The following is a 72,089-nucleotide window of genomic DNA, read 5'->3' as shown; positions in this document are numbered from 1 at the left end:
ACTCATGGTTTAAGGGAGTGGGGGCGTTACATATGCTGAGGGAAGTAGGGCCTACCAGGTGTTGATGTAACCATGTAGACTGTACACAGTTGCAGCAATGCCCGAACAGGGCTCATGACCAGTGTTCCCTCTAACAGGGATTCCCAGATGTTACTGACTATAACTCCCAGAATCCCCAGCTGCAATGGCTTTTGCTTGGGGAATCCCTGTTTAGAGGGAACACAGCTCATGACTCCAAAGCTATTGCATTTGTGAAGTGTTCACCTCAGTGGAGGCAGTGGCAGGCGCTGCCAGGGGATAAGGGGATGCACCTTTAAGTCTAAATTAGTAGGTGTGTGCCTTCTGTACCGCTGCACCTAGCAGCTCTTACCAGCATGCCACCCAACACTTGCTGCAGGAGAAGATTGACTCTACCACTCAGCTGGCCTCTGCACATGCAGGGAGGCCATGACCTCCACCAGCTGAGTGGCGGTCAATCCTCTGCTACAGTAGGTTCTGGGTCCTCTATAATACAGGAGGTAAGCACCTATTAATCTAGACTTAAAGGTGACTCCCGCTGCCACTCTCCCCAGCGGTGCCCACACCAGCCATCACTGGTTCACTTAATAGGTTCACCTAAATTTTGTATGGGAAAGTAGGTGTCAGAGAAAAGGTTAAGCATCCCACACTGCCACCACTAGGGGTGTGCACAAAACCAGCTGTCCCTGTTTGGTTCAAGTCTGAACTGGACCCAAACCAGACCAGGCCAATTCCATTTGGCACCCCCTCGAACCCCCCTTGTTTGGTTCAGTTTGGGGGGGTTCGTGAATAAAAAATAATAATAAATTTTAGTTACCCACTCTGGTGGCTGCTAGTGCAGCCACGGGAAGGCCTCCAGAGTTGCCTCCACCCCATCAGCCTCTAAAATTGCCCCCCTTGCCCAGTTCAGGTGGCCTTTGGCCCATTTTTTCCTCACCCCCATCTCTATGGCCATTTTGGAGATGACCACACATGTCTAATGGGCCTTTGCATGGCCTGGTCATGACTCAGGTCATGCAGAGGCCCATTAAGCATGCAATGAGGCCTCCAAAATGGCCACCATGACAGGAGTGAGGCCCAGGACAGGATGAAAAGCCCGCAAACCCGGTGAGGGGGGCAATTTTGAAGGCTGGTGGGGGAAAGAGGAGCTCTGGAAACCCACACCCCACCCCCCATGGCTGCACTAGCAACCCCTGGAGGGGTTAAGTGACTAAAAAAAAATTAATTCGCAAACACCCCCGAATGGCCAGTGGTGTTCAGTCCAACACTTAACCAAACCAGGGGGTGTTTGGTCTGGTGCCGGAACATCAAAATGAACAGGTTTGAGGTCGAACCTATTCGACCTCAAACTTGTTTGCACATCCCTAACCCCCACCAACCACCACCACAGCTCTGTTCAAGATTTCTTCTTCCCAAATTTGCTTTTCATTTAAAAGAAAAGAAAAGAAAGATCAGATCTTCATTTCATGCATTTGTAATGTTTAGTTTGGTTCAGTGAACTGGATTGGACATTTTCCTGATCATGTGGAAAGGAGCAAGTACACCATCTCCATCTTGGCCATCTCCACATTAAAAGAGCAAAAGAGCAACTAGGTGACATTTGGATGTTCAGTCCCTTCATTGTGCAGTGTTGCTGGGAAACAAGGTGGGCAAGGGGGAGCTGCACATGCTCACTCCTAACAATACAATGAGGCCAGATCAGGAAAGATTTATTGTCTATTTCAGACCTCCGTTAATTACTGAGCAGGGTCATCTCATCCATAGAGGTGAACTAGGCAACCACACCATATAGGTGAACTAGCACTAAACCTTAGTGAGTGCTTGTCAAAATAAATAGCCTAAGCCTTCTTGTCTCCCGACTGGATCATTGGTTTGAAGCCAAACATGACCTCAAAGCATGCTCCCACCTCTCTCTCTCTCCTGGGGAGGATTTGTCTTGTTGGGGTAAATTGGAGGCCTACTTCTGCTTGCCGCATCTCTTGGGAGATGGATGAGGAGGGCGGAACCCAGCATGCCAAGTATGGAGAGGCAGGTCAGGCTGGCTTTGAGGGAGCGGACTGCATCTTGGGGAGGGTGCTGCCTGTATCCAGGATGGGCTAACTAAGGAGGTGCTCACTGATTGTCTAAAGCAGGGATTCTCAACGTTGGGTCCCCAGATGTTATTGGACTTCAACTCCCATAATCCCCAGCCCTGGTGGCCTTTAGTTGGGGATTATGGGAGTTGAAGTCCAATAATATCTGGAGACCCAACTTTGAGAATCCCTGGTCTATAGCATGTAAAGAGATGCTGGCCTTGGAAGAGAGAAATCAGGGCTTGGGGGTGGAGAAGTGGGGCTTACTGCAGTCCCTTCCTGCATGTAAATGAAAGTGCATTACATGGGGTGTGGATGTATGCATATGAGATAGTTTAATTAATCTGTTTTTGTTGCTGCTGAATGCATGCAAGGTTTGTGCATCTCTAGTGTAGTTCACGTTGTGCTTTTTCACCACACTTCATCAACCTGTCTGAACTCAAATCTATCCATCCACCCACCCATCCATCCTTTTCTGGGTTTCTTTTTCCCCTTCCATTTCTCTGAATCTTTTCTATCCATTTATCAGTTTGTCCAGCCTCTTCCTTGATTTCATGTTCTCCACATGCTCCCCTTCTCCTCCTTCTGATTTCATGTCTGAATGAAGGGTGGGAACCAAAGTCATATTTTGTCTGGGGTGCCAAAAACCCATGGGCCAGCCCTGATACCCAGCAATCAAGTGGAAAATAATGAAATAATGTAGTGAAAAACATGCTCTTGTAAGCCAGATTTGTGTGGTTTGGATAAAATAGTACATTAATATGAAGGCTTCTACTGTCTTTACCAAATAGTACATTCCATAGAAACCAATGGGATTCACATCTGCATAAGTGCCTCTATTGCATCTAAAATTAGTTTGCCTTTAAATCCAGTTACTCTAGTGTAAATCATGTATGGACCAGCAAAATTCAACAGCAAAAAAAGAGAGGAGCTTTTCAATTTCTAACAAATGACAGATGTTTTGTAATTTCAACCCAAACAACTGCAAACATCACAGAATGCCAGCAGGTACAATATGCAGATACTCTGTATGAAATGCTGAAATTGTGTTAATACATTTTAACTTCCACCCCCACTCCCTCAAATAAAGCTAAAATCGCATCTGCTTCCCTTTTTCTAACCTTACAGATTTTCAGGTCTTTTATATCGTTTCTACAGATGGATACCTGTAGAAAGAAAAACAACTTCAGAAACATTTACTGGTTCCTATGGGTGAATAAAAGCAATCTATGTTGGCAGGAAATACTGAAGCATCTATCCACACACATTTTTCATTCCAGCATCCCCACAATGACAGTATCCTCTCCGCCAAGTGCTGGGTGGAACTGACATCAATTAACCATTCAACAACCAGAATATATTTAAATTTATTTTGATGATAATATGCCACAGTGAGTAACTATTTGGAAACACTTCTACTGAAATTATATAGCACATAACCACTAAAATGTAATCTCCTTATATGGTTCCTAGAACATAGGAGAAGAATTCGGATAGTTCAGAAATGATCCTCTCCCAGCTCCACCAATGCTAATCAGAGTGCTGGTCTGGATATATCTGTTCAACCCTGCCCCACTCACAGGCCTGTGCTTAGAGAGCCTTGGTGGGGTGTGGGCCCCACTTCCAGTTAGTTTTAATGGGTATTAAAAGAGCAGGGCCCGGGACAGTTGCCCTGCTTGCCCTGCCCTAAGGACAGCCCTGCTCACCCACCACCCATTTAGGAAAGCGCACATCTCCCTCAGCACATCTTTCCCCTTCTCCAGATCATGTGGGACTTGTCCAAACGATCCTGCACAATATATATGCTACATTAATTGCGTATTTTGATTGCATGTGTGGGATGGTTTGGACATTAGAGCCACTTCACAACTTTTAAAAGAAGCTTTTTAATGTTTTGTCCTCTGCTTATATCTGCTAGGTTCTTTAGTTTTTATAGTTCTCAGTTTATAACTTTTAAAATAACTTTTAACTTGAAACCTTTTTTTAAAAAGTAATTTTAAATGTGGTTTAAGCTTGGTATTTTAACTTAACTCATTTAACTATCGGTCTTATTTTACATTGGTTATACAACTGGCTATACCCACAAGCAACCTGGGTCAGTTTGTGTGATGATTTGCACACACATGAAAAAAAGAACCCCAGGAAAAGCAAGCTGCTGCAATGAAGCATATCTACATGAGGCTATTTATAGTCTAAATGAGGCTATTATAGCCTAAATGAGGCTATTTTCAGATTGTGAGCCCTTTGGGAACAGGGAGCTATTTTATTTATTTATATCTGTGTAAACCACTTTGGAAACTTTAGTTGAAAAGCAATATATAAATATCCGCTGTATTGTATTGTATTGTATTGTATTGTATTGTATTGTATTGTATTGTATTGTATTGTATTGTATTAGTCCTAGTTAGCTGAGCTCACTAGAACTAGATACATTTTTCATCTCCATGCTGGGGCCAGAGAACCCAAGGGCTTCCTGGATCCAATTTGTATAGGGCTCTGCCTAGGGAACACATATAGCAGAGATGACAAACAGGCGAGTGGCTTCACCATTTATTGTGCCATACAGTATTAGCCATTCCAGTACTAATAGTTTCCAGAAGAGGAATTGCATTTTCAGGTCAACCACCAGCAGCACCTGCACTGAGTCTACCCCTTCTTCGCATTCCCTCAAGCCCAGCCTTTGTTGTTGCTGCTCCAAGCCAGCAACACCATAGCCCACACAATCCTAGGCCATTGTTAGCCAAGCTACAGAACTAGAGTATAGATCTCCATTTTGTTCTTATGATGCTTGCTCATCTGAGGGAGAGTTCTGAGTATGGGCTGTACTTATTGTCTGGTACAAGGATCAAATTTTGTGCTAGGAACAGGGAGTTTAGATAAGGAAAATAGTCAGATAGATAGGGGTGTGCACGGAACCGTCTGGCCTGGTTCGGCACAAACCAGTTTGGTCTGACCCCCATAGTGTCCCACCCCCCACGTCCCGTCCGGTCCGAGGGGTCCGCAATTTTTTTTTTAAAATTTAAAATGAAAAATAACTACCTGTAGCCCCTTTAGGGGGCTTTCTGTTGCAGCGGGGTGGGTGGGTGGGTGGGTGGGACAGCGAGGGTTACCCCTTCCCTCGCTGGCCTCCCTCATCACAACTGCAGCTGGGTAAATATCGTCTTTTTGGCCCTTTGGGGCCTCCATAAAGGTGAGCGGCAGCCATTTTGGCCACCACCGTGCATGTGCAAATGCCCTCTGCGAGGCCACCAAAACCCATCCTTTTTCTGGGTTTCAAATGGCTTTGGGAGATTTATATACCCCGCAGCCTGGAAAATTGCTTCTGGGGTTCAAAAGCCTATCCACCAAGGGACTCCTGGAGCAAGAGTGTCCCTGGCAGGTGATGAACATTTGCTTCTCAAAAGCCATTTTCCAGGGTGCCTGGTGATTAAATCACTCAAACCCACATAAACCACAAATGCATAGGTAACCCTTTCATTCTTCTTTTGGCTTCTGGCCATTCATTTTGGAACAAATGAAAAAATGAACGGAACAGGCCCCGTTCCAGGGGTGTGCACAAAACCGGTTGGCCTGGTTTGGTTAGAGTCTGGACTGGACTCAAACCAGACTGGGTATGTTCGGTTTTGGCAACCCCCGAACACCCCTCCCCTGCATTTGGTTCAATTTGGGTGGTTCATGAGTTGTTGCTTTTTAAAAAAATTACTGGAAAAAATTAAATTTTATGTCCTGTACCCAGTACAGGGCTTAGATTCGGCCGCTGGTTGTGTGTGTGTGTGAAAGTTCATCCTCCCTCACACTGACCTCCATTTATGTACAAATCATCCAGTTCAGGTGGTCTTCGGCCCATTCTGGGCCTGCCCTCCTTTTCAGTGGCCATTTGGGAGGCCACCACACTTGCCCAATAGGCCTCTGCATGTCTGGGTCATGACCCTTTTTGCACTTCCCTACCCCATCCAGGATGTCTAAATTGCCCATTAGAGTATTTGGGCAATTTAAATACCCTAGGTAACAGTTTCTGGAGGCAAACCTCTCCCTGCCCTCATAGTAGATCTTCTTGTTCCAGCGGCCCAGTTTCCCACTGAAAGCAATGGGAAATGAAAATTAATGCTAGTTATGAAAGTGAATGAAATAGTAGCAAATGAGTAATTAAATCTTGCTTTTCCTGGCACCAGCATAATATTGCCTTGCCCTCTTGGAAATGTGATCATGCTGCCACTTGTGACTAGTCAACCCCAAGTCACCAAAAAGGAATAGCCTAGAAGTGCAGTAACAGCCAAGAGATGGCAGAAAATATCTTCCTTTAAGAAAATACCCACTGCCACCACTGTTGAAGTAGGGAAATGCAAATGAAGTAGGGAAATGCAAATTATATGATGTATTTTATTTTTACATTTCTGTCCTGCTCCTCCTCCAAGGAGCCCAGAGCAGTATACACAGTTATTTTTATCCTCACAACAAGCTTGTAAGGTAGGTTAGACTGAGAGATAAGTGGTTCAGAATCACCCAGTGAGTTTCATGGCTTGAACTCACCATACCATGATGGCTCTCGCACCACATAAAGTAGTGGTGTTTTTATTTCAATTTGTTCTGAGTTCTATATGTATACAGTACATTATCTGATCAATGCAGCTGTTGCAAATGTCTACACAATCACCTGATTTTACATTATTTCCTGTCAGCACAACATTGGAAAGAACCACATGCAACAGGCCTTGAAGAATAAGTATATCAAAGAAGTCTGACAACAGGGAGAATTAATTAATTAATTTTTAAATAGGTTGCATTATTTGGAAACAATCCCACAGAATTTTAATTCATGCAACATGACCTAATTATTTCTAAAGGAAACCTAGCATATGAGAAGCCTATGAAGAGGCTATGGTTAAATTTTAATGTCGCTGTTTATTTGTATCGGACTTTATGGAAATGTTGTCGTTGATTTCCCCACCTTGTTCTGTTTCACAAACGGAATCTTAGAAAAGGCAATGTTTTCAGTGAGATTATTTGCATAAACATGCATTTTAATATAAACAATCCAGTGCCACTTTTTAAATCTATGATTTTCTTTCTGTCACCATTTTAGATCTTTTCTGAGATTAATTAACATTGTGCAATGGTAGGAGCGATTTTTAAAAAAAAAAATAATCCAAGAGCAGCAATCTCAAATTCTAGGAACATCGGAAGCTGGTTTATACTGAGAAATGGAAGAAGAAAGGAGGGATGGTGCAACAATGATTTATTGCTAGGAAATGCCCCGATAAATTTGCAGGTAAGAACCTCTTCCTTGGGAGAAAATGTACACAAATAAAAATGAAAGACTTTTCTCCAACAGGTAACCCCAGAAATCCTTTTCATTTTGACTCATGTACATTTTCCCCTAAGGGAAAATGCATCATGTTCTTACCTTGACATACATCAATAATATTCTTAGCAATAATTCATTATACAGGGCCCTCTTTATTTGCAGGGGTTCTGCTCCCACCACTTAGAGGTTAGGTTCCTTACTCTGAAAAAACAAAAAACAAAACTAAACACCACACACACCCCCAAATGGAAAGGAGCAGAAATGAGAGCAGTAAAGCACAACACCTTGCTCTCCAGGAATGCCCACAAAATCACACAAATTGTCTGATTTTTTTGCTTTAATTTTTTTTAAGAGTCACAAAATGGTTCTGTGCTTCAAAATGGTGGCCAAAATGACATCAGGCATCATTTCCAGCCACTCAAGAACTACAGAAAGGTGAAATTTGCTGGTATTTCATGCCGCAGATAAAGAAACTGGGTCTCTAAGACCCATCCGTGAATACAGGAAACCATGAACCATGAAACCAATCCATGAAACCTGACAAACCTCATTATCCATGGAAATAACATTTCAATAGTCTGACTCCTGTACAGAGTCAGACCATTGGCCCATCTAGCCCAGTACTGTCTACACCAACTGGCAGTGGCTTTCCAAGGTTTCAGGCAAGAGTCTCTCCCAGACCTAAATGGAGATGCCAGGAAGCATTCTGGAGCCTTCTGCATGATGCTCTAGTAATGAGCTATGTTCCCATTCCCTAAGGGAATATCTTACAGCAGATGGTGCTCATATGTAGTCACCTATCCAAATGCAAACCAGGGTATACCCTATTTAATAAAGGGGACAATTTATGCTTGCTACTGCAAGACCAACTCTCCTCCCTAAGTCTAACAGCTTAATGCAGAGCATGAATTGCATGCCAGTCATGGTCACTGGTAACCTAAACCCAATGACAGTAAAAGCAGCCAATTGTGGCATCACAGGTGCCATAAAAGCAAGCAAGCAAGCAAGCTGCATTGGTACCAACTATGGAAGGCAGATTAGGGAGCAGACTGAAGAGTTGCTACTAGTTTATGTGTACATTTCTAATCCCTTGCCACATAGGAGCCCCCCCAAAAAACCCACTCACAACTCACACAGACAGAACATGGACACTGTAGCTCCTCTCTACACAAACACAGAGGCACAATCTCTTGGCCGCTAACACTAATTTTGATGTAGACAGGTAAAGCAAGATGCAGCAGCTCCTCGTTTCCTTTTTCAGGCTAGAAAATTATACTGTCCCTTTTCCATTACCTTGATCTGGAGCCACAACAGAGCACTGAGGAGACACATGTCAAAAGGCAAGGTGCTGCATTCACCAGCTTTCCTAACCCTAGAAGTCTACCACTTGCCTGGTGATCTCTAAGCACTCAGAATGTTAGCACAACAGGTTGAGGCCTTTTCTAACTAGTGCTGGGGATGGATAGGGCCAGTTGCTCTCCCCCTGCTTAATAAAGAGAATCACCACTTTTAAAAGGTGCCTCTTTGCTCAGTTAGCAGTAGAGAACAAAATAAGCTGTTATTTCTGGCAGAGTTGCTAAGGGAGCAGTTGAAACACTGGAGTGGAGAATTTGAGCAGAAAATTGAAGCACTTTAGGGTGCAGGGTTTCCCCTCTGGGGATTTAATGTGAACTGCTGCTACTACTTCAGCTGCTTATTGCTTAACCAGGATATTTGTAAGTAAACAAAAGCCCTCATGATCCATGGACTCACAAATTGTACTTTTGTGTAACCACAGTTGGGTCTTAGGGACCTGGTTCCTTTATCTGTGGATAGAAAAACAGGCAAAATTTGCCTATCTGTGATTCCTGAGTGGCTGGAAATGATTTCTAGTGTCATTTCTGGCTACCATTTTGCAGCATGGAGCCATTTTGTAGGTTTAAAAAAATCCACAAGTATTCACAAAAATTTGCAAAGATTCAGAGGACTGACGGGGGGCAGGGTGCTTGCTGGAGACCTGGAGAGCAAGGTAGCTATATTATTAATTCTCCAAGATGGGCCATGCGTGGGAACATGGCAGAAAGGAGGTGACTGGCTGAAAAGGGGAGGAGGTTATTGGCTGACAGAGTTCGCAAGCAGAAGCACCTGTTTGGGCATTGGGTATTCCATATGCAGATAGGCAGGTGCGGAGCCAGCCAAGCGGTGGCCTACATCCAGCACCGCTCGGCGGCCCCCTCCAATATGCCTGTGCACGTGACGTCACGTGAACTCTTTGCTAATTATTTCAGGCAGCTCCGACTGCCACATAGAATGTTTTCCCTTCCTCTCTCTCTCTGGAGGGAGAGAAAGGGGCAAACATTCTAACAGGCAGCCTGACACTGCCTGAAATGATGAGCTGAGAGCTCGTTCAGGCTCTTGGAAGCCCAGGCCACGCCCCCTTGGTCACATGACCAAGGGGTGTTGCTTGGGCTGCCGAGAGCCTGGATGAGTTTTCAGCTCGTCATTTCAGGCAGTGTCGGGGAAAAAGTGCTATGGGGTAGTCGGAACTGCCTGAAATAATTAGCAAAGAGTTCGCCCTGGGCTCTTGGCTGCCCGGCCATGGGAGGAGGGAGTTCACTCTGGGCTCCTATGGAGCCCGAGCCATGAGGCGGAGCTCTCTTGGCGGCCTTTCCCCATTGGCAGCCTGGGTTCTTTGAACCCATTCGCCCAATGGTGGCTCCGCCCCTGCAGATAGAGAGGAGGAGCCTGTGAGAGCAGAAGCACCATGGTGATTGGGCAGTGGGGATTCCATATGCAGATAAGGAGGAGGAGCCTTTGATGGTGCTGAAGCAGAAAGATTGGCATGCCAGCCAAGTTGTCTCTGCTTTGCCAGCAGATGAAGAGGAACCCTGCAAGAGTCAGGTTTCTGAGGTCAGTTCAGAGTTGTGCTGTAAACTGGCTTCTGCAGAGGAAGTGAGGAATTGTTGCAGCAGAAATTTATAGGAGCTTGGCATGCCAGCCAAGGTGTCTCTGCCTTGAGAGCAGAGGAAGAGGACTCCTGCAAGAGTCAGGCTTCTGAGATCAGTTCAGAGTTGAACTGTAGGCTGGCTTCTGCAGAGGCAGAGGCAGCCCTTGCCACTGAGGAATTTTTGCAACAAAGAGTGTTGCCAGTATTGGACTCAGATGGATTAGCTGAGTCTTGTGAGTGCACACAACAGTTTGGTGAGGGGTGGGAGTCCCATCTGACAGTATACTGGCAGAAACCCAGAAGTTTGGGAAAGTCCAGATCCAAGTCCAATCACAACAGGAAGTTGATGGATTGGTAGTGGTTCAATTGAACACCCCTGAAAGCAGTTATTTGAGAAGTACAAAAGTACAGGTAAAACCTCTCAGGGACAGCACTAGCCAGATCACGCTTTGCCCAAGAGAGCTGTGTCAGAGAAATGAAGCCACTAAATTAGAAGAGGGAAACAAACCAGGAGGATCCATTCAAGAGATCTTTGGAAGAAATAACTGTAGTGTAAATAAAAGACCCATTGATCCAGGAGGGGTTGAGTAAGGCACATACTCCCCCCACCCCTGCATTTTGCACATTTTGCAAACCAGCCAGAAATCCAGGCATGCCAGCATCGGGGGGTATGGCTGGGCCCCACTAGAGGTGGAGATGCTCTATGCCCGGGCCCGGGCCCACTAGTTCTGCTTTATTCATCTTATTTCTGCTTTTGGGGGGCCTCTTTTTTTTTAAAAGGAACCTAACCCATGGATTAACATAGGAGTAAGGTTTCTTTATTCACAGTTTCTGTACTCGTTGTTTGGGGTGAGAACGGAGCCCCTACAAATAAATAGGGCTTCATATCACCAAAAAAAAAGAGAGGATACCATAAGCCATAAGCCACCAGTGATCTATCCTTGAAAGGAAGCCCGAATCCAGGTAGCAGTTGGCCAGAACTTCTCACCACTCAGGCAGTGGTTACAGTTGCTTAATATTTCTCTCAGTTGTTCTTATTCATCTTTTACTGACACTAACAAATTTGTGGTCACTAAAATCCAATGGCAATTGGGCATGACAATAGAATTAAACGTGTTTCTATTGGTTGTGAAAGGGACACTTTGAAGACATTGTCCTAAAAGGTAGGGTATAAGTAAGTCTATCAAATAAGTAAATAAAATAAGGAGAATGCTGATTTTGCAATTCATGCTAAGCCCCTCCTGAAAACATGGCAGCTGCACCTACTAAAGAAGGCTGGCTAGTCTGGGGGAAATATGTGCATTCACACACCACACAAATCAAAACAGAAACTGTAGTCAATGCATGGCCTGAGAGGAAAATACAGCACTAAAGATCAGAGGCTGCACCAGAATGAGTCAAAAACGCAACTCCTCACTACTGGATGACAAGTAACATTTAAATATTTGTTTCTTGACTCATGTGAATCAACACCTTCCCCAGAGAAGGAGAAGGAGAAGGAAAAGGAAAAGAAACTAATTTATGAAAAAGTAGAAGACTTATGAATAAGCTTACATTCTTAAGGGTTAAATAGAATTATTCCAAACTTGCTTTTACAAACATTCCAATTTTAAAACAAAACTTTTTAATAAAACTTGGCGGGAAAGGTCAGTTTTGCTTTTAAGTTTAGATATCTCAGGCTCTCTTCCAATTATAGAAATAATACCAGTATTAAAGATCTCCTCAGAAGATGTGTGAGAGATCCTCCGTTCCATGACACCACTTTCAAAGGGAAACTGTGGTTTCTTAAAAACAATGCCATTCTGCAGCTGCCTGATACCAGGTCATAAGCCTGTAAAAGGTAAAGGTAAAGTGTGCCGTTGAGTCGGTTTCGACTCCTGGCAACCACAGAGCCCTGTGGTTATCTTTTGTAGAATACAGGAAGAGTTTACCATCGCCTCCTCCCGTGCAGTATGAGATGATGCTTTTCAGCCGCTGGCAGTCAGGCTCCACACCTGCCATAAAGATATTAATGAAAATATTGATTTAGAAGCTAGAGTTTAAGATCATGGATTAGTTTTGATGCTGGTTAGAAAATATTTATTAAAAACATTCTTGCACCTACACGTCCTCACAGGTCAAACTGTTCCATGTATCAATTTAAAACAGAGCCAACGTAATGTCATGTATACAAAATTAATACAAAATTAAGATACAAGATACAGATACAAAATTAAAATTTAAAAGTTATAGTCAAATATGATCTGACAGGAGAAAGCATTTTGAAAATAATTAACATTACCAGTTTTGGCATGCAATACAAATCCTCTGTAATTAAGGATTATGTAAAACTGGGTTGTTACAAACACATTGACTATTTACTATTATCCATATTTTTCCTGAGAAATAAAAGTGATTGCCTATCATACATGAACACCTTTCAGCACTTTTTTAAAGAAAAAAAAACCACCTGTAATTTATGTGCTTAATGTTACAGGCTAATTGGCAGTGTTTGCAGGTATACTATATTTTAACTGACACTTAAAATACACAGCAAATAGAACAATCCACAGTATTCTTATCTTCTCTGTTTTCTGCAGTTTGAAAATATTAACAAAGGGGACAAATGAAACAAACACAGGTGGCCTAGATGTGAGATCAGTGGGAAAGATGGCCTCCAAATTCTGATAAGCTGTTTCTCACACTTCTAGTCAAATTTGTGTGGGTTAAAAATAGGCAATGCCTCTTGAAGCAGTTTGTCAATAGCTCAGAAAGGTCTCAAAATACAATTAAAGCATATAAGCTGAACATTCCACTTCAAATCAGGAGTGCTACAATACTTCATTGTCAAGGAGCTCAGCCCCCTACTCATTTGCAGGTGAACTAATCCTCAGAAGGCTCTGGTCCTTTTTTGTTTTGTTTTGAAGAAGTCTGTTTTTGAATTTGTCTATCAAGCTGTACAGAGAGAGGTAAAAGCTAATGGAGAATTTGCTTTCTTTTATTCTTTCTCTGGCAGCCAGAACTCCCCGAGAGACACCTTTCATTGGTCATTTCCATCTCCTGCTTGCTGGCATCACATAACCCTGCCTCTCTGTGCCTACCGTCAACATCACATGAGGCTGATGGAATAAGTGATCTGAATCAGCCCTCAGAATAAGCAGAGGCGTCAGTACATCAAGAGTAGCAAAGAAAAGGGGTTGGTGGAGAGCTTGTTTTTTTAAAAAAAACCTGCCAAGCATCAGCTGGACTCGAAATCTTGATTTTGCACATCTGCAGAAGCATGGAGAGAAATCACTATGCATGAGAAACACCCTATTTATAACACTCTCACCCTTTTTTCTATGTAGTGTGAAGCTGTACAGGGATAAGATTTCACACCAAAGAATGCTTTTACCAATTCACAATATCACATTTGCTGTAGACCAACCTGGAATCATGATGCAGGCAGAAAATATTTTGTTTCACCAAAGACCTCCACCCAAAATGACAATCACAACATTTATATGACAAAAAAAACATATTTACCTTGCTAGCAATGTGTTATTGCAGAAGAGATTATCACACTGCAAATATTAAACAAAATATCCTCTGTTTCATCCATTTTCTCATTCACCAGCAACCAGTCGGTTATTGCGGTATTTTGAACAGACAGTTGCTAAATTGAATTTCTATTATTACAGTATACAAGATTTCAGCAGTCAGTGCAATATTTCATTTCTCATATGTGACTTAAGTGTATATCCCTCTTTATGTATGCAACTGTAGATAGATGTATGGGTAAATAGAGACAGATTCATATATGAATATATATATATATATATATATATATATATATATATATATATATATATATATAAGAATGAATAAAGGGGATGATATTGCAGGCTAAATGATTTTTCATGACTTGTATTTTCATGATCCACAGGGAGTCCAAACTAGGACATACCTCATAAGCTAAACAACCCGAATCAGCTTTCATAGAACTGAAAGAAGCAAGAAGCTTTTGTAATGAATCAAAGCCCCTGAGACATTTCCAAAATTGCCAAGGAGATATGACTGGTCCAGTTCAACCATCCACAGTGCATACAGACTTATCTAAAAATAGACATCAGCATGGGCTATAAATTCTTGCACAGTGAGCCCAGATTTTCCCTTGTGTAAGAGAGACTGGCCTCCAGTTCCAATGCTGATTTTGTCGTCTGATTTGCCCCTTCCAAATGCTCCACACAGACTGACTGCATTTTATTAATTTTTTAAGTGCCACTTGTATTGATTTAAAGTTCTCCCCTTAAGGAAAAAGGCTTGATTTTGGAAAGAAGACTGTTATGGTTGATCAAAGCTTTGGGAATGCACTCCTAGGGTGGCCTCATAACTATTTTCATAAGAGCAAACATAAGAACAGCCCTGCTGGATCAGGCCCAAGGCCTATCTAGTCCAGCCTCCTATTTCACACAGTGGCCCACCAGATGCCCTTGGGAGCCCACAGGATGAGGGCATGCCCTCTCTTTTGCAGTTGCTCCCCTGCACAGAGGCGTATCTAAGGAAAATAGCGCCTAGGGCAAGCATTGAAATTGCGCCCCCTGTCCAAACATATGACACCCATCTTTCAGATAACTTTACCATAATATCAGTGGGAAAATACAGGTCTGAAGGTCACATACAAGTCACATATCTGAATATGTGTACAGTGACTTATATTATATTAATTTTTTTTTAAAAAAAAATTACCTGTAGCCCCTTTGGGGGGCTTCGAAAGGCTGGGGGGGTCTGCAAAGGTTCCCCCTCCACCGCTGGCCTCTAGGGCCTCACAGGGACCATTTAAGCATGTGCAGTGGCCATTTAAAAAAAATAATTCAAAAATGGCAGCTGAAAACAAAATGGCCACCATGCATGCTCAAATGGCCTCTGTGAGGCCTGGTATGGCCTAGGGCCTCAAAGAGGCCATTTGAGCATGCGCGGTGGCCATTTTGTTTTCGGCAGCCTTTAAAAAAAATAATTTTAAGAAATGGCGCCCCCTTCAAGTGGCGCCCGGGGCACGTGCCCTGCCTGCCCCACCCTAGATACGCCCCTGCCCCTGCAACTGGTATTGAGAAGCTTCATGCCTCTTAGGCTGGAGATGGCCCATAGCCACCAGACTATTAGCCAATGATAGGCCTGTCCTCCATGAATTTGTCTAAGCCCCTTTTAAAGCCAGCCAAGCTAGTGGCCATCACCACATTCCATGGCAAAGAATTCCATAGATGAATTATGCACTGTGTGAAAAAGTACTTCCTTTTATCAGTTCTAAATTTCCCGACCTTCAGTTTCATGGAGTGACCCCTGGTTCTGTTGCTGTAAGATAGGGAGAAAAATTTCTCTCTGTCCACTCTCTCCAATCCATGCATAATTTTATAAACCTCTACCATGTCGCCTGTTAGTCGCCTCATTTCCAAAGAGCGCCGGATGCTGTAGCCTTGTCTCATAAGGAAGGTCATGTACACCTGCACACACCTGCAGTTATCCAAATGACAAAGAAGAGTTGTGTTGAGTGGCATGGATTAGAAGGTAACCAGTGTGTTTCAGTCATGTGAGGAAGCTTGGCAATGGCTATGTCTGTAGGCTAACCTGCAGTCCTCATTTGATCATCTGTGCACTAAATCACTTTTTGCATGCCACAGACATTACAGATGACTGATTCTGAACAACTGATAAGCAGTTGTCACTAAGGTGAATAACAGTTCAGTGCTTGCCCTAGCTTTATCAGGTAATCATAGCACAAAATTAGCAGCATGAGAAAAACTGGGGTTTTCCTGATTGTGTGCAGAGGCATGGGCATAGCTAGGGGAGATGGGGCCCATGTTTGTCCCTCTTCCCGGCAGCCCCTTGGAGTGAGGAAGATAATGAATAAAATAGGGAGGGATGTTGCTGGGGGGCCCTTAGGAATGGGGGGGTGTTCTTTGAACCCATCCACTCAAGTATAGCTGCACCCTTGAGCAGAGGTACAACCTAAGGATGACTTCCACTGAAACAGACGGCAATTAGCCTTTTCCAAGACACGTGGAGTCAGGAAACTCTTACATTCAGAACTGACAGTAAAGACTTAGGAAAAAGAATGATGCAAAACAGTAGAATATAACTGGCAAATCTAAATATACGTTCCAAGAAAAAAATTCACCTAGTTGCTATATACTTGTAGATGTTCCCCACGACCACACACACACAAAATCACTGTTAACATGTTGACTGCTATTTTTATTTTTCTAAGTTTTATTTATTTTATTTTTATCATTACATTTATATACCGCCTTTCATTAAAACAATCCCAAGGTGGTTTTCCAGAGTCTGGGGGCAGCAACAGAGAAGGCCCTGTCTCACGTGCACAACAACCAAGCCTCTTTCATTGTTGGCACCCAGAGGAGAGCCCCTTCAGATGACCTCGTCAAGCAGGCAGCAACCCTTGGGAGTATGCGGTCCCTCAGGTATCCCAGGCCCAAACCATTAAGGACTTTAAAGGTCAAAACCAGAACCTTGAATTGGATCCAGAAACAAACTGGTAGCCAGTGCAGATCTTTCAAAATGGGTGTGATGTGTGATGTTGGTGTGATGTGGTGAAGTTGAATGTCTTTCTTTCTTTCTTTCTTTCTTTCTTTCTTTCTCTATCTAAAAATATTTTTGACAGGATCCTTTACAACTTGTGTAAGAAGTTTTCATTAATGAGGAGGGACGTTCATATACCAGAAACCTAGCAAGCAATAATGACCTGGATGTGTAAATCCATTTTAGAAGGACTGTCTAATGCAGGCATGCTCAACTTAGGCCCCCCAGCTGTTTTTGGACTACAACTCCCACAATCCCCAGCCACAGTGGCCAACAGCCAGAGATTATGGGAGTTGTAGGCCAACATCTGCAGGAGGGCCAAAGTTGAGCAGCCCGGGTCTAATGGATTAGTGTTCTCAGTCTGAGCATATAGTATCTGGTTCCCTGCTAACTGGGCAAAGAGGCACCTTCTTATCGTGGTGATTCTCTTTATTTAGCAGGGGAAGAGTAACTGGCCCTATCCACCCCCAGCACAGTACTTCCAGTATTCTTTACGAATCTCAGGAGGCAAGGTGTTCCATAAGGATGGGTCTGCAACAGAGAAGGCCCTCCCATGAGCCCGAGCCCCACGCACTTCCTGGGGAAACTCCCCTAAAGTTTCTTTTTAGATTGTGAGCCCTTTGGGGACAGGGAGCCATCTTTTTAATTTATTATTTCACTATGTAAACTGCTTTGGAAACTTTTGTTGAAAAGTGATATATAAATATTTGTTGTTGTTGGTCACAAGAGCATTAGCATCAGTGAAACAGGGCATTAAGGATCATTCAAATTATTGATTATGTATTTATTAAAAATTTCTTATATACTACCTCCTCCAAAGACGCTAGACAGTGAACGATACCAATAACAATTAATTAATTAATTAATTAATTAATTAATTAATTACATTAATCAAATGTAATTCTCAAACTGCATTCCTCCAGCAAATCAATTGTCTGATGTATAGCAAGTGCACATTAACAGCAAGACCTTCTCTGTTGTGGCACCACAGTTATGGAAAATCCACTCAGGGAAGGTCCACCTGGCTTCAACTTGGCTTATCTTTGAAAGGCAGTAATCACATCTTTCAACAGACATTTTTGGGTGCTGCGTTTTAATTTCAAAGTGCTGGTTATCACCTATAAAACCCTTCAGGGCTTGGAGCCTGTGTACCTTCAGGACTGCCTCTCCTGTCCAACTTCGACTCACCCTGTGAGGTCGTCTCAAGTGGGCCTTCTCAGAGTTCCAAGCTTAGGGGAGGTATGTGGGGCCCAGACTCCTGGGAGGGCCTTCCCTGTTGCAGCCCCCTCCTTATGGCCTCCTGAGATTCGCAATGCCCCCTCTCTTCTGTCCTTTAAGAAGCTTCTGAAAACTTATTTATTCTGCCAGGCTTTCAGGGTTTTTTGGATATTTGTGTGTGAGTTTTTTCTTTCTTTCCTTTTCTCCCCCTGCCCCCCAGTTGTTGTTTTAATTTATGTAAACTGCCTCGAGTCTAAGGAAGTCCGGCGGTCAATACATTTGCTACAATCAATCAATCAGTCAATCAATCAATAATAACTGTCCTTAAGTTCCCATTTTAAATTTTGATTGATTGCTGACTTATTTAAATGGTTTGTGTTCATAATTTTCTAGTTGAAATGTAGTGTTACATTCATGGATGATTTATATTCCATCCCAGGCAGGGCTAGAAAGGACTCCTGTATGAATCCCTAAAGAGCTGCTGCCAGTCAGCGCAGACAATACAAAGCTGGGTGGGCCAATCAGTAGAAGGCAGCTTTGTATGTGTTCATATTTTGTTGAAATGTGTACATATTTTGTTAGCTTTGAGAGTTTCCCTGGAATAGAAAAAAGTGTGTGTGGGGGGGCGGGAATCTTTGGTAAAAACCAGCCTATTCATGCTGTTCCTAAGACTGGTTGTATTGCTGTATAAGAGACAAGAAAGAAGATATACGGTGTGTGTGTGTGTGTAGGCATACAAAATCACAGCCTGATATGCCTGCTGGCCAATATCTAAGAAAAGAGGATAAGCTAGTATTATGGTGATAAACTTTAGGCAGACCCTGAGTTCTCACAACCTACCAGGCAAGTGGGAAGGCGGGCGGAAAGCTTTGCAAACCTTCTGCCCAGACTAGCATTCTTAGACTTGTGGGAGTGCAGAGCACGCTCCCACATGATCAGCACTGCTCCATGCAGTGTGGAGCCACGTGGATCTCTCCGAGGCCAAGATTCGCGATCCCAGCCTACAGTATCCCACAGTGTGCTGCACACTGACTCAGTGCACTGAGAGATTCCCACTCTAGGCTCCCATCTCTGTGTCACATGATCCTGGGAGCCATGGCTGACACACAATCCTGGGAGCCATGGCTCAGAGCCGGGCTTTGGTGCTGGGTTTGGCACTGCAGCGCTGCAAGGATCCACACAGATCCTGGTGGTTCTCACAGACAGCCAAGCCCAGGCAGGCTGCCAAGCCCCTGATCACGAGAACAGCCTTCCTGACTCATCAAGAGGAGAGGGGAAAACAATTGTATTTATTTATTTATTTATTTGATTTATTTGATTTATACATCGCCCTTCCAACAAGGACCCAGGGTGATTTTCATTAAAATTTTGGCTTTAAAATACCAAGTGAGGATGATTCCCACCCTCCACCCCCCACTGTTTGAGTTTCTCCAAATGCATATTTGAAGATCAATAAGGTAGCACATTTGCATATAATCCTTGTAGCTGTGTGATGATTTTGTTTCACTCTCCTCACAACTGATAATCTGGTTTTGTGTCAATGCAAAGCTGCTTTTTAAAAATGTAAAATAATGAAATAAGGTTCACTGAGTTACAGCACCGAGGATTACTACAGGCTTTACCAAAAAAAAAAAAAAAAGTTGAAGAGTGTGTGAGGAAGCCATATATAGCTACATATCTGACTGTCCAGAGATTACAAGACTAAAAGGAATTCCAGACAATACATTCAGGAAAATCAATTCCCAGTGACGTCAGCATCCTAAGAAAGGATATCATTGCCCCAAAAAGCTAAGTACTTTTAGCACTCCATTGTACTTTAGCTGGCTACCAGAGGTGCTCTTATTCATAATATGCATTTATTAAATACAGACAAATAGTTATTGCCACTGCCACTCAGTTGTTGTTGTTGTTATCTTCTACTACTAGACAACTCCTAGGCCAGAGGTAGGCAGATGTGGCTCTCCAGCTGTTGTTGAACTACATCTCCCACAATCCACAACAACTGGTAGAGCCAAGGTGCCTACCCCTACCCCTCTCAAAAAACACAATACAAAAATACATAATGTTAATTCTACAATTTAAAATGTTTAAAAACATGACCAAAATACAGCACCACAAAAATAATAAAAACACACTAAAACAGATGAGGTCATTCACACAATCAAAAATGGAGGTCATTCACACAATCAAAAACTATCTTCTTCCCCGGTTTGGGAGCAGTGTGTGCTCAGTTGTGTGGAATTTTCAGTTGAGTAGAAACAAGGTAATAGGAAAAGCAGGAGCGTAGCTAGGAGAGAGGGGTCCCGTGTTCATCCCTCTCCCTGGCACCCCCTCAGAGCGAGGGAAATAATGAAGAAAACTGGGAGGGGTGGAGCTGGGGACCCTTCAGGAGCTGGGAGCCCCGGGTTCTTTGAACCTATTTATAGCTACACCCCTGAGAAAAAGCTACCCAGGATTTCTTCCTACCTTGCTTCCACACAACCGAAAATTAGGAGCACACATTGCTCCCAAACCCAGGTAGAACAGTTTTTGATTGTGTGAATGACCTCTAAGGCTGACATGACATGCCGCTATCAGACAGCAGGAGAGGGGCTGTGCATTTGTAAAGAGCCTGCACTGAAGGCTTCTTGCCCAGAAAGGGGTCTCTCCCTTTGGAGTAAAAGGCCTTTCTGCTTGCAAAAATATGTGCCTGAGGGCTGTTTGGACCTGCACAATAATTCTTCAGCGGAGGGATGCTGAAGGCTTCGTGTGGACCTGCAGCCCTTCTTCTATCACCATATGGCTGTGTCTCATGTCAGCCATTATTATTACTATTATTTATAGACTACATTTCAACAAAAAGTTCTCAAAGCAATTTACATAGCTAAAAATAATAATGAGAAGATGGTTCCCTGTCTGCAAACAGCTCACAGTCTAAAAAGAAACACAAGATAGACACTAGCAACAGCCACTGGAGGATGCTGTGCTGGAGCTGAATAGGGCCAGTAGCTCTCCCTCAGCTTAATATAAAGAGAATCACCACTTTGAAAGATGCCTCTTTGGCTAGTTAGCAGGGGGCATGAAGGCCATTAGAAGTCTAGAACAGGGTTTGTAATGACACTTGGAAACCTACGAGTGAGTAGTTCAGCTCTTTATGATCCAATGTGATATGTGAAGTTGATGCATTCTGGGCCACCTGTTTCTAAACCGTTCTCAAAGGCAGATCCAGATAGAGCCTGTTAACCATCTAAAACTGAGTTCACCAAGGCTTGAATGAAAATTGTGGGTCTTTCCCTTCTAGGGCAGCTGTTGCGTCAGGCATAGTGGTGGTGGTAGTGGTGAGTAGCCCCATTATCTGCCAATGCCAAATTGGTACTGATGCTACCAATTATTAAGCAACTGCTCCAAAGATGGAGTATCCCCCATCATGTTTAAATGCACTTATCAGATGTGCAGTACAGTATCGCATGTATAATATGCAGGGCTATTCACAGTCCCAGGCAGTGCACCACTTGCTACACATGAATGGTCCTGTACATGCTGTAAGTAAATAGGAAGGGGTGTGCACAGAATGCATGCACAGTGAGTCCTTTACCTGCAACTCTCATCATATCTGTTTCAGCCCTAAGTCCTCTGACAGTCTCCTTTGGGAAACTGATTGCTCAGCACCAGTAGGTACTTAAAGTGCCAGCTGGGGCAAGAGCCTAAGCCATTGCTGTCTGCTGTAATTCTACAGCTGGCTCTTTAACTCATTAAAGATTTACTTCCATCACCTCGGCTTTGCTTCCTCAGCACTCTGAATTCTTGTTCAGGGCTGAGCTGGTTTCCTGGAAGGGGGAGGAAAAGAGAAATTAATGGAAGCCCCCTCACCTCCAATATATCAGTCCAGAGTGTCCATGGCTTTAAAGTTCCACCAAGTGCGGTGTTCATCCAAACAATATAGGGGCATAGGAAGCTGCCTTAAACCAAGTCAGACTATTGGTCCATCTAGCTCAGTATTATACTGGCCAAATTAGGACATAGCGCGAAATGGGGCAGAGGTTGGAACGCCATTATGTCTGAATTTGTGCAACCGTGGTTTCGTGATGAAAGCGGCCTGTGGTTTGCCTTGCCAAATTCCCATTTGAACCTTCGGTTTGCAGTATGGTTCACCACCGAGACTAGAGGTTTGGCTACCAAAGTGTTAGGTATGAACGCAGATGGTACCCTAACCACAGTTCCATGAGAGTTTTGAAACCACAACCATAGTGACGGCAGCTCAGACCCACCCAGGATTGTGCCCGTTCCATGGCTGCAGCACTTCTTGCTGGCCATCAGTCTGAGCATCAGCCCCACCCTCCTGTGTCTGATCCAGCCATGCAGTTGCCTGGCAATAGGGACGCTGGCACATCCCATCCTAAACTTGTCAGCCTGTCAAGTGGCAAAGTAGCACAGGGGCATTCCCTCTCCCTACTCTCTCCCTTGCGCCCCCCCCCCCGGCACACTGGGCAGAAAGGGGACAGAGTGACAGGATGGGCAGTAAGGACTTTGCTTCCAAGAATAAAGGGACCATGATGTATGTTCACAACACTTCACAACACTTCAAGTGGCAACATAAGCGGGATACCCCATTACAACACTGGAAAGGGAACATTTGGGGGGGGGACTGAAGTTGGGGAAAGGGGAAAGTTGGGGAAGTTTGCACTCCATAGGCTTATTCATGAGAAGGGCCAGGACACAGGAACAACACTATTCCATGAAAGGAGAGACTCCTAATATGTGATGAGGATGGATGCTTTTCCTGAGCAGACCACTCACTCATAAGAGTGTAAGGCCATGGGGATAACCCCTCACTACTCATGAGAAGAACCATCTGGGGAACCAGTTGTCAGGCAGAATATCTAATAATGTGTGACTGAAAACAAAACAACCTCTTCTCCTAGGGACAGCTCTCTCACAAGAGTGTCAGGCCATGGGGACTCTATATCGAGTCAGGTTGCTCTGAGCAGGAAAGCCATGGAGAGGAGTACCCCAACAACTTCTCTTTCTCTCTCTTGGTGACTGCCACCAGGTAGCTGTCAAAGTGTACATCCTCCCAGCCCATCTGCCCATGTGGACATGTGCACCCTTGTGCCTTGAAATGGTGATCCTGCTTTCCTGAGGTTGCTGGAAATTGGGGTTCTCTTCTCCCACAATTCTGCATATATAGCACAATGACAGCCCACACCTGGGAATTTTGAAAGGGAGTAAAGATCCATCCCCACACATAGTGTTCCTCCTGTCCACACATGCAGCTAGGCTCAGACACCTGGAGCGTCACAATCTCCTTTGGGTCCATTCAAGGCTTCTCATGGGAAAAGGGGGTTGCAGTGTATCTTTAACCAGAGAAAGTGGGGGCCCCACGTAAGCAGGCTGCCATTTGTTGGGTTGCTCAACTCATGAGCACGCAGTCCAACTGAAGACCAAGGGTGCTCATCCCATAGGTCCTCCCCAATAGATTGATCCTCTCATAAGAGAACTTGTCGACCAGCAGCAAGCTGCCAACAGAGCAGGAGTGTGGTTTGGTCTGCATGGACTGCTTTGCCAGATTCATGGACTACATGGACTTCTTTGAGCCCTCGCAAGAGCATCCTAGGTCATGGTGGGTTTAGACCCACACACGCCCCAGATCCTCTGCCATTCCTTATATACACATCTCCTCCTGATAAGTCATCATGTTCCCTTCCCTTTCCTGAGTAACAGGGAAATAATGTCCCCCAAGATCCCCCCGCCCCAGAAATCATGTTTGTGCAGGACAGTTTTGTTGTAGGGCTCTTAGGAGACAGGCAGTGCAATTGCTGTCAGCAGAAGTGCTGGCATGGTATCTAAAGGGATTTAAATGCCCTTTCCATGCTGACGGCAGGCAGGCCATTCCAAAAAGGCATGATCACACTTGGCACACCCATTCAATATAGTGGCCAATCGCAGCTGCTCTGGTGATGTGCTTTGTCCACAGTCTGGCTACGGAGCCTTCTAGGAGCCTCAGCAGCCATGAGCAGGGAGGGCCACCCTCCCGTGAAACCGGAGACTGCCGAACTGCGGTTGGACAAATGTCTGTGATGCGATTTATGGTTTAAAATGGAAACCGCATGTTCGTTGACCTCTGGTTTCACGTTATGTGCAAATGCAGCCACTGGCTAGCAGGAGCCTCAAATGAGAGGGAAACCTCTCCATCCTCTCACTGTGCTGCTGCAGCTGATCCCACCACACCCAGAGGAGAAGATTAAGAGGCGTGTATTGCATTGGGAGATGACAGAACTAGAAGGATGCATGTTTCTGGAGGTGGCTACTAGGGAAAGGTGGGGGGGAACAGTCATCAAATTGGCTCAGGAAATTTCTAAAAAATTTGATTATTTCTGAGTTGAAGTGCGTGAGAAAGGGTTGATGACCCATAATTAGGTAAAGGATATTTTTGATGAATAAGAAATAATACATGAGGAGGTGGAAAACCTAGCCTAAATAATACCTGTATTTACCCGAACAGAAGATCATTCTGATTTTAAGACAACCCTCTTTTTAAAAATTTATACTTGTATTTACCCAAAATTTAAGATATTCCTCTGAATTTAAGATGTCCCCCTGATTTCTCACATAAAAAAACTTGGGGAAAACCTAGCATTGGATTCAGGTAAAGTTACAGCACTGGGAAATACATTTTTCCTGCTATCTATGACATATTCATTCAACATTGTTCATTGTTATTTGATATCAAGGATTCATATTTTGCAAGCTGGCATCGAACAAGGCACAACTTTTACTAAAACATGGTCTGCCCTCCCCCACCCCACACACACACTTCAGGCTTCAAGTCTGAAAGTGTCAGACTTGACACTTGCTTAAACTGTTGCTTGCTTAAACTACTTAGAGAACCCAATAAAATCTCACTGAAATCATAGAACTGGTAGAACTGTTCCAGACATTTCCACATAAGTTTTCTCTCTCTAGAGCAGCTGTTCATCAGCTTTACAACTAGCCCAAAGAACCCATGCCATATTGGATGAGCCAGATGGAAGCCCAACATGATCCCCGACAGGCTCCTGTGGCTACCATCTGCACAGTCACAGGGTGGGGGAGCAGGATGCTGACCATGCCACTCTGTTCCTTTTTCACCATGTAGGATGTGTGGCTCCTATCCCTTTCCTTTATTTCCACCATGATGACACTGCAGCAACAAGGTGAAATTATGTCACAATCTCTCTGATTCCTAGGATGTTCGTCTAAGTGAGACAATAAATAGCTTTGTCTCCATATATCTTAAATGTTTCTTAAGAACCATGACTATAAATGTCCCCTTATTAGATTATGTGTACAATGTCATGTAGAAGAGAGATAACAACAGGTTGATGCAGAATGTATTATGTGATAAATTACCATTTGGTAAGCCAGTTTCTGCAGTCATTTTCAGATGTTCAAGTGAAGGACAATGGTCCCTAACTATCGAACAATCAGCAGGCAGTTTCTGCCTTTAAAATTTTCTCTCCAATTCATGAAGACTAGAAACATATATTTTTAATCAACCCAGCCGTTGTGTGCATACAGAAAAACATTTTACGACGTATCACCCCCTGATTTGTAGCAAAACTCTCCTTACCACTTGGCAGGATGATGCAAGTAGGGTTGTACGTTTTTTGTTTTTTTTTCTGTTTTGTTTTTGGCCCAAATCTGAAACACCCCCATTTTGTTCTTTGTTTGAAATCAGCCCATCCAAAACACCCCAATTTTGTTCTTTACTCGAAATTGCAAAATCAGAATCCGAAACGTTTTGGATTTTTAAAAATGGCCCCAGGGCAAAACTAGTGGGTGTGGGTGGTAGTGCCCAATGGGTGGAAGCTACCACCCACATTTCAGAGGTACTGGGTAAAGGGCTGATTTTTGGTGAATTTTTGAAGTTTAAGATTTTTCCCATAGGGAATAATGGAGGTTTCAGCAAAAGTATAGCTTCATGTTGGGGGGAAAGTGGTGGCCCAGAGCAGAGTATGGTGGGTGGTAGTGCCCAGTGGGGGTAAGGAAGCTGCCGGAATTATTTCAAGGGAATTGGGCAGAGGGCTGATTTGTAAAGATTTAATGGAGTTTACGCATCTTTAAAGTTCTTCCCCATAGGGAATGATAGAGGTTTCAGCAGCCCCATAACTGCACTTGGGAGGCACCAGGGTGGCCCAGAGTGAGTGGTAGTGTAGAGCATAGAGGGTGCCAACCACTCCCATGGGTTGCTAAACCATGGGGTACTGGGTTCTGTTGTTTCTGAGATGTTTTGAGTGTAGATTCTCTGGTAGCATATGAGAATGGATTCATGGTTTGTTTTTGAAAATCTCATATGCTACCAGAGAATCTACACTCAGAACACCTCAGAAACAACAGAATCCAGCACCCCATGGGTTAGTAACCCATGGCAGTGGCTGGCACCCTATGTGCACTACAACACCATTCACTCCCGGCCACCCCAGTGCCCCCCCCCAGGTGGAGTTATGGGTCTGCTGAAACCTCCATTATTCCCTATGGGGAAAAACCTTAAAGATGCGTAAACTCCTATTCCTAAGAAATCAGCCCTTTGCCCTATTCCTTTGGAATCTGGGTTGTGGCAGGCACCCCTTGGGGCAACCTAACCCACTGTTTTGCTCCTCAGACCCCCTTTCTGCCCCAAATCTGCCCCAAAGACGTGTAAACTTCAGAAATTCTTTTTAAAAATCAGCCCTTTTCCCAATTCCTTTGGAATCTGGGTGGCAGCAGGCACCCATTGGGGCACTACCACCTGACCCACTCTTTTGCCCCAAAAGTCCCCTTTCTGCCCTGAATCCACCCCAATTAACATCAACATCACACATCTACAACAGCAGAGCTTTGCAAAGAACCAGGCAGATTTCCAAAGGTCATGCACATGAACATCCCCCCCCCCCCCAGAAAAGCAACTGATCTACACACAACAGTGTGAAACAACAATGAAATGCACACTGCCCCATGCAGTGTGTACACTGCCCCACTGGCCAATGAGGGTAAATGCACACTGCCCCACTGGCCAATTAGGGTAAATTTTACTCTTAAATTTCCTTAAAAGGAATAAGGAGCCAATTGCCAGCAGATCAGGCCATGCTTTCACTGGCCAATCTGCAGGCTGGAAGGACTGGGAATTCAAACAGATGTTAACACTCAAAATGGAGACTGAAGGAGAAAGACTTTTTGCGATTTCAAAATGCAGTTCCGAAACAGCCGAAACAGTAAAACGTTTTGTATCCGAAACAGGAATGTTTTGTTTTGGCTACAAAATGTTCTGTTTTGAGCATTGGGTGTTTTGTTTCAGTTACAAAACAGCCAAAATGGCCTGTTTTGGGCACAAAACGTTTTGTATTCGAAACGAAACGCACATCCCTAGATGCAAGCCCATTTCAGATGTTCTGTGAATGCTGGGATGGGAGAAATTGTACTGCACCTCCTGTTCCTGCTCTTGACTTCTGCTCATATATGGCACATGTAGAGGTTATCTCCACATGATAAGAAAAACTGGAAAAGGCAATATTCCAGATCACACATAGAAAGCCTATGCATATACGGTAGTGCATGCATAGGTTTTGTTAAGACTTTAAGATGAGCTTATAGAGATGGGAGAGGAGAAACTGGGTGTGATCCTGATTCCTCCCATTCAGACATTCACTGCATATCAGAAAGGGGCTTGCATCTTTCGATCAAATGTTTAAGGACAATTTTATCATCTACCAAGGACTATGCTTGTCTGTATCTATCCCATAATTCTAGCACAGGCTCTTGATCTTGCTGTGCTTGGCTGGCTTCATTCAGCCCCTGAGTGATGATTTTGTCTTTGTTTTAAAAGCAAAATTTAGAGGAACCTTGCTTTTATTATCCCTAGGAACCTTAACCAGCCATAGTGACTCCACTGGGGGCCAATATTCCAAGCCTGATTTTAAAAATAATAGGAAATGGGTGACCATGTAAATCAAGTTACCATGTAAGCCAAAGGTTGACACCAGTTCACTTGGGATGGGACTCCACTATGAAGGATAGATTTTGACATACAAAATACTTGGCCTGAACTGGCCATACAGTTGTTTCCAGAGGGAAGCTGAAGTTCCAGCGATTGTACTATGAGCCAATGCAACGAGACATGTTGCTTCTTTGATTTCTGAGCCATCATGGCGCTTTCCAGACTAGACTTTACAACATATCGGGACATATCTCGGAAGTGTGCTTCCACACTTCCTGCATCGTAACACCATAGTCCCTAAGCGGGCAGCAGGGTACTTTTCACATTTCCAATGCCTTGTTTTGAATTTAATCGCTGTGATACAGAGCTAGGACGTCGTATATCTGGTGTGAAAACGTTGCTGTTTTGTCGAGTTGTTAGTTGCTGTGAGACTGCTCCCCCTACTGTTCACGTTTTGAATGTGAATTGCCTGAACTGAGGCATTTTGCTGGTGATGAGCAGCTAGTCTGGAAAGCACCCAGCAGGTATTTTCTGCACATTTTTAGATCTTTGTTGCAATTCATAAGATATAGAAGATCTTTTTGTTTTTACAAAAAAAGAACCAACTGGATGGGGTGGGGGTGTAATCCAGTACAGTGACTGAAATAAAGAAAGTAGCATAATTCAGTTCCTCTCAACTGAAATTATTGTTCCAAAATGATATAAATGGAAACAATTTCCAAAAATATAAGTCCTGTTTGTCCATTTCTGTGGTGGAGCAGCTCTGTGCAATCTCAAGAGGCCTAAAGGTGTGTTTTTGAAAAGAAAACCCAGCTTCCACAGCTAACTGCTGTGCTAAATCCTGCGATGTGTGGTCCTCATTTACCACATTGATTATGCTCTTCTATAGAGGATTATAAATTGTACGTCAGCAAGTGCCAAATGCTGAGTGAACAAAGATCGAATTCAGAATTGCAAACATTTCTGTTGGGGTTGTGGGGAAATCGCTGCTTTTCCATTCATTTATCTGAAGCCCCATCTGTGACAGCCTCGCCCCATTTCCCAGGGAGAAAAGCTGCAATGGCCCTGTTTTCTCTTCCTCTAAGCAGTGTGGGTTTGCTAACCACACTGCTAGATTCCACATATGTATTTTTTTTAAAACACACAAACACACCAGAAATAATAGTAATCTAAGCATGCTTTCCCTCCCTCCTTTAATAAAGCTGGTGCTGTTCTGGGCTGCGTGTAATCAATTTTTTTAAAAAAATCCTGGGTTGTGCCCTGTCAGTGGCTGTAGTCTTCCTACAGTCCATTAATCTTCCGTGCTCCCCTTCCTTTCTTTCAATGAAAAGATGCCAGGTCATCAAAAATTCTCCTTCCTGACTCAGTGCAAAGTACAGCGTTTTGCTTTCTCCGAGGAAATTATTGCTCTCAGTACTGCAGCCAGTCTCCTGCCTGGGAGAAGCTGCATTAGATTCCACTTTGGTGCAATACATCTCTTTTCCATTAAAAGCGCAATTGGTGCAAACAACCTTGTATTAGTTATCAATTGTTTCACCAGCAAAAACAGAATCTCTCTCTCTCTCTCTCTCTCTCTCTCTCTCTCTCTCTCTTTCTCTTCCTACCTACCTCCCTATTTGTATCTGCATCTACATCTATATTTATATACATGCAGAGCAGGCTCAGAAGCCATTTCAGAAATCTCCTGTGACGTGGTAGGGTCACCAAGAGACCTAACACAGAAGGGTCCTGTTTCCCATGACAGCCGATTCGGACAATTACTTTAGAAAGCTATATGAAGAGCTTTATCCTCCTGGAAAAAGAATACAGACTTAGACAGAATACACTATTGTATATGCAGTTTGTCAAACCCAGCTTTCGAATTCAGTTTTCTGTGTGGACACATGATGTATTTATTTCTAGTAATGGGGTCCATTTATTCCCAGGGAGAGACATTGTTTGGAGCCACTGCTTACGAGGCAAAATGGCAGGGGAAATTCTTGCCTCGGAGCCGTTCCACAGAACTCTATTGCATGCAAAACTGGCACAGGATATGTATGCAGCAGAAGTCTGCACTGCAGTTTGAGCTTTGGCACGTGGCTCAGGAGAGCAAATTATGTCTTCATTTTCTCAGATAATTACTATGCTTCTTTGGAAAGAAATACAGTACACTTATGTGGGCTACAGACTCTGCGACCTTCTGCTCAGGCCCTTCATGCTGCAGAGTAGTAACGGGGCTGGGGAAGCTGCAGCTAAGGAGACAGAGTGGAAATGTGCATTCCAGTCAGCAATGCAGCAGTAGGTTTACGTCATTGTAAACAGAAGCCGGGATGTGCTGATTATGCACGTGCTTTGTACAAGTAAAAAAAAATAGGCTACCCACAATCTGTAACCTAAATATGTCCTTTAAATTGGAATTCTTATACACTGCCTTTGTGCACAAAACCAAGATGTGTTTATATAGAGGTTTTGCAATGCAGACATTGTTTTACAGTTGTTGGCATCAGAAGGAAGGGGCTGGCACAAGAACTACTTGGCCATACAGATGCCTGACACTACACCTATTGTTTGTATAGTTGTTTGCAGAGGCTTTGCCCACTGCTTGCTATTTAAACTTACAAAGTCCCCACTTCTATCGGGGTATCCATGTTTCTCTGTTGCAGCCACAATAACCAAGAGTCTTGTGGCACCTTAAAGACATTACAAATATATTCATGAATAAGCTTTTACTCACTTCATGAATGCATGGAGTGTTATCCTAGACAGACAGACAGACAGACAGACAGACAGATAGATAGATAGATAGATAGATAGATAGATAGATAGATAGATAGTTAGTTTACCTGAATCCAAAACTAGGGTTTTTCCAAGTTCTTTGATACCGTAATAGAAATCAGGGAGTCATCTTATGTTCAGAGACCTCTTCCTTTCGGGTAAATCTAGGAATAACCTGTATTTAACTGCTACTTTTTAAGGGACTTGTCTTAAATTCAGGGTTGTCATGTATTTGGGTAACATGGTAGATAGATAGATCTATCTCATACATAGGTATGGAGGGGAGGAAGGGAAATAAACCAATGGAAATAAATGGCAGGATCCAGTGAGAGTGATCCATGGGCAGAATAGGTTTCCAAACGCAGCTATCATTTACTGAGATCATAAGGCTGTTCACTTGCATCCAGCAACCACACACGGTGCTCTGTCAGTGCTCATCACTGCATGGGGACAGAATGCATACCTAGGGCTCTATTGACAATGACATAAATCTGCTGCATTGCTGGAATGCACATTTTTGCTCTGTTTTCTTAGGTGCCGCTTTCCCACTCTGATTACTACTATGAAGCATCAAGGGGCCAGTCCAGAGCCTCAAACATCTCATGCTAAACCCAGGTGTTTGGGGTCCCCCCACCTTCATTCTTTATTTTTATCCTGTTATTCTTAGCTTTTCAGCTCTGCAAAGTATATGACAACTTTGCTCTGGGTCCAAGTACCAAATGCTGTTCCCCTTTATTGCCCCCCCTTTGAGTGCATCCTCCTTATCAGGTGCACCAATAGTCTGCTGCATGAGGGATCACCTCACCTCACCTCATGGAAGTTCTGGTCCCCTGCCATCTTGGTATTGAAGTAACTTAGCAACTTAGTTTGCCTCAGCTGTGCAATACACTTGATACAACATGGCTTCAGAATAGTCCTCGCACACACCCCAGTCCAACAGTACCATTTAGACCAGCACTGCACAGCCATACAAATGGATGTTGCCTATTTGGCCATTTGGCTGTCCAGTCACTTCGGCATTCAGTTGGCAGTGAAACAGCAGCTCACCCAAAGCTGATACTTCATATGTTGGAATCTTCAGACTACTCCTTTTTGAGCAGCTGCAATTGCACAAGTGGAACAGGTCGCAGATATACCAACTCCAGACGGTGGTGCTGGTCCATACAGTTGGCATCACCAGGCAGTTCCTGCCATCACCAGGCAATTCCTGAGCCTGCCAGATTCACATGCTCCCAAGGGAGTTCTGGACCATCATAGTCCCCATGTATAACTCAACGTACACTTAGTGCACCACTTCACAAAGTCTGGATTGCACATCTCAAATTTCATAGAGGATAGGTATCAAGCCACCTTATAAATGGAGCCTCCACATTCCACAGGAACATAGGAAGCTGCCTTGTGCCAAGTTAGACCACTGGTCCAGCTAGCTAGCATTGTCTACACTGATTAGCAGCAGCTCTCCAAGGTTTCAGGCATGAGTCTTTTCCAACCTTACCTGGAGATGCCAGTGATTGAACTTGGGACCATCTGATTACAAAGCAGATGATCTACCACTGACTATGGCCCCATTTTGAATATCAGAGTGAACAGTGGCAGGAGAGCCATTCTTCACACCGTGCTTGTGGGCTTCCTGGAAGGATCGGGCTAGATACTTTGGGAATGGTAAAGTAAATAAACCTTTGTTCTGGTTTACCAGGACTCTTTTTATGTTTTCACCTTATTTATTTTATTTATTTATTTCTATACCACCCTTCCAAAAATGGCTCAGGGTGGTTTAGATTAAAATAAAAACAATTAAAATCAATTAACAGTTAAAATCAAAAATGATAAAAACAATATAAAATATCTCATTTTCATATGAGAACATGAATAGGGCTTAATTTGTGCAGGGCTCACTGCTATATCCATCAACACTAATATCTGGAATGTATGCTGCACTTTTTAAAAAAAGAGTGTCTTTGCACATTTGCAGTGTACCTCAGCCTTTGCTCAGGACACCAGTGCAGCTGAGTTCCAAACTACACATGAGATTGGCCCGTAAGTTGTTGCTTCCCCCCACTAAACAGAAACTGAATGGGGCCCAGTCCAGATCAGAATTGTAAAAAGGACAAAGGGTGAAAAATCCCTCTTTCCCATGTATTGATCATGATCCTGATTGCACCCCACAGCTGCTATTTAGGGAGAGAAAACCAAGCACACTAATCACTTCCTTAACTTGACATGTAGTTTGGCGTGAGTAACCATAGTCTTTTGCCACCCACTTGGGATTTAATGGAAACAGCCATGCTGGTAACTGAGCTGGTAACTTGTCTTCCAGGCAGGTTTGAGCTCCCGAACTACCCTATAGAATTTAGAAAATAGGCTACCCTATAGTACTATACTATACCCTATAGTATATATACCCTATAGTACTACCCTATACTACCCTATAGTATTTAGAAAATAGGTTGGGTCTACATATGCAGCAAAATAAGGCAGTAGAACCAGCTATGTTGCTTCAGACAGATGAGAGACAGTAGTTGGTGCAAAGTCATCCAGTGCTTCATGGTGGAGAAGTGATTTAAGCTGATTATGGCCCCATTTCGATATTTCATCCTAGGATTCTAAATTGTATTTTTCTCTCAATCACAATCTAAGATCCCAAAAGATTTCAAGCATTATCTATCTGTCATTCACTAGCAACTTTCCAGAGTCAATGATTTGTTTGCTCTGTGATTTCTGGCCCTCCAGTATATAAATGTCCCATATTAAATATTTCAAGAAGAAATATACTGTTTATTGAAGTCTATGTGCATATTTAAAACAAGACACAGAGAATTCTTCACCACCTCTCCTTCCCTTAGAAGCAACAAGGGGCATCCATAAAATGCCCTCCATGGTGAAGCCATGCCACCTTAGCAAAAATAATTTAAGAAATGTCTGGCTCAGAAGCCAAATGGTGCTCTCTTCCCTGCATATGGCCTCACTTTTATGCTCCCGTTTCACACAAAGACTGACAAGAGACGCTTGTGAAGCCTTTTCTTCATGGCTGCATCTTGACCTTGGCCTCAGAGCTTTAGAGAAGGTTGCTTGCATTCGAAGCAGCTATTGTCCACTGTCAACTCCTCTTTTCTTTTGATATTAAAGAGAGTGAAAGGTCATACAATATGTTCTCCTTCTCAGGTTTAGCATTGTTGGGTGTGGAGGGGAAGCGTTTCTGGTTCCTTCTTTGCAAAATATTTTTGCTTTTATTCCCTCACCTCCCCACCCCCACCTCAGGTCAGGTATGCAGCATCATTCATTTTTCTCTCGCTGACTTGCTTCTTCATTTCCCTCTTCCCTTCCCCTACACACACACACACACACACACACACACACACACACAAATCTATATGTGTCAGACATTCAGTGAGGGAAAGACAAAGGCACTGAGTTAATTACCCATCATTTACTGCTGCTGAGAAGAACAGATGGTAGCAGGCGATATGTGAATGGCATGGGGCAGTGAATTATTCGATCTTTTTTAGATTAATCGCCGATGGCAAAGGAGATGATTACAAGCTGTGACCCATATACAAATTTATACAATATATACATGGACTTTGTTTGGGGTTACTGTTTTTTTAAAGTATTTAAAATCATTGGAGGAAACCAGAATTGTAAATGCTGATGCTCAACAAACAACATTCCTGTTCAGATAACTTTAGAAAGCCCTAGTTTGGGAAATATTGCCAGGATTTGAAAAGGGAATAGGAACTGGATCATGAAACATTAACCCCTTATATTCTGAATACTTTTCATAAAGCAGAAAGATGCTCACTAGAAGAGAAAATGGGAAGAAATCTGGTGCATTAAATAATGAGTAGGACGGTACTTTTTTTTAAAAGGTGCTAATAAAATACAGGTTAGAAACCAAAAACAAAGACAAGTGAGGATTGTGCTTGTGTTTCCAGGCCCTGTTTGGCATAGGTGGTGATGGTAGGGAAAGAAGTGTGTAAGTGTGTGTGTGTGTGTGTGTGTGTGTGTAGAGAGAGAGAGAGAGAGAGGAGGGGGTGGAGGGGAGAGGGAAAGGGATAGAGAGAGATTTCAGCACCTTTCAAGGTCAGGATGATATATTATTTCATCTCCATATTTTGAAAACACCCAACCTCTCTCATTCCATATGGAAGGGGGGGGGTCTACTGCATTTTCAGTTGAATAAATAATTAATTGGCATGGGGGGGGAACAGATGCTGTCTTTTGCAGATCACAGAAACTGCCCCATCATCAGAATGTCTCCGATCACCTAATTATTAAATCTATACGGTGCTAATATTACGGGGGTGGGGGTGGGGAAAGGAAGCTAGCAAGCCACAAATAGCACTCCCTGAAAGCATCCAATCTACTGGATTTACTGACACTTCTCATCTTGAGGGACAAACCATTCTCTGCGACATTAGAGCGAGTGGAGAGTGTCTGTGTGTGCGGGTGGGGGGGCTTGCTCAGTTTGCCCCTCCTTGAATATTCTTCTTAATCAAGCAAAGCACGACATCGCCAATATTTCTGTCTGGTGTCATGCTAGCATGTTGTTGACGGTATCTGCAGGGTGGTGGGAGGGCAGTGTAGGAATCCGGGGGATAAGACTGATTTGTATTAGTCAGCAGCACTAGGTAGTGCATTAAAACTGCAATCCATTTAGCCCGAATATAGCACCAGGAAGGTTCAGCCTGAACCAATCTGCCCTGGAGAAAAGAGAAGCATCAACCATTCCAGGAGCCTAGAATTTCCAGTGTGTGGTTTCATTAAGAGCCAGGCTCTCGCTACGACACTATCAGTTAAGCTGGTGGGTTTTCTTGCCCCTTATTTTTTTATAACAATACGTGAAAAGATACAAATTTTGCAACAGCATAGCTCCCAGGAAATGTAGCAGTGCAGAAATGAGATGGCTCATGTACTTATCTCGCCTACATTAACGTTGCATTGACTCTGCCAGGAGAAGGTTTGCATCACAGAAGGAAAAATAGGTCTGCATACATTTCTTCTTGCTCTAGTCTTGAATTATGAATCTCTCCAGCACCTGCCCTTCTTTTTCTTGCCATCATAGCAACTGTTGAAAATAAAACGTTAAAAAGTAATCTTCATCTTCAGGCTGGGATGGGCCCTTAGCTCAAAACAAGGAAATCAGTTTCCCTTCCAGAAATTATAGGGAAAGAAAAATTTGTACCCAGCAAGGATCATTCCAGCAAGATTGCAAGTAAATATCCAGTTAGGCTTTGGAAAACGTATCTTCTAATCCTGCCTAGCCGAGATAAGAAGGTTCTACTAAAGGGCCCTATAATGTTTATTTGAGCACAAAGGATAGGTGATTTATAGTGCAGGGCGTCACTGTACCTGTGAATGCATATTTATAGCATTTCCTGAAATGTCACACAATCCCTAACACATTCCAAAAAGCAGAAGCATAGGAAAACAAAGGGGGGAGCTGGGGGAGGGGAATGTGTCTTCTTATAGAAAATAAACAATAGGATCAGAATCCAGACAAGATCTGGACATCTCTTTATATATGCTCCTATGGTATGTCAAATTCATGAGGCAAATGAAGCCATCCATGCATTTTTTCAGTTTTTCCCTGCTCCAGAAATATTTATTAAGAAAACTACAGATAACCATTACTTATAGCTCTGTAGATCTTTTTTCTTCTTTTTACTGAAACAAAGATGAAATTAAAATTGATTTTGGGGGGAGACTTTTATATTGAAAAGAGGATCATTTTATATGTTTCTTCCCAAGGTGAAGTCCACATTCATTTCAAAATTTATAAAGTGCAGAGAGCTGAATGGCCATATTTATTGAACAGGAGGCTTTCCATTGCTAACAGAATCTGTAGAATTGTATTCGAAGAAGGTGCCTCTGTGTGTGCACCTTATTTTCATATATTAATGTGTGCACATATGTTTATGCACAGCACATATTTTGCTAAAAACTGAAAACAACTCTGTCACAAAGCATTTCTGTATTAATAGGCACATATTGATTTCTTCACTGCAATTTCCCCCCTCAGCTGCTGAATTGCTCATGTCTGAAGATGGCCACAAAGGTATTGTACCATCACAAAGAAAATACGCACCTAGGCTGCAATCTTGCACATTCTGAAGCTACTTAAAATCTCAGTGTGACTTAAGGAACTTGCACAGAATTGCAGCCATAGCTGAAACATAGCTGAATATGCTTAGTCTCTGGCAAAATTAATTTGATGATATAATTTTTAAATATAAGCAAAGCAACTAGTAAATTCCAATGTAGTGCTACATATAGCACTACGATACCACAGAGCAATTCACTTCCTTTCTCCCAAACTGTTTTTATAAGGTTGAATTATACTATTTGCCCATCAGACAAAAGTTGCAGGTGAAATTAACATCAGAAAAGTGACTCACTGGTGGCAAGGGAGGCCATATTTGCAGAAGCCAAAAACTACAAATAATTTACTATTACTGCAATCAGTTTTATAGCAGGACTGCAAAGACATCTTTTCTCATTTTCCTGCTCTTGTAATAGCCATCCATTTCCCACTTTTCTTGTGTTACACTGACCATCTTATCTTGAGGAAAGAAATCTATTTGTTGAAATACATCTAGATACATTATCACATCACATATGCTTAACCTATATGCATACACACAGGGACGTCCTTAGGATGGGGTGACCAGGGCGATTGCCCACAACCCTGTGCTCCTGCACGCCCCATGCCTGCCTCCCTGCCCTGCAGCCGGCGTGGGCTCTGAGATGCCTCTTCTGCGCCCTGCATCAGCAGCATGGGGCGGGCCAGGATTGGGAGACTTGCCTGCTATTGCAAGGTTCCCTGCAGGCCCAAGCTGAAACAGGCTGCAACTTCAGATCCCTCTCCCCACCCACCCCCCACTTACTATAGGGCTTTGATATCAAGCAGGGGGTGGGGAGGCTCTGTGTATATAATTTGGATTGGACAATTTAATGATTTTTAGTATTTTTTTTTCATCAAAAATGCCCCATAAGTGGCAGAAAATTACAAAAACTTCGGGAACAGGAGTCTCCCCTTAGACCATTATTCCACCCCTGTGTGGAGGAATCTGCACTTTGCCTTCATAAAAAAGGGTAAAGCACCCCCCGCCACACACTTTTGCCCCATCCTTTAGATCTCCTGGAATGGCTTGGCAATGGACTTGGATATTGAGTACAGATGTAGGGCAGGGTGGGAGAGCTCTGTGTATTTAATATGAAGTGGATTGGTGAATCCATTGATTTTTTAAATAGTTTTTCCCTACTGCAGTAAAGCTGCTAGAAAGGGTTCTCTCTATCCATAGAGTACTTCATACTTAGTGAAGTGGAACTAACTGTAAACAGTCAAATAAATAAATATGGGAGGGGGGGATGCACTATGCTCAGGTTGGTTTGCAATCCAGAAGGTCTGAGTGTTGAGCAAGGGGCATGTGTTGTGCTTTGAACTTCCCCTCCCCCTCTTACAAATGCACTATAAGCTGGTTGGACATGTCCAAACAAACTCACTCACTCTCTCACTCACACTATTTACACAGTATGCCATGAGTCAGTATGATTCTGTAATTATATGAAATGTTAAGGAGGCCCTGCACATGCTGATTTGTCCCTAGCCTCGCATCCCTCTAGGGATGTCCCTGCATGCACACATGGTTGTATCAATGCAGACATATGTGCATCATCAAAAATATTTTGTATTGGGCAAAAATAATTATTTAGGATTTCTTTTAATATGTTCTCATGCCTCTCAGGGGCCAAACTAGACATAATTGGAAAATCCACTGGACAATATCTGGGCTAAGTCCCATTCAAGTGAACAAGACTTGAGTTAGTCATGATGAACTTGTCTCATTGGTGTAGTGATTTAGGAAAAGGAAACAGTACTTAATCCTTGCCTCCCTTGCCCTTTATTCAAACTTTCACCTTCCAAGAGGCTGATAAAAATCGACTATAAAGATGGTATATAAATCAGATAGATAGATAGATAGATAGATAGATAGATAGATAGATAGATAGATAGATAGATAGATGTGTCAAAGGATGAGAGAATGGAACAACATGGATTCCCCATCTCATGTCTAGTTTGGCCCTTGGTAGACACCCTGTGATCCCATCACCCTGAATTCGATCCTAAAGCACTCATGTTCCAAAGACTAGTAGCACTATGGGACTTTTGGTCCAGCATTTGTTCCAGCATTAAGATGTAGATAAGTAGTCTAGGAGAAGCATCTGGCTAGGAATATAGTATTCTTGTCGTTGCTTTGATTTTGTCTAATTTTATTACACCATTTTGACTTTGTTGTAAGCCACATGGGGCCACATGTTGTGAAAAAAGTGGGGAAGAATTTTTAAAAGAGAGAAAACAATTGAGAAATAAATCACCACTTTGCCAAGTTCCACCCGGTAACATCATGAGCATGGGGCAATGAATGTACAGATTTGCACTGCCAATCCACATGGTATTTCTCCTGTGTTCACACAGTGGGCACTGCAGATTTCTGTTCACAAAAGGCAGAACTGTGGATCTATCCTTTTCCCTCACCCACATAGGATCCACATAAGAGCACCCTCATAAGAGGCAGTTGCATGTATGACATTGCTGCTCTGTATATGCAAGTTTGTTCATACAGAGAATACAGTTTTTTAGATTATAGTATCTAACTCTAAATGCATACTACAGAAAGACATTTCATTGATGAAACAGGTTATGATTAAACAAGAAACATGTTTATATAAATACTGATATTTGTAGTGGACATTTCTCAGTTGTGCCCCTGTCCCTTGGTCATCATAATCTTTCCCCCCAAACACAAGCCAACCACAGAATCGCTCATTTCTATTCAGATACATAAGCAGTACAGTCCTATGCACGTGTGTCCAATGGATCTTACACCCAGAAAAGTACATGGAAATGCAGTCTTAGAAGGGTTGTAGTGGTATCTGCTTGGGTCCTGTTGCCCATCTGCATGGGTCCTGCTTGTGCTGAAGAATCAAAGCATCATCAGGAACAATGAACTACTAGCATGAACAATGCAAAAATAACTTCTGCTTGGGTCTTAATACATTGTATTCATTATTAGTAGCCACACTTTAATAGCCACAGTCTATCTCATTCTGGTTCACTGAGGGAGGGAAGGAAAAACCTCTTCAGCTAGCTTCAAAATCTGGAGGAAGCTTACTCCTTATATTATCTTTCTAATCCATATCCCACAAAATTCAGGAAAGTCAAATCAGGAGATTTACTTTAACAATTGAATCCCAAATAGTCTAGGACCCCTTTTCTTGCAGCTTAAATCAAAGCATTGGAGCCCTCTTTTGGTAGAATCTGAAATTGTCACTGCTAGTTGTGTAGATACAAGGACATAAAGTATTATTTCCCCCAGACCTACTCCCATGGAAATCAATGGCAATTCTCTTTTTCTCTTCAGCAGCAGTTGTAAAGGGGTTTTTTTTAATAGTGCCATCCCTTGTTTCTAAAGGGATTATTTTTCTGTTTATAAGAGACATCTCTGCACCATTGGCTTTAAAATTTAATTGTATAAAAACCCCTGCTGTTACACACAATATACTTATTTCCAGAAACATCCATTTATACAATAGCTTTTCTGGAAATGATGCAAACATTTGGCAGGAAGCCTTACATTGCTTCAGTGTATGTCCTAGGAATGAAGGTATCCAGATTCTATTGCAGCAGACAAAGAAAGAAGCAGGGGGCGGGGGGATGCAGCAGTCTAACCAATTAATTTACAACTTGATCAGATGCAGTTAAAAGGCCTTAAAGATCCACAGCCAACTCACATTACCTGTCTCTTACACTTTGGTGTAGGTATAGAAAGTACTGTGAAATCCATATGTAGATTATCATGGTGTGTGCACACAGTGAAATTACAGCTCATCCAAAATGTTGCTACTAGCATGCTTTCAGCGGATTGATATAAGGATAATATTATTTCCCTGTTTCATCTGCACTGGTGCCTAATCAATTTCCAGGCTTAATTCCTGCTTCTTATCATTAACTGTCCTGTACAGTTTGAACATCTTAGGGGCTGCCTTCTCCCATACAAACAAAACCAACCTTGCTTGCTTGCTTGCTTGCTTGCTTGCATGCTTAAGATCTTCAGCAGCAGAGCCTTGTTCTGTGTCCCATTCCCCTGTGGTTGCTGCTGTCACAGGACAGGGCCTTTTATGTAACTGCTGCCCTGTAACCAGAAGGTTACAGGTTCGATCCTGACCAGGGGCTCAAGGTTGACTCAGCGTTCCATCCTTCCGAGGTCGGTAAAATGAGTACCCAGAATGTTGGGGGCAATATGCTAAATCACTGAAAACCGCTTAGAGAGCTCTGGCTATAGAGCAGTATATAAATGTAAGTGCTATTGCTATTGCTATTGCTATGTGGTGGCACCTCAGGTTTGGAACTTCCTTCCACTAAACTCCTTGCATTGCTTCCTCTCCATATGCTTTCCATCATGCTGTGAAGATGTTTCTTTTTCAACAGGCCTATGATAAACTGGTTAATTTCTACCCTACAAAATAGGCTAGAGCCACTTTGGGCCACTTTTCTGCTGTGTTGTTTTAAGTCCTGCTAATTGAGCAAAGAGGCTCCTTTCAAGCTGTGGGTCTCATATTTATCAGAGTGAAAGGAAATGTGCCTATTCAGCCCAAAATAGCATCTCTCCAGTGGCTATTGCTATGTGTGTATGTGTGGGTTTTGTTTGTTTGTTTGTTTGTTTTAAAGATTGTGAGTCTTTTAGGGACAGGAAACCATCTTCTGCTTTCTTTTGCTCTGTAAAATTGCTTTGAGAACTTTCTCATTGAAAAGTGGTATATAAATATAATAAATATAATATTAATAATAATAATAATAATAATAATAATAATAATAATAATAAGGCACTACCTTAGTGAGTGGTACTAACTTGGCGTGAGGCACTACATTGGCGTGGTTGTGGGGCTTGCGTGCTCTGAGGAAGGTGAGAGCTATGCCAGAGGTCCAACCATACTGGACAGGTCTCACCAGAGGACCCAGACAAAGAGTGCCTCTCCCATCAACAATATGGTGAGACGTAACTTTAATAAATCTATACCGGATCGGTCGTCACCCAGGTCAGCAAGGACCGTGCCAGGTGCTATAGTCCCTGGACATCTGGTGGCAAGTGGGCAACAGGACTCAGGATCTTCAGTTGAGCAACCAGGGCTGGAGACTGCAAGGTTACTGGAAGAGGTTATTTAAAAAGAATGTACCAAATCTGGAAAGAGAAGCATCCAGATACAGAAATAACAGAACAAAGGCTAGCAGACCAGAGAAGATTCATAATAAGAAATAAAGTATTCACAGGAGTTGAGCTGGAAGAACTGCAAAGAGCAACACAGGCTCAAGATATGGAAGAAGAATTACCACCAGCTGAAGCAGTTGCTCAGGCGCAGGTGGAGGAGGTGTTGGAAATAGAGGATGCCACTGTTGCTGAACTGTTTCAAAATCAAAACCAGGCAACCCCCCCTTTGCCTTCACCTCAAAAACTCAAATGCCGTTTAACAGAAAAGCAACAAGAACTAAAGCAAAAAATAACTGAACACATGAACCAAACAACCACCAGGGTTCAACTTCCAGCTCTAAAAACAGTTGCCAAAAACCAACTTGCTCAGGCATTAAAAGATGTCAATGATGCACTTGCAGAAATAACAACCAATAATTTGCAAGAAACAAACCAACTAATGTACAGTGCAGCAACAATAACAACACAAGAGCTCGGATATAAGATCAGTGAGAAATAGAAATATAAGATCAGTAAGAAATAGAAATATAAGATCAGTAAGAAATAGAAAAAAATATAAGATCAGTAAGAAATAGAAAAAATCACAAAATACAAAGATCTACATACTGAAATTGAAAGGCTGTGGCAGAAAAAGACCAAAATAATCCCAGTGGTCATTGGCACCCTGGGTGCAGTTCCAAAAGACCTTGAAGAGCACCTCAACACCATAGGGGCCACAGAAATCACCATCAGCCAATTACAAAAAGCAGCTTTACTGGGAACAGCCTATATTCTGCGACGATATCTATAACAACTGACAATAAAATTCAGCCATCCCAGGTCCTTGGGAAGGACTCAATGTCTGGATAAAACAAACCAGTCAATATCACCTGTCTGACTGTGTAAACAAGAAATAATAATAATTATGTTTGATATGTAGAAAAGTGGGTTCTTTGTGAAACAGAAATGAATTTCCTTCCCAAAGCTTTTCCCCCAAAAAATCTCTTTTGAGATGTTTGATGACAAATATTCTCCAGATAGTCTCTGAATATTTGCCAAATATTTGCTGTTTGTATTTGACGCCCCACCATGATATTTCCTGTCAAAGTTTGGTGTCTGACAAGGATAACAATTCTGAGACTGTAGCTTAGTAGTATAGCACAGTTTTGCATGTTGAAGGTCTCCAGGTAGAGCTGGAAAAAGCTCCACTCGAAACCCTTGGAGAACCACTGCCAATCAGCATAGCTAATGCTGACCTAGTTTGGCCAATGGTCTGAATCAGTATAAGGCAACTTCTATATGTCCGTATATGTTCACATGATAGTATTTGACAGTTGCCGTACAGTGCTATGTAGTATCTACCAGCACTGAGGGTTGAAGCAATGATATACCCTAATGGTTTTCAAACTGTTTCTCTTCAGGGAAGAACTGCCTGTATCAGCGTCTGTGAAGGAATCACCACATCCTTGCCACAACTGACACATTGCTAAGGATTTAGGTGCATGTTTAGGGTACACCTACACATGGGCCGCTCTTGGGCTACATTATCCCATCCTGTGAACTGGAAATCCACCCTAAAATAATACAGCATTATCCCAAAGTTGTTTATTGTTGGAGAAAACCCAGTTTAGTGAACGAGCTGCCTTTTAGGGAAGGTTGTGTACTACAGCTAATTTATGAACCCTGATAAGCTTCTGAAAAATCAAGCTTTGACATCACTGGTCTATCCTATATGACAATATATGAGGATGGACTGCAATTGTATGCTATGTGTGAGAGAATTTATATGTGATAAGAACATAAGAACAGCCCGGCTGGATCAGGCCCAAGGCCTATCTAGTCCAGCATCCTGTTTCACACAGTGGCCCACCAGATGCTGCTGGAAGCCACAGGCATGCCCTCTCTCCTGCTGTTACTCCCCTGCAACTGGTACGCAGAGGCATCCTGCCTTTGAGGCTGGAGGTGGCCTTTAGCCCTCCAACTAGTAGCCGATGATAGACCTCTCCTCCATGAAGTTATCCAAACCTTTCTTAAAGCCATCCAGGTTGTTGGCTGTCACCACATCTTGTGGCAGAGCATTCCACAAGTTGATTATATAATGTATATAATAGAATTATATACTGGAATATAATAATATTTTTTATTTGTCACATTGGATGGATAACAGGTGACCACTTAAAAGATTTTGTAACTCTGGCCAAAATCAAAGCAAAGAAGAGATGCCGATAATTCTAATGAATCTGAATATTAAGGGGGAAATCGTACACTCAGAATGAGTATTTAAATTTTGGACTTGCAATTTATAATTCAGCATTTGCTTGGCAAAATTGTCAGATTTTGAAGATTGTCAAATTAATCTTTACGAAGATTAATTTGAACTCTATTTTTTAATGGTCAATCCTATCATAACTATGGTCTGTGACACATAGAATGGAGAAGAGAAAGTTGAGAAAGGTGGTTTTCTTCCTGTCTGAAAATGCTAAAACACTGTGCTGATTAGTAGTGGATCTAGTACAAACAAAATAAAGTACTTCTTCACCCTACACATAAAGTGACTTATGAAATTCATTGCCACAAGATGTAGTGATAGCCACAAGCTTAGGTGGCTTTAAGAGATTTACAAAAATTGTGGAAGGTAGGTCCATCCATTACTATTAGTAATTATGGTGGATATATGGACCATCTGTGTTCAGAGGTAATGTGCTCTCTGGAATGCTCTCCTGGTTCATGCCCATTCACTCCTCAGTCTCCATCACAGTTTTTAGAAAGCATGAGAAATCTTGTCTTTCTACCCAGGCTTTTATATGATTGTTCCTATTGTTGCTGCTTTGTATCATTTATGGTTATATTGTGCTTGTTTTTAATCTTTTAATCAGATCTGTATTTTTATATTCTAGTTGATTCTCTAATTGGGTAATTTTTGTAGTCTTGTTTAACTTTTGTGTGAACCACCTTGAGATTGTTTTAATGAAAGGTGGTATAGAAATTTAGCAATTAAAAATAAAATTTGCCAGTAAATTGATACTAGTTGCTGGAGAACAAAAGTGAGAGAAGGCTGTTTCCTTTGACATCTACTTGTAGGTTTCCTGGAGGCTTCTGATTAGCTATTGTGAAAAGGGGTAGATGAACCTTTGGTCTGTTGCAGGAAGGGGTCTTATTTCTTAAAATGACACTTTGTGTGGGACAAGGAGGAAAAACTGCTCAGCTTAGTCCCTCTTGTCATAAAAAGCCAGTACTATTTTTAAAAGAGCTAAAAGATCGAACCAATAATTAGGATCTTGCTCTGTTGTGGAAACATCCCACTTGATGGCCCCACAAGAAAAGAAGACCCACCATCCTCATTATTGCACACACTCCTTTATGTAGCCCGATCACAACAACAGAGGGCAAGCTCTGGTGCAACAAAACCACTTGAAAAACAATTGTACTACTGTTCGGACACAACAGAAGGGCACAAATCTAGATCAGAAGTGTGCAAGTGGCTTAAATATTTCAGCAATAATTTTCTTCTAGCTGTCATGTTTGTACCTGACAAACATATTATGCCCATAATATACAGGAGTGCTTTAATATTATGGGTGGAAAGGTAAAATAGCATTCCATTGTGTTGCCCTGACCTGTGTCTTCTCATGCTAGAAGGGGCATTGTTACACTCAGAATCGCCTGCTCAACAAGTGTGCCAGTTTCTTAGCCAATCCATGGGGAAATGGCTAAGCAAATAAGGAGCAAATATTGAAAAACAGACTTTAAACTCGAAGACCACAGTTGGGTCTTCCCCCCACCCCATCCCATCTTTAGAATGGTGTTTTTTGCATTCCAATAGGGAAGCACTGACAATCACTTTGGGAAATGTCTCTTTAGATGGTCTGTCTTCCATACGGCATGCTTTCATGGATTAGTTGAAATAAATATGTTTTTAATTACTACAAATTAAGAACAAAGAGGAATCCATAATGTCAATCTTCCTCATGCTCAGTCAGATCAGTCAAAATGTTCATGAGGAGAAGAGGGGAGGAATGGCAGTGAGTGGGCAAAGAATGGGGGGAGTAAACAGCCTCTGCCTTGCCTTGTTGCCCTGGAAACAGCTGTGAAATGGGCCTTTGCCAGTGCTGGCTGGGGAAAACCTTCCCCACTCCCAAAGAAGGAAAAATGTCTAGAAAGGTTAACTTTTACAGTTGAATGGTTTACCTCATGTCTCTGAGATAAATAGGAGAACGCACAGGCTCAATCACACAGGCCTCGCTTCTTACCTCTGGCTGCTTCTGTTTTGTTCATTTTACCTCAGTACTGGTAGGCATCAGTGTTCTTGTGTGGCTTTTACACCTTCCAACCTTGTTCCTCATAGGAACGTAGGAAGTTGCTTTATAATGAGTTAGACCCTTGATCCATGTAGCTCAGTAATGTCATTGTACAAGTGTTGAACATAGTGTGTGAATGGGCCTAAGATCTTACAATTTTCACATGTAGTCACCTATCCAAATGCAAACAAAGGCAAATCCTGCTTAGCAAAGGGACCATTCAAAACCTAATAAGCGGGGAGGGCTGCTGAGTTCCTTGAAAGGGCAAGAGGGCCCAAGATACTTAACAATTGTGTGACAGGCAGACACTTTACATGTGCAACTTTGGCTAGCATATGAAAATGTAAGCAGCACCTGTTGATATTTGTCTTGTACTTCAGCGGCTTGACAGCCAGAACCATAGCAAGTATTGGCCCCACTCCAGCAGCCATTGCCACCACTGGCCCCGCTCTGGCCTCTGCCACCGGCCACCACCATCAGCCCTACTCTGGCCACTGCTCACCCTACTGTGCTTCTGCGGCCATCACCCCACTTGCCAGTCAGCTCACATCCAGTAAGAAGCAGAATGGCCTCTTTGCTTGCTGGACCAAAATAAAGTTTGGGAGGGGCAATGTTCATTTATCGAACACAGCCCCCCTCTGACTTTTTAATGGCACTATGACACCCTCCATTTTAAAAAGCAAGGAAATCAAATTAAAGCCAAAAACCTTTGGATTACAGGATAATTATAGGTGTGGCAGCTCCAACTGAGCTCCAAAAAGCAAGAAGATTCAATGGCCCACAGTGTTTCATGCTATGGGTACATGAGAGCTGATGTCGAGTCTGAGATTTTGTACTGGCTTACAAAGTCATACCAGTCCTTTTGATCGAGCTCTAGAGCATCAAGAGTTAATGTTAAGAAGCAGGGGTCTTCAGTCTTGTGTAACAGCTACAGAATGGGCTAAGGCACATTTCTTCTGTTCAGTCTTATTGTGATTATCTGCTAACTGAGCAAAGAGGCACCTTTTTAAAGTGGTGATTCTGTTTATTTAGCAGGGGGAGAACAACTGGCCCTATCCATCCCCAGCACAGCATCTGTCCAGTGGCTGTTGCTGGTGTCTGTCTTAGTTTCCTTTTTAGATTGTGAGCCCATTGCGGACCAGGAGCCATTTTATGTATGTATGTATTTCTGTGTAAACTGCTCTGGGAACCTTTTGTTGAAAAGTGGTATATAAATATTCGTCTTCATCGCCTCAGCCTCCAGAGTGTTCCTATAAAGCTGGGGAGTTGTCAGGAAATTCCTTCAAAACATGCTCACCAGCACTTGGGAGGGCAATACTTCCTAACACCAAGAGATTGTCCATCAGAAACAAGTTTACCTGAATGAGGAAGGAGCCACAGAGTTCAGTATTTTCCCCCCCATTAGACAGTTTTACCCCATAGAAGCAGAAGGGGTTGTTCAAGCTAAGAAGCTTGAACCGCTTTTTTCTTCTGAAGCCCTTTTTGCCACTGAGTTCCATTAGCTTTGCCCCTCTCAAATTCACAAGGATTCTGCCCTATGACTTACATGGGGGAAGTTTGTGGGTGTTTTAACCCCTTTAGGATTTTTTTTCTTGTGGAATCAACATGTCTGCAGGTCAACTTCAATCTGTGGTACCTCCCACAGGCATCCCTGTTCTAAGGACTGTAACATTTCCAACTGTTTCAGAAATAGTATATAGATGTTTCACGGGAAAACACAAAAGGTTACAGAAGCAAGGACACATGGCTTTGATTAACACAAGCTGATAACTGGAAACAGTGTCAGACAGTAAGCTTCACCCAGACTTTCAAGCTGGGTCTCATCTAAAACAGATTTCATTTCAATGTATTTCCAATCAAGCAATATTTTCATTCAGCTCGAGTACGGGGGGGGGAGTAAAGAGATAAAAGGTGTTTGATTGATGTGCTTCATAGTACCTTCCCTTCTGCTGTAAATTTCTCCCTCTTTTTCTCCTTTACATGCTGTTCATTCATTATGTACCCCATTTTTATCAGTGCTATAAAAAGTTGGCTCAAGAGAACTTCTGCCTTTTAGAGTCTTGGAGATTGCATTGTTTCGTTCCATGAAAATAGCTCTGCTCTTAGGAGACAGGATAATCATGTATTCTACTTTTCAAAGCTGAAACAATGGCTTTAAAAAAAACACCTGTGATTTGACTTGAGAAAAGTCAGTGTGTTACAAACAACTTGCCTTACTCCCTGAAGTGCTGCTTAGTACTATAAATAGAGGAATCTGGCAGCTGCCTACTGCACACCCTCTTCAACAACTTGGAGGGATATGATTGCTGTGCTCACCTGAAAAGCCAGTCTGCTAGTGTCCTTAACAGGAGCCCTTGAGAAGTGGCTTCCCATTGGCTAAATTTAAGCCTGTGAGGAGGACTGTGCTTTTGTTTAACTCTCTATTCTTTCTCTTGTTTGCACAGGGAGCCCACAGGTGTGAGGTGTGTATGGATGTCATGTGGGTGTGACAAGAAATGCAATAAAAACAGTCTTAAAGGGAAATCAGAAAGTAATTTCACACCCACAATCTTATGAAAAATGAGGATTAAAATACATTAACTTTAAGACTGTAGATGGGATTCATCATTCACATGGAAAATAATGTAACAAATAATTGAGGGAAGCCATCTAAAAACTGGGGTGCTAGGCTGTGGAACATAACAGCAGGGCCTATGGTAGGCAGGTCACAAATTATTTTCACCGGCCAGTGGGCTATGACACAATTTTTCTTGGACTACAGCTATTTCAAAATATGGCATACCATATCAAACTCCCCCCACCACCAATTCTGTGACTTCAAAGAATGCTGTGAGTTTCTATCATTGTGGAATAAACATGATTGTGTGATAGCAAATGGTACATAGAGAAATATACTCCATAATACAGCATTACTAAACTATTTCTACCTTTTTATGGTTCAGAAAGATGCCATAAAGATGTTCCCTTTATGCAGTATATGTTCACTCACATTTTCAGCTGACAAAATTATGCTGTATTTGGCAGAAAAAGAACAAAGAGACAGTGAACTGGAAAAAGGTCTTCATCCCATGAGAAATCAAAAGAAAAGGTCTAGCAATGATATTTAGAGACAAAGCACCCTGTTTGAAAAAAATATAGCTCCAATACAATCTGAAGGAAACAGTAGGCTTGCCTTGTGGCCTTTTATTGTTGCTTTTGTTCTTGGGACTTCACAGATTTGTTAGAACCAAAAGGCAGGAATACATCTTTGAATACTCAATAAATATATAGAATGTGTAATTATCTATCCTTTTGCATGAGCAGATCACTGGAATAAATATATTCTGGCTGTAAAATGTGGCATACTCCACATCCCATTGACAGCAATTGTGAATATCCTATTGATTTTAATGGTTCCACTTTTAACTGCATCTGATCAGACTAGCATGTCAGGGGAAAGGCCTACCTTTGCTCTCTGACAAACTAGCTTGCTATGTACAAAGAACTGATCATTCAATCATGTTATTTTCCCACTACAATCTAAAATGCTATAGTCCCAGGAAGTAGGGGTGTGCAAACCAGTTTGATATCAAACCAGTTTGGTATCAAAACTGGTTCAGTTTGAAGGCTTGACATCAAGCTGAACACACACACACACGGTTTGGGGGGGTGGGTGTCGGTTCAACACTGACCCGAACCCTCCAACCTGTTCAGGGGGTTCAAAATTTTTTTAAAAAATTACTCCCTCTGGGGGGTAAGACCACCCAAACCGGGCAATTTAAGGAATAATGGAGACCAGCAGGTAGAGGGGGAACCTCTGGGGACCCCCCCCGCCTCAGAGAAGCACCCAGAAGATCGCCAGTACCAAGCAATTTAAGGCATAATGGAGGCTGGCAGGGGGATGGGGAACCTCTGGGGACCCACTGCCGCTGCCTCAGAGAAGCCCCCAGAGGGGGTAAGTAAAAATAAATGAATTCATGAACCCACTGAGCCAAAATGAACCAAGGGCAGTTCAAGGGGGGCAAAATCAAAGTAGCCCGGGCCAGTTTGAGTCCAGTTTAGACTTGAACCGAACCAGGCGAGCTGGTTTTGTGCAGATCCCTACCAGGAAGTCTCAGGAAACTGCACCAGGAGCTTTCCCAGACAGCAGGCTTACAGAGGTTTACTGTGACACTTTACTGCAAGTTCAAATTTGCAAAATAAAAATTTAAAAATGCAAAAATTGATTTTCTTTACACCTGACATAAATTGGACTAGGCTCTAACATGCCATGAAAAACCTGAATTATATGTAAAGTGGTCCCTAATATCTTGCACGGACTTCAGCGCAAATCCGGCTGATATGCGAACATATGCTCCATTCTGAGCTAAAAGCCCCTTCTGGAAATACTCCAGATAATATATCTATTTATGTTGCTAACCCCTGCTAACTTGGCAAAGAGGCACCTTTTAATGTGGTGATTCTCTTTATTTAGCAGGAGGAGAGTAACTGGCCCTATCCACCCCCAGCACAGTACTTCCAGTGACTGTTGCTGGTGTCTATCTTATGTTTCTTTTTAGATTGTGAGCCCTTTGGGGACAGGGAGCCATCTTATTTATGTATTATTTTTCTGTGTAAACCACCATGAGCCATTTTTGGAAGGGCAGTATAGAAATTGAATTATTATTGTTGTTGTTGTTGTTGTTGACCAGCCCCTAGATTCCTGCCAGCTCCTATCCAAATTTTTACTACAAGCTTATATTTTCAGTTCTGTGTGATATGTTTCTATTTTTGTGGGGCATTATTCCCCAAGAATTATTCTGAAAGCACTCCTATGTTAAATCAGAAGAGTCCTACTGGGTGGATTCTAGATTTCCCCCCAACATACAATGAGTCATTATCATTTGATTGGATGAACATAGAACTGGGTCATCACTATGGGATCCAAAAACAATGTATTCTCCAGCCTCATAGGCTTTGTGAAATCATCAGTCATTGTCATCATCATCATCATCAACAACAACAATAAGCTTTATTGGTTAGCCGCCCAATAACAAATTGTTCTCTGGGCAGCTCACAACACAGTATTAAAACATCAAGTAAAGACACATACCACATGAAATCAACACACACCAACCCCCAACCCCCCAAAACCCAATGTAACTACTTTTTAAAGCCAGTTTTAAAAATCAGATTTAAAAATCAAAATTTAAAAGGCCTTAGTAAACAAAAGAGTTTTTAAGGTAAAGTAACATGTGCCTTTAAGTCGATTTCAATTCCTGGTGCCCACAGAGCCCTGTGGTTTTCTTTGGTAGAATACAGGAGGGGTTTACCATTGCCTCCTCCCGCACAGTAGGAGATGATGCTTTTCAGCATCTTCCTATATTGCTGCTGCCCAATATAGGTGTTTCCCATCATCTGGGAAACATACCAGTCGGGATTTGAACAGGAAATCTTCTGTTTCTTAGTCAAGCATTACCTGGCATCTAAAAGAACAAAGTGATGAAGCCAGCAGAGTCTCACTGGGGAGGCTATTTCATAAACCGGGTGCAACCACAAAAAAGGTGCTCTCTGAAAAGACTACATAAAGAAGACAGGAGTTGTCTGTGTCCATTCAAAGTCCATTTAGAGGATGCCATTTTGGTAGGAAAGTCTGGTGTGATTAGCTTGAGACATTGAAATCTACATTCTGCAGCCAAATGGAAAAGTACCTCAAGCACCTTCCATGTGGGATAAAATATGAGAGGAAGCATATCCTATATCCTGCATGCATGTGGGTGTAAGAGGCCAAATATTAAAGCAATATGAAAACAAAACCAGGAGGTAGAATACACAGGCAGATAGTTCATCAGGATAGCTGAAGGACCACCTGCTCCCAAGGGTTTCTACTCACCTAACAAGGTTGTTGGGGGTGGGGCTTTGCTCCATGTGCTGATGTTGAGAAAGACTAAATTGTCATGCACGCAGGACAAGGCCTTCTCTGTTGTTGCCCCCCAGGTTCTGGAAAGCTCTCCCAGTGAATGCCCACTCTTTGATATCTATGGCTGCTTTTAAAAAGCAAAGGACCTTTTTATTTGTTCAGGCTTTTACCCCTTAGGGGCTGCCTGGTCTCTCAGCTCTCCTGCTTCTGTTGTCTTTTGTATGGTGGTTGTTTTTCTGATGTTTGATGGTTTTTATTGTTTAAGTGGTTTTAAGGTTTTATGTGTGATTTTTAAGGAATTTTATTATATTTTAACTTTTGTAAACTGCTTTGAGATGCTTTATGAAAGGCAGCATGAAAACTGAACAATAAAATCTGGAATGAGAAATTAAGCAAGCAATCAGACGCAACTGCAAAACAAAAAGGCCTATCCATTCAGGAAGCCTTCCAGTTCCTGAAAAAACTTCCCAGTCCTACATTTTTATACTTAAAACCAATAGGATAACTGGAAGAGATGCTTAAGTTGCTCCAGACCTCCATTTTGGCTTTTTAGGAACGTGAATTTGTGATCCATTCTTCACTAAAGAGTGGGTGAGTTCAGTCTGGGGTGACAGCAGAACTTGCTCCCACAAGCTCACTCTGAATTAAACCAATAAAGGAATAATAAAATAACAAATATTCCTTCATTTGGTTACCTTTGAAATTCCATTCTTTGAAATGCACGACATAGAATCAACCTGCATAACTCATAACAGATGGTCCTCATCTATGAAGTTACAAGTCTCTGCAGATCCCACTGAGATGCACACATTTAGACAGGTACATATATTTTGAATACAAGCAATAGTGTGGCCCCTTGAGACCCTGTCTGATGATCCAGTTAAATTCAAAGCTACTTGGATCAGAAGAGACACAGTAGATGTCCAGGCCAGGGATGTGCAAGCTGGTTAAATTCGAACCAGGCTCAACATTGAACCAGTCTGGTTCGGGTGGTCCAAGTTCAAACCAGTCCAGCCCCCAGTTCTAAAACCAGTTCACAGACTAGCTCAGGTAAAGGGGAATCCTTGAGGATTCCCCTTTAAAAGTAAAGGGGGCATCCCTAATCTTTAAGCTAAAGGTGCGAGGTTGGAGGTGAAAAAAGAAAGCAGCTTCTCTACCTTTAAAGGAGGTGGTGGCAGAGACAGTGGAGAAGCATCAGAGGCATGGTGATGCAAATGGCCTCTGTGGATGCATGGAGGTCACAAAAATTGCCTCTGCACATGCAGGCCTAGGCTGTCACTTGGGAGGCTGGTAGGGGGCTTGTAGGAGCCCCCACTGCCACCCCTCTGGTGCTTCTGATGCTTCTCTACCACCTCTGCCACTGTCTCCTGTAGAAGTACAAGCCTGCTTTCTTTCTCCACTCCAGCACCTTTAGCTAAAAGAATAGGGATGCTCCTCTTTACTTGTAAAAGGGAATCCTCAAGGATTCCCCTTCATAAGTATAACTGAGCTAGTCCACAAACCAGTTTGGCCCAGCTCAAGGGTTAAACCAGACTGGACCTGGAACCGGAGCTGGCCGGCTCGGTTCGAATCCAGTCCAGATTCGAACTGAACCGGCCAAACCAGTTCCATGTAGGGGTGAGTCCGAACCGGTCCGGCGGCCATTCTAAAGAATGGCCGAACTGCCGGACCGGTTCGGCTCTTGCTGGTCCGGGTCCGGGTGGGGGGTATTGCTTTAAGGGCGGGAGGGCTTGCTTACCCCTCCCGCCTCTTTGCCCCCTCCAGAGCCCGTATTTAACAGACAAACGGGGCGCTGGAAACCAGCTGCCCCCGCCGCCGCCCCCCCGCCGCAAGCAGATTTACCCTTTAAAACTGCCAATACCCCTGCCGTCGCCCGCCAGCCCTCCCTCCCTCCCTCCCAGCTGTCCGCCCGCCCAAGGACTCACCCAATGCTTTAGAAAAAACGAGAGGCGCTACCGGACGGAGCTCCTCTCGTTACGAAGGCCTGCTGCATACTGAAGGCACTTTGCGCGCGCGTGCATGTGCGCGCCGCAAAGCACGCCGATCGCCGGAGGCCCGGTCTACCCGGCCTTTTCCTGGCGGGTAGACCGGGCCTCCGGCGATCGGCGTGCTTTGCGGCGCGCACATGCGCGCGCGCAAAGTGCCTTCAGTATGCAGCAGGCCTTTGTAATGAGAGAAGCTCCGTCCGGTAGCTCCTCTCGTTTTTTCTAAAGCATTGGGTGAGTCCTCGGGCGGGCGGGTGGGCAGCTGGGAGGGAGGGAGGGAGGGCTGGCGGGTGACGGCAGGGGTATTGGCAGTTTTAAAGGGTAAATCTGCTCGTGGCGGGGGGGGGCGGCGGCAGGGGCGGCTGGTTTCCAGCGCCCCGTTTGTCTGTTAAATATGGGCACTGGAGGGGGCAAAGAGGTGGGAGGGGTAAGCAAGCCCTCCCTGCCCTTAAAGAAAGGCCCCCCTTCGGTGCCGGTCCGGAGTGCTCCGGACCGTGCACATCCCTAGTTCTGTGCACATCCCTAGTCCAGGCTAAGGGTAGCTGAATTGCCTCGATCCCATTCCTGCAAATTAGTTAGAGCGGACCCATGAGCATTCATGCCTTCTCAGACTCTTGTCTGGCACAACTCTAGATATTCTGGATGGGGAACAATTCACCTCAGGCTAGTGTAGCTAGTGCCCAGGGGACCTGTGTTCATCCCCCTGCCATGCCATCCTCCATAGTGCTAAAAATGATTCAGAAGCTTCAACTAGTCCAGAATGCAGCAGCCCACCTCCTCATGAGTGGCCAGAGATTTGATAGCGTTAAACCTCTTTTATGGTCACTGCACTGGTTGCCTGTTTGCTTCCAGGTCCAATTTAAAGTGCTAGTTCTCACCTACAAAACCCTTATGGGCATAGCACATGTATATCTCCGGGATCACCTCTCTCGGCCAGTTGCCTCCCATCCTGTGAGGTCTTCTCAGTTGGCCCTCCTTAGTGTCCCGGGCCCTGTTGTAGTGTGTGATGCCTGGGCCCATAGGAGGGCCTTCGCTGTGGTTGCTCTCCTCTTTGGAACACCTACCCCCCACCCCCCAATTTGTTCTGCCCCCTCCTTAGGCCCTTCTCAAGACCTACCTTTTTTGCCAGGCTTTTCAATTTTAATTTAATTTTATTTTGTTATCGCTATTGCTCTTGTTATTGTTCACCACCTATATAAATAAATATTTATTTGTTATTTCTCTGTGTGAACCGTCTGAGCCATTTTTGGAAGGGCGGTATAGAAATCATAGACATACATACATACATACATACATACATACATACATACATGAATAAATTTCTTGGAGGAGGCAGTATACAAGAATTTTTTAATAAATAACAAATGGATAATACTGAGCATGCTCCACAAATGACTGGCAGAGAGGTGGTTTGCTACACCCTTTCTTGGCAGCTGATGGTATGCTCTTTGTTACAAATACTCTTGCAAGCAAGGATAATAACAACAAAATGAGTTACACTTTCGGACTAATAGAAAATTAAACCAAACTAGCTGGTCCGGGCACAGAGAATCTGCACCTCTGGTTCTTCCCTGCCCGCCGCCATTTTCTCTCGCGAGAGCTGCCACACATGGGATTAGCAACGGGTATGTCTAGTACAGCAAGGAAGTTCTTATTTTCTTTCTTGTGTGGTAAACTACTTTTATCCATACAGCACTCTTCCAGTCAGCCATCACAAGCCACACTGGTCCTGGGTTGGTCTCCATTAGCCTTGTGGTTTCCAGGAGTCAATGCAGGGTACAATTGCAGGCATATCTGAATTCCAGTGGGGAAACCTCACTTTCAGTATCTACAGTTAGAGACTCTTGTACAATAATCTTTCCACACTGCAGTACTGATGTAGCTCCATGCAGAAGGTGAAACATCACTGATTGATCCCAGAAAATTGAATAGTGAATCTCTTGCTTGCTTTGCAAACTGTCTCTGCCAAAATATTTAGGAGACAAAACTGGCAAAGCACCACTGAATTCCCAGCAGAGTTCTTTTAAAAAAAATTTTTTTCATTGATTTTAACAATATCTTAACATTAACATTCACAACACATTAAACAAATATGGACTTCCCATTCACACCTCCTCGTGAATCACCAACTATGGAATTAACCCTTGCAGAATTCCCAGCAGAGTTCAAGCATTTTTTATAATCGCCTATGGCAGAGTTCTTAAGCATTGTGCATGTTCCTTAAAGGTCAATGCACATTTTTTAAAAAAAAAATTCAATGCACATTTGTGCTCAATTGCATGTCATTTCTTCCAGGTCCTTGCTCAGGAAGGGAGGAGGAGATCACTCTAGTTTTGATTATCTTCTCAGAAGAGGTTTGCTTGCACTCTGTTAAGACTCTTTTGAATCTTCAACTGATCCAAAATGTAGAAGCCCGGCTCCTGAGCAGGTTCAGTTATAAAGATCATGTTACACCTATTCTTAGAAACCTGCAGTGGTTTCCTGTTACTTTCCAGGTCTAAATTATAGGGCTATTTTTGACCTTTAAAATTGGAAATGGTCTGGGTCTGAATATCTGAAGTGAATGTCTCATCCTGTATGTTCTTCAGTGTGCCTGAAGGTCACCTTAGAAAGCCATGCTGCTTCAGCTGCCACTGCTTTCTGAAGCTTAGTGGTGAATACCCAAACAAGGACCCTTTTGGAACTAGTACTGTACAGGTGAAACTCGGAAAATTAGAATATCGTGAAAAAGTCCATTAATTTCAGTAATGCAAATTAAAAGGTGAAACTGATATATGAGACAGACGCATTACATGCAAAGTGAGATAAGTCAAGCCTTAATTTGTTATAATTGTGATGATCATGGCGTACAGCTCATGAAAACCCCAAATCCACAATCTCAGAAAATTAGAATATTACATGGAACCAAGAAGACAAGGATTGAAGAATAGAACAATATCGGACCTCTGAAAAGTATAAGCATGCATATGTATTCAGTACTTGGTTTGGGCCCCTTTTGCAGCAATTACTGCCTCAATGCGGCGTGGCATGGATGCTATCAGCCTGTGGCACTGATGAGGTATTATGGAAGACCAGGATGCTTCATTAGCGGCCTTCAGCAATTCTGCATTGTTTGGTCTCATGTCTCTCATCCTTCTCTTGGCAATGCCCCATAGATTCTCTATGGGGTCGGGTCAGGCGAGTTTGCTGGCCAATCAAGCACAGTATACTGTATACTTTTCAGAGGTCCGATATTGTTCTTTTCTTCAATCCTGTACATATACACCCTATAAAACTCACATCCGAGAGAGAGGGGTGGTGGTGGATTGAATAACCTTTCCAGTTAAATTTTAAAAAATTCTGAGGCAGGTGAAGCTTCTAATCTAGAATGACCAATAGCCAATACTTTAATTGTTCTGCTTTTTTTAATTTAAATTATTTTATTAATGTTACTTTGATTTTAAACTGATTGTTAATCATATTTTATTGACCTGTGTTTTTCAGACATTTAAACTGCTAGGCCACTTGTGGCCCTAGGACATAATGGAGGATATAGAGCATACACAAACAGAATAAACAGAATGAAAATAAAAGGTTGGCTGCTCAGGTATCTTTTCCACACATAGAATCCATCTTCGGCTGGAATGGCTGCTTTACAATATGAATGTAATTGCCCATATGACTCTGCCAGGGCCCTCCGTTCATTGTCTCAGGCCCTGCTCATTGCCCCTCCACTAACAAATCTGTTTGGCAGGGACTAGAGACAGGGCCTTTTCGGTTGTGGCCCCTCAGCTTTGGAACACCCTCCCTGAAGAGCTTCGCCATGCTCCCTCCCTGTGTTTTTAAAAAACTACTTAAAACACACCTTTTTAAGGAGGCTTTTTAGTGCTCCATCTTTGGTTATATCTGGTAGGTTCTTTAGTTTTTAGTTTTTATAATTCTTAGTTTTTAGCTTTTAAAATAACTTCTAATTTGCACTTAATAGTGGTTGTGGTTTTTAACCTGACTTTTTAACGTCTTTACTCAATTTGGTTAATTTTATTACTTTTATTGTATACTATATCTATTTTATTATTGTGAGCCACCCCAAGCAATAGTGTACTGGAGGGGCAAGGTATATTTCAAATAAATAAGTAAGTACGTAAGTAAGTAAGTAAGTAAATAAATAAATTTACAAGCCGATATTTGTCAGGCTGTGACTAAAGGTTGTTTTTTTAAAGCTGCTTGGGCCCTGGATATCTGCAGGACCACCTCCTCCCAATGGTTTCTGTCCCCCCTGCAGATAGGCCTCTGTTCCACATGCCAACTATAGGGGAGGCATCTGTTGTTGAAGACACAGGACAGGGCCTTCTAAGTCATTGCCCCCAGGCTTTGAAATGCTCTCCCAGTTCCCATCTGCTCCTCAGACTCCATCACAGTTTTTACAAAAAAGGTTAAAACGTGGTTCTTCACCCAGGCTTTTATATTAGAGCTATTTTTTGCTGCTGCCGGTGTTTTGTGTTTTACTGTTTTGTTGTACATACTTTTAAAAAACTTTAAAGAGATGTTTATATTTAAATTTAAAATTTGTACTTTTAATTGTGCATTGTTCTAATAGTGCATTGTTTTAATTAGATTGTAAACCACTTTGGGAATTTTAATGAAAAATGGTATATAAATTCATAAATAAATAAATAAATAAATAAATAAATAAATAAATAAATAAATGGGAGAGATTTTCCCCTCATTTACATTCTTCCTACTTTTGAATTTGTAGATTTGTAGAATTCGATATTTTAAATAATTGTGCAATTTAGTCCCCATGCTCTGATTGGCTTACTTGTATTACATGCTGGGTAGTTAATATAAGGGCAGTAAGGTAAAGAATGGAAGAAAGCCGTTCACCTGCCAATGCAGCAGCCTCTGTGAGTGAGGCAAAAAGCAAACTGTAGCTGTACTATAAACCTGCCCAGCTCCCAATGCTATGTTATTTTGTACTTTGGACAGCTATATCTAAAACAGTAATGCCAGTTTTATTTTCTCATTTAACTTTAGAGATTTGTAGATCCCAATCATTAAACTGCAAAAACATTACCGTAATTGCAATGACAGGCTTTGAGCAACTTCAGTATCACCTCTGATGGGAATATAATTGTGCTTAAACCTTTAAAGATCAACAGCAGATATTTAAATTTTAAAAAGAGGGGAATTGGGTGATATAATACTGACCCAGTTCTTTCTCAAAATTCAAGGTTGCTATGTAAAGGTTTTTTTATTATACGTATTGGCTGACATCTATCCAATGCTGTGCACACTGTGTACACATGTTTTGTATGTGCAATGAAAGAGGCATGGGTTTTTTTTTAATCCATGGGACTTGTTCTTCACCTTGGCTGGACTATGTCTAAATGTCCTGTACATTATCTCTATTATAGGGAGTGAGAGGTTTTGTTCATTGTCAAAGGTGGATGAAGCCGCTCTGGGAAGAGCAGAAGGTTTCAAGTTTCCTCCCTGGCTTCTCCAAGATAGGGCTGAGAGAGATTCCTGCATGCAACCTTGGAGAAGCCGCTGCCAGTCTGTAAAGACAATACTGAGCTAGATAGACCAATGGTCTGACTCAGTATATGGCAGTTTCCTATGTTCCTATGTTTGTTCATTTGTCAAATCGTCTTCTGGACTAGCCTCAGAAGGGAATTCTATTAGAAATATTGTTTCTGGCTGTTTTGTTTTGGTGTTCATTTTTAAAGAGAAACAGAGAAAAGCAGTAACATGAGGAGCAATAAATAAACAGCCTAAGGCACTTCTCCCAGCAACATGAGGAACAAGAAATAAGTACCCTAATGCATTTCTCCTAGACTTCTCCATTGTCCATCCACTGAAGTCATTCTCACAACCAGACTTTTGTGGGTAGGAGACGGTTAACTCAGGTACAGAAGCTTGTCTGGAGCCTCTCCTAACTAGTACTTGCCTAACTGGGTAACCTAGCTTTTTAACCCAGGCATAAACTGAAGTAGGACAGAAACCCACCCACTGTCTTACCTCAGCTTTTGATTATACTGAGATTCGCTCCAGTTTCTGCAGATCCTGGGACCTGGCAGTCATTTAAACAAAAGTGTCCAGTGGAAAGTGGGGCCAGGAAGAGGTGCACTACTGCATTGACAAGGGCTGCCTCTCCACTGCCCACATAGTGCATTGTGGGATACTGGAGGACTCCCAGCTCCCCAAAGCAGCCCTGAGGAATGCCACTGCAGTATTCCTGTGGGCACGTGAGTGGTTAAGCCCAATGGAGGCACCAATCATGGAGGAGGAAGCATCCCACCCGTTTGATTGTGTGAAAGGGCTCACTGCTTTCTTTTTAGTCCAAACGCCCATGTCAAAAAATTTGTGTGATATGGTACAGAAGTTTTGACCATCAAGAGTTATTAAACTAATTCTGGCATTTCCAAAAGTGCCAGTCATTCCAGCCAGTCAGCCAGCCAGTCAATCAGTCATTTATTTAAAATATTTATATCCTGCTCCTCCAGTACACTACTGCTCAGGGCGGCACACAACATTAATAAATAGATACAATGTAAAGTAAAAGTCTAATAAGGTTAATTAATAAAGATTAGCTTTAGGGAGAGTGTTTGGAATTTAAGAGTGTGGGGTTTTTAACAGTGAGACATGGAACACTGAGGTGGACGTTTGTATGTCAAAACGTTTGTTCTTTGCTTGCAGCTTTTATATTTTATTTTTTTTAAAAAAAATTTTTTAAAAAATTCAAACTTACCCCCTCCAGGGGATTTATCCAAGGTGGCAGGGGTTCCAGGGAGGTTCCCCCTTCAGCTGCTGGCCTCCCTTAGTTGCAAAATCGGCCATTCTTTGGCCCATTTGGGGGCCTTCCCCCCCCCCCGGCGCGGTAGTCATTTTGGAGGCTGTCATGCCTGCGCAATAGGCCTCTGCATGGCTTGAGTCATTAGTGGCAGAGGCCCATTTCACAAGCATGGTGGCCTTCAAATGGCCACTACACGGGGCGGTGGGGGGAGGCCCCAAAATGGGCCAAAGAATTGCTGGTTTTGCAACTAAGGGAGGCTGGTGGCGGGAGGAGGAATATCCACAGACCCTCCCTCTGCCTCAGATAACTACGTTTGAAGATAAAAAATTATTTTTTAAAAAAAATCATGAACCCCCCTGAACTGGCCAGGGGTGGTTGGTCGGGGGTCTGACCTAACACAGGGTAGTTCAGTTCATCCCCAAATAGTTGAACCTAACCGGTTCAAACACATTCGATGCTGAACATGTTTGCACATCCCTAATTAAAGTTTATTAATCAAAAGCTAAAAACTGAGCACTATGAAAACTGAACAATCTACCAGATATAAGCAGCAGATAAAACATTTAAAAGCCTCTTTTAAAAGATATAATTGTTTTTTAAAAAATTCTGAGGGAGGGAGCATGACAAAGCTCTTTGGGGAGGGCATTCTAAAGCGGGGGGGCCTCACTTGAAAAGGTCTTGTCGTCAACAACCAGATCTCTGTTAATTAGCTAAGGGAACAAGCCATGCTTGCTACCACAAGACCAGTTCTCCTCTCCTAATTTGATCTCCATTAAACCACTTCAGTGTGCACTTCTCAATTTCAGTACTCAGTCCATGGTCCTGTGGTTTGGACAACAAATGCTTTCTTTGTGAAGCTTTGTTCCAGGTTCCACAATTAAAAAATTTACCCATAGTATTTTATGTTGGATAACTGATTTCTATGGTGTTATAGCATTTCCATCTGTTCCTTTAATCTCATTCATTGGAGATCCATGTTTGGGTCTGTATACCTCTACAAACTTCTGCAGCCTTGTTCAAATTGTTCTTTGCCTGAAGACCTACTTCCATCCAAACATTTAATTCATCATTTAAATATGAAATGTTTCCTAGAAGTTTCCAATACATCTGTATCACCGGTGCATATAACAACATTACTTGGTAAGGTACATTTCATTGCAAGCTAGTAAAATCAGTTGAGAAGTTGCATCTTCATGGATGCATTCCAAGAAGCTCTCTTCACTGCACTGCATTCTGCCATCCACAGTTCAGAAAACAGAACACTTTCCTTTCAGGGTTTCATGCAATACTTGGGGACCCAGAATGTTGAGATAACTATCAGACATCCATGCCTTCACTAGAAATGGAGCCAGAACCTTTGTGCTTTCACTAACTAATTACAAGATGCAAAATAAGTAGCTTTGCTTTTGAGGGAGCAACATTCAGAAGAAAAAAAGATGGTGGAAAGATAGTTGAAGCCAAGATGGAAAGAAATTTAATGTGATGACTCATGTACCTAGCACTATTTTTTTTTAAAGGATATGCAGGTAGTGTCATATTTTAGACCCACGCGCCTCTTGCTTTGTGTCACATAGATGAAACCATGCTTTCAACTGATGTCAGTTTGTTATGAACCCTGGGCCCCATGACTCTTTCTCCTTATTTCCCCAAAGGATTTCTCCTATGGACATTACAGTTTTCTGCCAACCAGCTATCTACTTTAATCTTAATAATAGGGATATGAAGAACCAGATCCATTCAAACCCAGTTTGAATAGAACTGGGCAGGTTTAACCAGTTTGAACCTGAACTAGAATGGCCCCCCAAAAAGGGGTGCCGGTCTGAGTTCAAGCTGAAGTGGGCCCGGTTTGAATGGAACCGGTTCAGAATGTGTTCGGCAGTTCAAGGGGTATGCTTGCAAAGGGGAATCCAATGAGGATTTACAATCAATGGGAGGAGTCTTGCCTTTAAAATACTTCTAATGGCAGATGCGGGGGGGGGGCGCAGTGAGAGGGCACCTTGCCGCCACTGCCAGCTCCTCTAAACTCTGGACCAGGTCCAGTGCTGCTTTTGAATCAGTTCTTTTAATGAAACAACTTGAAACATTTTGAGTGTTTTAGACATAGGGAATATTGGGAAGCTCAAAACACCCCATTGTTCTTCATGGGTAGCTCCTAGGGACACCAAAGTTGGTTGGGTGGTAGGGCCATGATGGGTGCTACGGTACCTACCACCCAACCCACAAAAGAAATGGGCAAGCTGTTGACCTTTAACAAATGTTTAACCTTTCCTCCCAAACCCTTGCTAAATCCCCATAGGGTTCAGTGACAGGTTCTGGACAACACAATGGCACCTCCAAACTTGAGGTACAAGCAGCGAAACTCACTACATACTAAAGGTTCCATTTATCATTTGGAGAGTGAAACCTCAGTTCGCTTTTGTGACGAAAGTGCGGTTCCACGCATTTGGCTGGGTTCCATGCATTCGAACCTCTACCTTGCTTGCCTCCGGTTTGGTGTTATTTCCAAAGGTGGCCTGAGACTCTGATCTTTTTTAAAAAACAACAGTCATGGGGCCAAAAACATACAATTCAGTACACCTGAAAACTGGCATACCACACTACTTTACTCTTTTGTTTAGTGAACGTTTGCCCATATTTCTTTTCCCTATGCATCTCCAGTAACAAACGAACTCTTCTGAATTATCCTAAGAAAACTTGATAGTGCATTTGCTTGTTTCTACTGTACATTGTGCTGCATCTGAAAATGCCGCCTAGCATTCATTTTCCCTGAAAACTCTGTGGCATAATTGTTCCTAAGCAATTGTTTTCTGTGCCAAAGCAATGCCAATGGCCTCAAAACTTACCTGAGCTGTTGCACCAATTCCCTTTGGTATCCTTTTGTCCCTGTTTCTTTAGCATTTGATATTTATTAATAGCAGTAGCTGTGACTGCAGTTGGCACTAATGTGTTTCCCTCATCTTATTCTGGATGAACTAGATCTGCAAAGTGGGATTTAAGGGACTTTCAGTGCCTTAGCATCATGCATGTATAAGACACTTGGTTCTGAGCATTTCTTCCCCTCCCCCACCCCATTTCTCATTTGTTTTCCCTCAGGAAGCTTCTGAAATCCACCACCCCCTGCCTCGTTTCCTGAAATCCTGTTTGTAGAATTCTTTCTGGGGAGGAGAAACACAGTGCCTGAGAGTGACTCAGAGGAGAGGCAGCGTTCTGCTGAGCCAGCCTTTTCCACGGCTGCCCTCATTTCCTGACAGTTTCTAACAGAGACTGAAAAGAAAACATGATGCCACCGTGCATAATGTTCACAAAGAACTTTTTGAGAAGGTTTGTCAAAGGCTCTTCACTGCTGATAAAACATTTATGACTAAAGTCTCCAAAGGTTGGTGCATAGGTTCTCCAGAACAGAAAGAACATTTTCCATTCAACCAGAAACTATGGGCTTTGATGCAAGAAAGGCTGATTGAAAGTTGATGGCCTATATTGTACAGAAGAACAGGCCAGTTTATCAAAGTAGACTCTTTTTAGCCTACTTTCCAGTAGGCTTATGAGATTGCCTGGCATTTTGTGTGTGTGTCCATCCGTGTGTGTGCACCCTGCCATCAGCTTCGTAATGCCTGGACCAATATTAACCAAATTGGGTACTGTTGAGGGACACCTCTACAACATAGTTTGTGATCATGTCATCCACCCCAATTCAAGATGGTGGACGTGTAAACATTCGAGACGCAAGTGGGCTAACTTGTGAACCACCTAACTGATTTGAACCAAATCAGTTGTAGGGACGCATAAGGATGGCTCAGTGGCATAGTTTGTGGTGATGTCATCCAACCTGATTCAAGATGGTGAAATTTGAGGTGCAAGTGAGCTAATTTGTGAACTGCCTAACCAATTTGAACCAAATTTGCTACACAGTAGAGACACATAGGGACAGCTCAATGGCATATTTTGTGATGATGTTAGCCACCCCAATTGAAGATAGTAGGTGTATGAACATTTGCGGCACAAGTGGGCTAACTTTTGAATTGCCTAACTGATTTGGACCAAATTTAGTCCAGTTATAGGGATAGTGAAAGGAAAGTAGGCAAATTAGTTCTTATTAGAACTTGCTTTTTTAAATCCTTCAATGAATATGTACAGCTAAAATGGCCACATTTTTAAAAATCTTTATATCCTGCTCTTCCTCCAAGGAGTCCAGAGCAGTGTACATACTTATGTTTATCCTCACAACAACCCTGTGACTGAGAGGGAAAGGACTGACCCAAAGTCATTGAGCTTCATGGCTGAATGGGGATTTGAGCTCAGGTCTCCCGAGTAATAAGAGCCCCTGGTGGCGCAGTGGTAAAACTGCCGCCCTGTAACCAAAAGGTTACAAGTTCGATCCTGACCAGGGGCTCAAGGTTGACTCAGCCTTCCATCCTTCCGAGGTCGGTAAAATGAGTACCCAGAATGTTGGGGGGCAATATGCTAAAAATCATTGTAAACCGCTTAGAGAGCTTCCAGCTATAGAGCGGTATATAAATGTAAGTGCTATTGCTATTGCTAATAGTCCAGCTCTCTAACCACTATAGCACACTGATTTTCTTTGCTAGCAAATGTCAAGAGCATTCATTCAGATCAATCAAATGTGTTTGCCAAATTTTTCACTGTTGCCCAGAGAATACTACAGGAAACATTATTAAATTATTTTCAAAATACGACATTTTCATTACATTTCTATCCCACCCTTTTCTAAGCAGCTCAAGGTGGTTACAAGGTTATTCCCTGCTCCTGTTTTCTCCTCACAACAATCCTGTAAGGTAGGTTAATCTAAAATAAATCAACTGGCTCAGGAGCAGGGATGCCATGGATCAGGGATGTCAGGATCAGGGATGCTCAGAACTCTGTACGTAGAATTTGAAGCAGATCCATTGATTTATAATGATTTTTGGAATTTAAAAAATAAAACCTCAAATAAGTTCCATAAGTTCCAAAAAAAGTACCATAAGTTCCAAAAAAACCTTATGTATCTGAAGCCCCCCACCTTCGCCCTGCACCATCATTCCATCACCATGTGGAGGAATCTGTCCAAGAGTAAACACAACCCTTTCTACCCAGAGACACAAGTTTTGGGCAGTATAGAAGTATTCCAAATAAATAAATAAATAAATAAATAAATAAATAACTGCCACTGCCGCTGCTGCTGCTGCTGCTACTACTACTACTTCTTTCTCACCATGGACTTGCATTTAGATCCCGAAGCATTCCCATAACTCAAGATAAATTGTAATCATTTCAGAATGGCAAGAGAGCATAGTAACCACAACATCCTTCTCTGCATGGACAATGAATCTACTGGATCTTCTAAGTAGAACAATAGTTTACTGTTGAACTTGCTGTCCTGGCTGCTCTGCTCCAAAAGAGCAGCAGGAATAGCATAATTTTAATTTTAACTGAAGAGGTAACAACCAGGACAGATTTTCCTGCTGAAGTTGCTGTGGGAGTAAATTACTGCTCTTTGAAAAACACTTTGCTGTTTGAAGGCTCAGTTTAAATATAATGCTGGGCAAGTCAAATGAAAAGAAAAGAAAAGAAAATGTACCCATGCTGCACACAGCTGGTTTCATGTTTAAACTGGACTGCCAGTTGCTAGATGTATATTGTTAGCATGTTAGTGCTTTGTCAGCCTGCTGGATCCCTGGTTTACTAGCAGAGGGGTTCCCAACCTTGAGTCCCCAGATGTTGTTGGACTACAACTCCCAAAACCCACAGCGACATTGAGGATGGGAAGGATGGGAACTGCAGTTCAACAATATATGGGGACCCAAGGTTGGGAAACCCTGAATGTTCATGTAAGTGAGGTGATCCACGCCAATTTAGATTTGCGGGGGGGGGGGGGAATTGAGGGTCACATTTAACTCCTCATCCAGCTGGTGTACTCTCTCACCTCGCTTCTGTCACCCCCATACATCTATAATAATAGATGCATCTAGAATAATAGATGTATTGTTATACTATTATATGCTATAGAATAAGAATAAGAACAACTAGCTGGCTAGGGCGCAGAGCATCTGCACCTCTAGTTCTGCTCCCTCCCCCTCTTGTTCTTGGCCCTCCCCATCCCTCTTGGCTCTCCCCCCTTCTCAGCCCCCCTCCATCATTCCTGGCCTTTTCCTTTCCCTCTCCCCACAGCTCTTCCCCCGTTCTTGGCTCATTTAGGCCACCACTTTCCCGCAGCCACCCCCCCCCCCCGCTTTCCAACCTTCTCCCCCCACTCCCCCCCCCCCACCGCTTTCCCACTTCTACTGCTGCCTCCCCCCACCACCACCGCTTTCCCGCCTCCCCAGCCACCACTTTCCCCAGCACCACTTCCTCTTGGCCGGGCGACTATTAGCCTGCCCGTTCGCTTTTCTCCTGGCAGCTCGCTCACGAACTCTCACAAGAGCTGCCACACATGGGATTAGCAATGGGTACGTTTAAGAGAATTTATGGAATCATCTATATATGAGATACTAATTATTATTATTATTATTATTATTAACAACAACAACAACAACAACAACCACTAACAGAGCATGAATCTACTGGAATCCAAGACAGGAAAGCAGTAGTTTATTGACAATATTTTATGGAATCAATTTAGCAGCACCATCAATGCCATCTTCAAAGCCTTGAAGTCCCCAGCTTATGAAACATATGGTTATCCTCAGCAACACAATATTGCATTATCTATAATATTCCAAAACTGTCATTGGAACTCTCTCAACACTCTTCAAATCAAGCTGTTACACACAGGAAACAATCTTTGTCTTGACCTCAGAAGATCAATTGCCAAATGTCACAATGTCAAATACCAAATAAAAACAAATTAAAAGGGCATAGAATGAATTGTTAACATGGGCAGGGTTTTGGAAACATGTTGCACTACAGTAAAACTTTTGCACCATGCCATTCTGATGTATCAAATTACAATATTAAGAAATAGCTCCATTCATATGAATAAATTGTTGGGTCATCATGATAGACAAAGCTATTTCTAAAATTATTCAAATTCAAAACATATTTCTAAAAGATAGGAGTGCATTTTGTATGATTACTTTTTTTATTCATAGATGGTCTGATTGAAATCAGTAGATCAGTGTATCCTACATGCAGTATAGGAAAACACCTGAAGTCTGTCACAGAAACACATTTTTCTTTTATGAAAAATATATTTCTAGACCACACAACTGCAAAAACAGTTAGGAGAGATCGAAGACATGTTTACTGCTGGATAAGAAAAACCGAAGTTTTCCATGGGCACCACTGGATACCAATGATCACAGAAACTAGATCCTTTACTGTGCATTGCTTTTTTGACACTCCCATGATCTTGGGCTTTGTTTCCTATTATTGCTCTCTTAAAGCCTTTCTTCTCCCTTACTAATGCTCATTAAAACACACCGACTTCTGCAATAAACAAGTACAGCAGCTAAAAAATAAGTGCATTTGTGCAAATGAGAGTCATAAATTCCTTTCAGCATAGCACTGAATTTCCTTGAAACAGATTTTTGATTTTTTTGGTCTTTTTATTAAAAACACTGCAAAAGAAAATCTAAACTGCACAAGTATATCTGCAAATTATAGAATAGTCCCATCTTTTTTTAAAAAAATCAGAAATATTGCAAGTCTTCGCTGCTTTGCCACTGTTCCATCTTGAACCTGAGCATATGAAAGAAGTCCCACTGATTCTACCTGATATGTTTAAGATTCAACTATAAGAGAGAGCAGACAAAAGGAAAGGCCCTTGAATCTCTTTCTCCCTCTGTTGACCACAACATAAGACAAAGAGGGATTAAAAAAAAATAACCCACCCCTTGGATTGTCTTGCTGTGCTCAATTAGTATTCCATCCATGAGCTGTCCCATCAGAGAAAAATGCTTTCTGAACACACGTGTCCAGGATAGCACTGATGGATCTGAGCGAGGCCTCTCCAAATACAGTGACCATCTGCTACACAAAACATAGGGGTCTGACAAGCAGGAGCCATTCAGCCCGGTTGTTGGGCCACATTATTACATATTTGACAAGGGTAATGAGAGGCTGTCGTTAACCTTACATGACAGTTGTTACAATGACACACGCGAAAGAAAGAACAAAGAGCAGAACTCCATTTTTTAAAAGAGAGCGGGAGGGGGGAAACAAAATTCAGCCTACTTTTCATTTTAACCCTGGAATTGTCATTCATCATTATTGCTAAATAGAACGCTGGTGGTAATGGGGTTAATTTCCATGTCTATGCTCCTCTCGGTCCCTTTTTGAAATGAATCCTTCATACCACTAAGGAAGTGGTATTATCAAGGCAGTTAGGAAGACAATGCATTATTTATCATTACACACTGAGATGTAAGAACAGAGAGAGGCTCCTGGAGGGAATGAACCAAACAAGACATATTTCATGAAAACCCTCTGATAGTGTGAAATAACATTGCTTAACTCAGGCACTGATATTTAAGGTTACCATTGCATAAGTGTGACATTTCACTCGACTGCAATGCATTTCCTAATAGATTTCCCATGCACCTTAAAGTCGTATGGCTATATCTGCTGTGACCTTGCTGCACTTGCCTTGCTGTAGAATCACTAGGAATCTAACAATGGGAGTTCATTGTTTCCCCCATTTTTAAGCTAAATATTATGTACAAATTGAAAGCATATCTAGGTTTTTTTCAAGATAATGGTGATACGAATGCATAGACCCTGGAGATCTCTCTCTCTCTCTTTCACTCTCTCTCTCTCTCTCAGGGCAGCAAGTTATCGTTTCGGTGTGATACTGTATTGCTTTTGCAGAGCAGCTGAGCATAAGCTGTGACATAACCTGGCTTCCACATCACCCTCCCAGTACTGGAAGTTGTGAGGCTGCATGTGCAAGCATATGATCTTGTCAGGATGTATCAATTCCTTAGGAGCATATCAAAGCAGTGCAAAAGCAGTCTCACTACAGGAAATCCATAGACAATAATGGGGCAAGTTGAGCTCACAAGGTTCAGCAAGAGCCAATGAGAAAATAGGACATCAGGTGGTGACTAGGTATGGAGATGCATGGAGCCTTTGTGGGGGAAGGGGAGGAGATCTCTGTGGAGAAGCTGTATATAAATAGCGTACAACAAGCAAAGCCATTTCTTTGGGCACAAAGAAGAGGAGGTCCCTGACTTAACAACGTTTAGGCTCCTAAGCAAACAGCAAGCAAAACCATAACCTTTTATTGGTGTACTGTTCCCTCAAAAGCAGGGGGTGGGGAAACAGAAACAGACATTTAAAATACAGGGAAGAGATGTATACAGAGCAAATAGCATAATGATTTCAAAGCAGTCCATATCAATTCCAACTTTTGTGTTTCATTGGGAATTAGCATTAAATAAACTGGGTTTTACAGATTTATAATATGGAACTGCAATTATTCAGTGAATCTGCAGAACTCATTTTTTTTTACTCATTTATGCAGTACTAAAAAGGACACTCACTCTCTGTGCACATAGATTTCAGCCAATAGAAGTGGCTTTGCCCTGGGAATATTCCTAGCATTGGTACTCCATGAATGGCTCTTTTTAGCTTTCTGATTAGATTAGATGACCTTTCCTGTCTGTGCTAGTTCCACTTCTACCCAAAGGGGATGTAGGTTAAAAGACAAAAATGCATTCCTCATATACAGTAGCCCGCAAGGAGCTAATAATATCATTATTATTTATTGCCCTTGTCTTATCTCTGGAACAACTCCATCCCAGCGGTAGTGTATGCTGCCCAAATGCCCTACCTCTGAATCAATAGGCTTGCCTGATAAGAGCTAAGCTTCCCCAAGGGATCTTGCATGTGAAGATTCTCAGGATGCCATTAATTAAACCTTCCTGGTAAATGTGCATGTGAATCTATTAAAGAAAGCTGTGAAGCATTTTGCACTGCAATGCTGTCAACAGACTGGTTAGCTGTGTGTCTGTGCACGCACAATCCTTCCCCATTCTCCAGTACAGTATTTATTTTTAAATATTCTCAGGAAAGGCTTTAAAGCTCGCTTCAGTGATTAGTGGCCTTGTATGCAGGAGCTCCTGCCTACTCCTCGCACTGGCCATTTGGTGCATTAGTACAAACATGTAAGAAGAACAAATCTTGATTCGTTGGAAGCAGGATTCATTTCTCAGCATGCAATGATTGGCCTTTATTTTCGTGGAGTCACTCCTTTCTGTGGTGTTTATAGTAGGCAGGGGCATAGCAAGGCTGGAGAGAGCCTTGGGACAAAAAAAGATAGGCCCTTGCAGCCAGATGGGCCCTTGCAGCCAGATGGGCTCTTGCAGCCCTTCCCGGCTACTGGTGGTGCCCCCTCTCTTAGGTGCCCAGGGATGTCCCCACCCCCCCCCCCCATCCTTGTGTGTAGGCACAGGCAAGAAGCTGGTGTTGGTTGAACTAGCTGGAGAGTCTGAATAGAGGGAGCACATCCACATTGCTACCCTTTACGAATTATTTATATATATATATATATATATATATATATATATATATATATATATATATATTACAGAAGAAACCAGAGTACACCTCCAGGGACTTTCACAGCCAGAGCATTCTACACAAACAATCCCTTGGAACTGAGCCCTGGTATACTTCTCTGTTATCCCCCCCCAAAGACAGCTAGTATTTTGTGTCTTTGGTGAGCTGTGAGGGTGTTTTGCATCTTTTTTTAATCCCTCTTTTCATGCAGCATATCTTTTAAGCTTGGTTATAAAGTGATGCCACTCAGAGTTAATGTTACATAAGGGGATAAGATGATAACATAAGAATAGCCCTGCTGGAACAAAAGCTTGGCCACAGTCCACCACCCTATGGCCAGCCAGATATCTTTGGGAAGCCCAGACATGGGATGTAGACAAATAGCAATCTTGGACCGCTGTTTCCCAGTAACTGGTATTCTGCTTCCCAGTACAGAAGCATAATGCCTCTGCACTGAAGGTAGCATATAGACAGAATGACTAGTAGCCATTAATATCTATTAATATCTGTCCCTCCTGGATGAGGCAATGATGGAATCAAGGGTGGAATCAAGGAAAGATAAGGAAACATAGGCATGAATGGGCAAGAAAAATAACTATTAATACAAATATTAAATTGGAAGGATTTCAGTTTATGT

The sequence above is a fragment of the Hemicordylus capensis genome, chromosome 4 (assembly GCF_027244095.1).
Source record: "Hemicordylus capensis ecotype Gifberg chromosome 4, rHemCap1.1.pri, whole genome shotgun sequence".
Classification (NCBI taxonomy): Eukaryota; Metazoa; Chordata; class Lepidosauria; order Squamata; family Cordylidae; genus Hemicordylus; species Hemicordylus capensis.
Note: the sequence above shows the minus strand (reverse complement) of the source record.